Below are 72,089 nucleotides of genomic sequence, written 5' to 3'. Positions count from 1 at the left end.
TTGAGCCGCCTTCCCCGTGTTATTTTTCGCAGACAGGAATGAACAATTTTTGTAGATCATCCATGCGATCCTTAAATCTTTGCCATTGCATCTCCACCGTCAACCCTTTAAGTACCATTTAAAAGTCTATCCTAGCCAATTCCCATCTCATACCGTCAAAGTTTCCTTTCTTTACGTTTAGGACCCTAGTCTCTGAATTAACCAAGTCACTCTCCATCTTAATGCAGAATTCCACCATATTATTGTCACTGTTGCCCAAGTGGCTTTGCACAACAAGATTGCTAACTAATACTTATATTTCATATTTCATATATACCTCATATATTCATATATATCTCATATTTTGCTTGGGCAGCTTACAGCCCAGCGGTATGAACATCGACTTCTCCAACTTTTGATAGTTCCTCTGTCCCTCTCTTCCCCTCCCCCTTCTCAGTTCTCCCTCTATCTTCCTGTCTCCACCTATATCCTTCCTTTGTCCCGCCCCCCTGACATCAGTCTGAAGAAGGGTCTCGACCCGAAACGTCACCCATTCCTTCTCTCCTGAGATGCTGCCTGACCTGCTGAGTTACTCCAGCATTTTGTGAAATAAATACCTTTGATTTGTACCAGCATCTGCAGTTATTTTCTTATGCTAACTAATCCTTTCTCATTACACAATACCCAGTCTAGAATGGCCTGCCCTCTAGATGGAATCCTTTCCTTCATTAACTTTCATTATTCCTTCATTGATCATGATCCTGCTATACTTTCTAATAAGAAAGCCTTGGAAGCACAAAATTTCAAGTATATAATGGACTATAGCTAAACCCTAACTACAACTCTTTCTCTTGTTTCTACAGATAAGAAATCCAAAAAGAAGAAATGTGGTCAGTACTTTTAACAACATGAGGAACTCAAAGCTCTTTGATCCCTTCATCAATTTGATCCTTTCCTTCACTAATCAAATTTATGCCTGATATAAATACACTGATTCAAGCAGGCTTCGAAATGTTACAATTATATTTCACTTCACTTCACCATGACCAATGATGGCAGCCACTGCCCCAACCCAGTCATGGACCTCCCTCCTTCTCTCCAATTCCTCCTCCAGGGTGCCCAGATCAGCACAAAATGGCACAGGGCTGCAAATTGTAGAAATCTGAAATAAAACAGAAAATTCTGGCAATACTCTGCAGGAGCGGCAGCATTAATGAAAAAAGATGCTGGGTTAAAGTTTCTGATCAGGGACGTACATTAGGGGTGGTATGGTGGTGCAGCGGTAGACTTGTTGACTTACAGCGTCAAAGACCCAGGTTCATCCTGACTATGAGTGCTGTCTGTACGGAGTCTGAATTTGCCTGTCTGGATCTGTATTCAGGTCTCTGGATTGACTGGCTTGATAACTGGTTTGATTTCTAATCAGTTTCCCAGAACAGTTCCCAGTGGTATACAGTGATGGTGGTGCACACATCACCATCTGGAGCCAGACCTATATCCATCAGTCCTCTGTATCTGTGTTGAGCAAATTCTAACCTGTGCCCACCCTTTAAACATTTCATGACTGCACCCATTATATTAGACAGTTTTAAACATGGACTTGTTCCGACCAGCACAGTGCACAAGTGTTATACAAGGACAGATTGCCCACCAGTACTGTTCAGTGTGATACAGTGACAGACCTGTGCCTGTCAGATGAATTATATGAACTTCATTGGCTAAAGGGTAGGAAACAGAGGTTCATGATAGGCAGCACTATAGCACAGAGGTAGACTGGCTGCCTCACTGCGCCAGAGACCCGGGTTCGATCCTGACTACAGGTGCTGTCTGTACGGAGTTTGTACGTCCTCCCCATAACCAGCACAGGTTTGCCCCGTGATCTCGGGTTTCCTCCCACATTCCAAATACATACGGGTTTGTAGGTTAATTAACTTTGTAAAATTGTAAATTGTCCCTAGTGTGTAGGATAGGGCCAGTGTGCGGGGATTGGTGGTCGGAGTGGAGTCGGTGGGCCAAAGGGCCTATTTCTGTGCTATATCTCTAAACTGAATTAAACTAAACTAATCCTTTTTAGATAGGAGGATTGTGAACCAAGATATTTGAGCTTGGTCCACTGTTGTGCATTATTAACAATATTAACAATATGAATATGAATGTAGGTGGCATGGTTAGTAAGTTTGTGGATAACACTAAAATCAGTAGCATCGTGGACAGTGAAATAGTGATTTGTACGATTACAATGGGATCTTCATCAACTGGGCCAATAGGCTGAGGAATGGCAGATGGTGTTTCATACAGATAAATGCAAGACAAACAAGGGCCGGACATACAGTAAATGGTAGGGCAATGCGCAATGTTGAATACCACAGAGATCTAGAAGTGCTGGTACATAGTTTCATGACGCTGGTGTCACAGGTCTACAGGAGGTGAAGAAGGCATTTGACATGCTTGCCTTCATCGGTCAGGGTATTGAGTTCATGAGTTTGGACATTATGTAACAGCTGCACAAGACATTGGTATGATCACACTTGGAGTATTGTGTATGGTTCTGGTCACTCTGTTATTCAAAGGATATCATTAAACTTGAAAGGGGACAAGGATGTTTCTGGACCTTCAAGGTTCGAGTTTTAAGGAGAGGCTGGATAGACTGGGTCAATTTTCACTAAAGCTAGAAGGCTCTTAGCTAACCTTACAGAGGGATATAAAATGATATAAGATGAATAGTCACAGTCTTTTCCCAATATAGGGGAGTCTAAAATTAGTGCGTAGAAAGGAACTACAGATGCTGGTTTATACTGTCGTCTGAAGGATTCTGACCTGAAACATTACCTATTCCTTTTCTCCAGAGTTGCTGCCTGACTTGCTGAGTTTCTCCAGCACTTTGTGTCTATCTTAGATTAGTGTGACCAGGTTTAAGGTGGCAGAAAAAAAAAGTTAAAAGGTCCCCAATGGCCATCTCTTTCACACAGGAGCACATGTGGAACAAGCTGCCAGAGGAAGAGGTAAAGACAAGTACATTTACAACATTTAGAAGAGACTGAGACACGTGTATGGATAGAAATGTTTGGAGGAAAATGGAGCAAGCTCAGTCAATTGGAACTGGATTAAAAAGCTTGGCAGACATATATGAGTTGGGCCTGGCTGATATACAGTATGTGCTCTATAGTTCTATGACTGTTTGACTCAATGAATCTGTGACTCCATGGATCATCCACAATGATGTTGGAAGTGGTTTAAAACAGTGCCATACCCACCCTTGAGTGGATTGCTTCTATGTTGGTGGATATTTATTGTACCGCACCAAAAATGGGGAAAAATGACAATTAGAAGCAAAAGATGCCTACTCCTCTCTGAGAGCCTGCTGCTCCAGTCACAGAGATCATTGTTAATGTTCTGCATCAATACAAGCTTTTATCTTCTCTCCACATTAATCCCGGCACTGGTGAAATCTAAAATCCTAGTGATTGGTGCAGTGAATTTATGAAGGAACTCAACATTCACAAGTTTTGAAAGTACAAAATCCCAAGGATTGCTCGACTACAGAACTTCCCTGACAGTGGGTCAATCTTTTTGTCTCTACAGAGAATTGTTACAGAAAAAGATTAGAAAAGTGCAAAGGTCAGTAAGTTTTAACAACATAAGGAACTTAATTCTCTTTCAAACCCGTTCCTTTATTAACCAATGCAATGATAATTACGTATACTCATATTCAGTATGGCTTGGAAATATTACAATTATATGTCTATTTTCTCAGCTACATGTTTTACAGAGTAAATCAGAATGTGATATTTTGGAAGCTATTGCAATCTTGGGGAAATGACATTCAGATTTGTCAAGTTCCTATCTCTAGCATTATTTTGTATGGTGCAGAAAACCATTGTGGTGGCCTGGTTAGAAGGTGGAACCCTACAATGGGCTTGTTAACTGTGACCATGAATGTGAGATGACTGAGCCTTTCCTGCCCTGCCCTGTACTCAGTGCTTTACTCCACCACTGGCCTCATGAGCAATCTCCTCCCACTATCACTTTACCATGACCAGCGATGGCAATCACTGCTCCAACCATGCCAAGGACTTCTCTCCTTCTCTCCAACTTCAGATCTAGACCAAAAAGCACAGGGCTGCAGATCCTGGCAAGTGGACCGAGGAGTGGCTCATGGAATTTAATTCAGATAAGTGTGAGGTGTTGCACTTTGGGATGTGAAACCAGGGCAGGACCTTCACATCCTGATCCTGGGTATGCTGGCCTTCATCAGTCAAGGAATAGCGTACAGAAATTGGGACGTATGCGAGTGTTGTTAAGGCTGCTTCGGCGTATTGCCTTCAGTTTTGCCCGCCCGTAATGTTAAGGAAAGATGCAATTAAGTTGGTAAGAGTTCAGGGAAGAATTACAAGGATGTTGCCAACACTAGGCTACAGGGAGAAGTTGGGCAGGATAGGGGCTGCAGGAGACTGAGGGATGATATTATACTGCTGTGTAAATTAATGAGGGGAATAGATAGGGTGAATGTACAAAGTCTTTTTCCCAGGTTATGAAATCAAGAACTAGTGGGCATAGGTTTGAGATGAGATGGAAAATAGCTAATAGGATCCAGAAGGGTAACTGTTTCGCATTGAGGGTAGTGGATTTATGGATTGAGCTGCCAGAAGAAGTGGTTGAAGAAGATTACATAAAACATCTAACAATTGACAGGTGTATGGATAGGAAAGTTTAATGGGAGATAGGCCAAATGTGGTCAAATGAGCCTAGCTTGCTGGCATGAATGAGTTGGGCTGAAAGGCCTGTTTTCATGCTGTGTGAATCCATGACTACAAAATGCACTACCACTGTACCCAAATATGTTCCAAAGACGCAAGGCTATAGAGAACAGGGGAGATGTCTGTGATAGGGAGAAGAAAAGGATTAGCAAGACTTCACCAACCTCTCTCCACTAGCATTAGGCCATTCGGTTCATCAAGTCTACTCCGCCATTCAATCATAGCTAATCTATCTCTCCCTCCTAATCCCGTTCTCCTGCTTTCTCCCCATTACCTCTGACACCTGTACTAATCAAGAATCCATTTCTGCCTTAAAAATGTCCACTGACTTGGCCTCTGCAGCCTTCTGTGGCAAAGAATTCCACAGATTCACCACCCTCTGACTAAAGAAATTTCTCCTCATCTCCTTCCTAAAAGAACGACCTTTAATTCTGAGGCCTTGACCTCTAATTCTAGACTCTCGCACTGATGCTGGATGTGGTTAACGTTTGAAATAATGAATCATCAATGAGTGTGCTTCAGTACTGCTTCAGCATAGGTGGATATTGCTGTGCAGAATAGAAAATGCACAAATGTATGAGGAACAGAGGAAGCTTACTCCTTCTTTCGTGCCTGTTCTCCCAGTCATTAAGATTATTGGTGACATTCTACCTCAACGCCAGCATTCGCCTACACTCCCAATGTGCACGTATTGCTGAGATGTAAAATCCTATTGAGTTGGACATCGAACCTAAGTAGCAACTGAGCATTTACAAGCCATAGTCGTACAGCAGAGAAACAGGTCCTTTGGCCCAACCTGCCCACGCTGACAAAGATGCCCCATCTGACTATCCACACCTGCCCATATTTGGCCCACATCCCTCTAAACCTTTCCTATCCATGTACCTGTCCAAAATCCTTTCAATGTTGTTATAGTCCATGCCACAACTATCTCTTTTGGCGACTAATTTCATGTACTCACCACCCTTTAGGTGAACAAAATGCTCTTCAGGTCCCTATTAAACGTTTCCCCTCTCACCTTAAAAATATATCCCCAAGTTCTGCAAATCGGAGGAACAGCATCTCATATTTCACTTGGGCAGCTTACAACCCAGTGGTATGAATATTGATTTCTCTAACATCAAGTAACCTCTGCATTCCTTCTCTCTCCGTCCATCCCCCACCCAAGTCGCACCAGCTTCTTGTTCTCACCTAGCAAACAGCTAACAGCCTATTTCCTTTGTCATCATTACTTTTTTTTCATATCTTTCATTCATTTGTTCTATATCTCTCTACATCACCATCTATATCACTCGTTTACCTTTCTCCTGACTCTCAGTCTCAAGCAGGGTCTCGACCCGAATCGTCACCCATTCCTTCTCTCGAAAAATGTTGCCTGTCCTGCTGAGTTACCCCAGTACTTTGTGTCTGTCCCCTAGTTCTTGATTCCCCTATTATGAGTAAATACTCTGTGCATTCGCCCAATCTATCCCCCTCATAATTTTATAACCTCTATAACATTACCCCTCAACCAAGCAATAACTTCCTAGACTGCACAACCCCTCCCTATAGCTCAAGCCCTCAAGTCCTGGCAACATCCTCGTAAATTTTCTCTGCACTTTTACCAACTTACTGACATCCTTATGCTAACAGGGTGGCCTAAACTGAATACAATACTCCAAACATGGGCTAACAACGTATTGTACAACTGTAACATAACATCCCAACTTCTATACACAATACCCTAAATGATGAAGGCCAATGTACTGAGCCATCTTGATCACCTTTATCTTCCTGTGACACCTCTTTCAAGGAATTATATACCTACATCCTGAGATCCCTCTGCTCTACAACAATCCCCAGGACCCTAACATTCACTGGAAGATCCTGCCTTAGTTTGAATTCCCAAAATGGAACACCTCATACCTATCTGCATCAAATTCCATCAACCGTTCCTCAGCCCTCTTACCCAGCTGATCGCGATGCTGCTGTGGTCTTTGATAAGCAAGCCTTGGAAGTACAAAGTTCGAAGCCTTCATCGGAATGCAGCAAATCCCTAACTGCTATTCTTTCTCTTGTCTCTACAGATAGATGTTGCGATGGCAATTTAAACATATGTGATGGTCAGTATTTTTAACAGCATGAGGAACTCAAAGCACTTTGAATCCTTTCATTCCTTATCTATTCCTCTCATGGTCTCATATACCTCTACAACATCCCCCCTCATCCTCCTGCACTCCAAGGAATAAAGGTCAACACTCCAAGGAATGGTCAACCTCTCCCCATAGCCCAGGTCCTCAAGTCCTGGCAACATCCTCATGAATCTTCTCTGAACTATTTTCAGCTTAACAACATCTTTCATATAATGACCAAAACTGAACACAGTACTCCATATGTGGCCTCACCAAGTCCTGCACAACTGTAACATTATATCCCAAGTTCTGTACTCAATAGTCTGACTGATGAGGACAATGTGTCAAAAGCCTTCTTGATGACCCTATCTACCTGTGATGTCACTTTCAAGGAACCATGTACTTGCACTCCCAGATCCCTCTGCTCTACAACGCTCCAAGGAACCCTGACATTCACAGTGTAGATCCTGCCCTGGTTTGATTTCCCAAAATGCAACACCTTGCTCTTCTCTGTATTAAATTCTATCGACTATTCCTCAGCCCAGTCAATCAAGATCCTGCGGCAATTTTTGAAAACCACCTTCACTATCTGCAATACCACTCTCTTTAGTGTATTTGGAAAACTTACTAATCATGTGTTGTACGTTCTCATCCAACATGCCGGAAGAAGCAGAAAATAGAACTTGTAACTGAGCTAACATGCCTTGATTTTATCAGATTGTTGCAAGTCTATGCAATACTGGGGGCTGACACTGCCAGACAAGGACAATCGTTCATTGTTAAATGCTGCAAAAGGCCAGTGTATTTGCATTTGGTTCCAAATGTAATGGAAACTCTTGTTTGGAAAGTGGTGAAATCATCGGACAAAGTCAGCATGGATTTACAAAAGGCAAATCATGTCTGACGAATTTTATAGAATTTTTCGAGGATGTAACTAGTAGAGTGGATAAGGGAGAACCAGTCGATGTGTTGTATCTGGACTTTCAGAAGGCCTTCGACAAGGTCCCACATAGGAGATTGGTGTACAAACTTAAAGCACACGGTATTGAGGGTTCAGTGTTGAGGTGGATAGAAAATTGGTTGGCGGACAGGAAGCAAAGAGTAGGAATAAACGGGTCCTTTTCGGAATGGCAGGCAGTGACTAGTGGGGTACCGCAAGGCTCAGTTATTTACAGTGTATGTTAATGATTTGGACGAGGGAATTGAATGCAACATCTCTAAGTTTGCGGATGACACGAAGCTGGGTGGCAGTGTTAGCTGCGAGGAGGATGCTAGGAGGCTGCAGAGTGACTTGGATAGATTAGGCGAGTGGGCAAATGCATGGCAGATGCAATATAATGTGGATAAATGTGAGGTTATCCACTTTGGCGGCAAGAACAGGAAAGCAGAGTATTACCTAAATGGTGACCGATTAGGAGAAGGGGAGATGCAACGTGACCTGGGTGTCATAGTGCACCAGTCATTGAAAGCAAGCGTGCAGGTGCAGCAGGCAGTGAAGAAAGCGAATGGTATGTTGGCATTCATAGCAAGAGGATTTGAGTTTAGGAGCAGGGAGGTTCTACTGCAGTTGTACAGGGCATTGGTGAGACCGCACCCGGAGTATTGTGTGCAGTTTTGGTCTCCTAATCTGAGGAAAGACGTTCTTGCCTTAGAGGGAGTACAGAGAAGGTTCACCAGATTGATCCTTGGGATGGCGGGACTTTCATATGAAGAAAGACTGGATAGACTAGGCTTGTACTCGCTGGAATTTAGAAGACTGAGGGGGGATCTTATAGAAACATATAAAATTCTTAAGGGGTTGGAGAGGCTAGATGCGGGAAGATTGTTCCCGATGTTGGGGGAGTCCAGAACCAGGGGTCACAGCTTAAGGATAAGGGGGAAGTCTTTTAGGACCGAGATGAGAAAACATTTCTTCACACAGAGTGGTGAGTATGTGGAATTCTCTGCCACAGAAGGTAGTTGAGGCCAGTTCATTGGCTATATTTAAGAGGGAGTTAGATGTGGCCCTTGTGGCTAAAGGGATCAGGGGGTATGGAGAGAAGGCAGGTACAGGTTACTGAGCTGGATGATCAGCCATGATCATATTGAATGGCGGTGCAGGCTCGAAGGGCCGAATGGCCTACTCCTGCACCTATTTTCTATGTTTCTATGTTATTAATATGCTTTGTTCACAGAAATCTCATTCATAGCCTGTATCAAGATGAAGCCATATTTTGTATACATTAATATATCTCTGACCACATGCAAAACATAATGTAGGTCTGTGTTGTATCCTCTGGCTGGTCATAACATAGAAATCCTCAATTCATATCATTATATGAACTTAGAATGAAACAGAATGGAAAGAGGCCATTTCACCCATAGTCTTTGTACTTGGTTTTTCAAAGATCGGTCCAAATCACACAATACTTGTCTCTCCCCATTGCTTTATTTGTGTTAACTATTTGCTTTGGAATGTTTCTACCAAATGTGTAGTGTAATTTCCTTAATTTTTTATGCATTCACTCTATTCACAGTCAAGAATTCTCTATTCTTTCTTAAGAACATGGTCAACTTTAAAGATGTCTCACCTGCCAACTCCGAATCCTACATTGGGTCCACTGTTCTCAAAGGGGTGGTAGTGGAGGGAAACATATTAGGAGCATTTAAGAGGCTTTTAGATAGGCACATGGATACAGGGAATGGAGCGATATGGATCATGTGCACACAGAGGCGATTAGTTTAACTTAGCATTATAGTCAGATTGGACATTGTGGGCTGAAGGGCCTGTTCCTGTGCTGTACTGTTCTATGTTGTTCAAAGCTCGAGTTACTTGTAGCCTTCCATTGGGTGTATCAGAAGCTACCTATCCACACCCATTCATTTGCTTTTTGTGCTCTCATGCAAATATCCAGCTATATTTTCATAGTTACCTATTTACTCGCAGCAGTTTCATATCGATCCAAAATATATTACAGGCCAACTTCTTCTAACGCTAAGAATGGTTTGTGCTGCACCTGCCTCTTCCTGCCCTTTTACCCCATCAAGATACTTTTTGTTTGTAAGTTAAACACCCTGCGACAAATCTCAACATGCGTTACACTCCAGAAATCCTTTCAGAGATCTTAACTGAAGCATAGTAAATGAAAGAGGCACCTGGCCTCCAAAGACAATGTCTTTGAAACCAAGAAGCACTTTATTTCTTTCCTGTTCCCTGTACAGATATGCTGAATTTGTTACCTGAATTGAACCATGCCTTTCTTTGTTATTTTTGCATTTGGTTCACAACAAAATAAATGCAAATTTCTTCTTAACTTAACATAGAAACATAGAAAAATATGTGCAGGAGTAGGCCACCCAGCCCTTTGAGTCAGCACCGCCATTCAATATGATCATGGCTGATCATCTAAATTCAGTACCCCTGCTATTTCCCCATATCCCTTGATTCCTTTCGCCCTAAGAGTTAAATCTAACTCCAGTGAATTGGCCTCCACTGCCTTCTGTGGCAGAGAATTCCACGCTGTATTTTTGTTTAAATGCTAAACAGCACCTTTCCCTTGACTAACTGAGTACTCATGTTCCCTTGCTTAATAAATTGCAACTCCTTGGACCTGGCCGATATTGCAGTCGGTAGGAAGCTCTCCTGCTAATCATCTTAGAACTGTTTCTTCTTCAGAGTTGTTGAACCATTTAACCACTGCTTTACAGGGGAGACAAATGTGCAGAAATGAAAACAAATGGGACACAAATTACTTTCGAAAATACTAAAAAACAATTTTCTCTACCATTTCATTTCAGAGTTGCTTGATCTTTGTTTTAAAAGGAAACCAAACGGAGCAATGAATTCAATACAAAGGAAACAAGCTATCAAGTATTTCTTTATTTGAATCAATTCCATTTTGCTGTCTGAAATAAAGTGAAAACATTTATGTCTGAAGAAGAATTCTGATCAGAGAATGTAGAAGCACATAACAATGTTGTTGTTAGGAGGGACATAGTGTCATAGCGATAGAGCTACTGCTTTACAGTGTCAGAGACCCGGGTTCCTTTCTGACTACGGGTACTGCCTGTACGGAGTTTGTATGTTCCTCCGGTGACCCGCATAGGTTTTCTCCGAGATCTTCGGTTTCCTCCCACACTCCAAAGACGTACAAGTTTGTAGGTTAATTGGCTTGGTATGAATGTAAATTGTCCCTAGGATAATGTTAGAATGCGGGAATCGCTGGTCGGTGCAGACTCGGTGGGCCGAAGGGCCTGTTTCCGCACTGTATCTCTAAACTAAACTAAACTAAACAAATTTATCATGCATTTTGCAGCTTGTTTAAATAAATCCAAAGTGTAAATTATTCATCACACAAATGATGAATACACTTGGAGTAAGGCACTCTATGACACATTGCAAAAAGGATCTATTTTAGATCCTTGGGTCAGCCTGTGTTAATGTAGTCAAAATGTTCCCATTACCCTGGAGGGTGGGGTGGAGAAATAATAAGTTTACATTTAGGTTTATTTTTGTCATGTGTACTGAGGTACAGTGAAAAGCCTTGATTTTTGCATGCTATCCAATCAGATCAGATAATACCACACATAAGTACAAAGGGTCAAACTCCAGTATAATAGGTGGAGTAACAGGAAGATGCAGAGTGAAGGCCCTCTGTTTCTTCCTTGAACAGAGACACAACCAATTTCCCTCTAGTAACACTCTCCTCCGCCTAACAGAACTTGTCCTCACCCTCAACAACTTCTCTTTCGACTCCTTTCACTTTCTCCAAGTTAAAGGAGTATCAGGGTCAGAGTAGGTGAATCGAGGACCAGAGGACATAAGTTTAGCGTGAAGGGGAAAAGATTTAATAGGAATCTGAGGGGTACCTTTTTCACACAAAGAGTGGTGGGTGTATGAAATAAGCTGCCAGAGGAGGTAGTTCATGCAGGGACTATCCCAACATTTAAGAAACAGTTAGACAGATACATGGATAGGACAGGTTTGGAGGGACATGAGCCAAACATGGACAGGTGGGACTAGTGTAGCTGGGATATGTTGGCCAGTGTGGGCAAGTTGGGCTGAAGGACCTGTTTCCATGCTGTATCACTCTATGATTCTCGAGATATTCAGACTCTGCCAATCTTAAAATGGCAGATTCTCATACAACTACTTGCAGGATCATACCTGACTCATATCCAAAATGATGGCCTCAATGGTCGAGTCGAAGAGGAAATTTAACCTCAATGATTGTATCAGGACATTCAGTCCCTCAAACCTGTCCTGCCATTCAACATGATCATAGCTGATCTTGATATGAGTATAGTTTATTGTCCCATGTACTGAGCTACAGTGAAATGCCTTTGTTCCATGCTAACCAGTCAGCGGAAAGCCAATACTTGATTGCAATCGAGCCATCCACAGTGTACAGATACATGATAAAGGGAATAACACGTATAACGTTTAGTGGAAGTTAAAGTCCTATAAAGTCCGATCAAAGATAGTCTAAGATTCTCCAATGAGGTAGATAGTAGCTCAGCATTTCTTTCTAGATCTTGGTAGGATGGTTCAGTTGCCTGACAACAGCTGGGAAGAAACAGTCCCTGAATCTGGAGGTGTGCGTTTTCACACTTCTATAGCTTTTGCCTGATGGGAGAGGGGAGAAAATGGAACAGCCGGGGTGAGACTCATCCTTGATTATGCTGGTGGCTATGCCGAGGCAGTGTGAGGTGTAAATGGAGTCAACGGAAGGGAGGTTGCTTTGTTGATGGTCTGGGCTGCGTCCACAATTCTCTTTAATTTCTTGCAGTCATGGATGGAGCTACTCCCATCCATGTTGTGTTGCATCCCGGATCTTCGCCAGGAGTCCCCTATCTACTCCTCTTCTGCATCAGATCCCATGGTCCTTAGTTCCCTGTTCTCTGAAAAATCTATCTACTTACTCTTTAAATGACCCTCCTCCGTGACCCTTTAAATGGTCCAGCCTCCTCGACCTTCCGGGGTAATTACAGACATTCAATACTTCTTCTACGAGAAGAAGTCTGTTTCAAATGACCATTCCCTAATCTTGTAACCATGTTTTTTTGATATTCTCTCACTAGGAGAAACATCTCAACCTTTTCTCTGTCATATCTCCTTCGGATTTTATACATTTCAATTAGACCACCTCTCATTCACCAAGAATATAGTTCTAATTTCTGTTGTGTGTGTGTTTGCGTGTATGTATGTTTATGTGTGTGTGGTGTGTTGCCTCATGCTTCTTTGCTTTTGCAAGTATGTGTATGTGTGTGCGCGTGTGCATGTTTAGTTTAGTTTAGTTTAGAGATACAGCGTGGATACAGGCCCTTCTGCACCGACCAGCGATCCCTGCAAACTAACACTATCCTACATACTTAGGACAATTTACAATCTTACCAAGCCAATTGACCTACAAACCTGTATGTCTTTGGCGTGTGGGAGGAAACCAGAGCTCCCGGAGAAAAGCACGCAGATCACGCGGAGAATGTACAAACTCCGTACAGACAACACCCGTAGTCAGGAATGAACCCGGGTCTCTGGAGCCGTAAGGCAGCAACTATACAACTGTGCCACCTTGCCGCCCTGCGTTTGTGTGCGTGTGTGCGTGTGTGTGCGTGCATGCATGCGTGTGTGTGTGAGTGTGAGAGTGTGCATGTATGTATCAGAGTGTGCATGTGTGTGTCTATATGCGAAATGTGTGAATGTGGCAGACATGGTGAGCATGTATCTTATATGGTGATTACTGGAACCTATCTGCTCACCAGCCACCTGCCTCTTCAATCACACGATTGTACTGATGTTGGAAATGTTCAGGTGAAGGTAACACCAGCTGGGGAGTTATCACAGATAGTGCTGTAAAAGGTGAGGATGGGTGGAGAGAGAAAGAAGGGAAAAGAAATAAACTGAGAATAAGAAATGATGGGTCCCTTAAATGTGTATATTTTAATGCTAGGAGCATTGTAAGAAAGGTGGATGAGCTTAGAGCCTGGATTGACATCTGGAAGTATGATGTTGTGGCGATCAGTGAAACATGGTTGCAGGAGGGTTGCGATTGGCAATTAAATATTCCAGGATTTCATTGTTTCAGATGTGATAGAATCGGAGGGGCAAGAGGTGGGGGTGTTGCATTGCTTGTCAGGGAGGATATCACAGCAGTGCTTTGGCAGGACAGACTAGAAGGCTCGATTAAGGAGGCTGTTTGGGTGGAACTCAGAAATGAGAAAGGTTTAGCAACACTTATAGGGGTGTATTATAGACCGCCAAATAGGGAACGAGAATTGGAAGAGCAAATATGTAAGGAGATAGCAGATATTAGTAGTAAGCACAGAGTGGTGATTGTGGGTGATTTCAATTTTCCGTATATAGACTGGGAATCACATTCTGTTAAAGGGCTGGATGGTTTGGAGTTTGTAAAATGTGTGCAGGATAGTTTTTTGCAGCAATACGTAGAGGTGCCTACCAGAGAAGGGGCAGTGTTGGACCTCCTGTTAGGAAATGAGATGGGTCAGGTGATGGAGGTATGTGTTGAGGAGCACTTTGGGTCTAGTGATCATAATGCCATTAGTTTCAATATCATTATGGAGAAGGTCAAATCTGGACCAAGGGTTGAGATTTTGGATTGGAGAAAGGCTAATTTTGAGGAGATGAGAAAGGATTTAAAAGGAGTGAAATGGAAATTGTTGTTTTATGAAAAGGATATAATAGAGAAATGGAGGATATTTAAAGGTGAAATTTTGAGAGTACAGAGTCTTTATGTCCCTGTTCGGTGGAAAGGAAAGAATAATAATTTGAAAGAGCCATGGTTTTCCAGGGAAATTGGACACTTGGTTCGGAAAAAGAGGGAGATATACAATAAATATAAGCGGCAGGGAGTAAATGAGGTTCTTGAGGAATATAAAGAATGTAAAAGGAATCTTAAAAAGGAAATTAGAAAAGCGAAAAAAAGATATGAGGCTGCTTTGGCAACCCCAAGGGGTTCTACAGATATGTCAATAGCAAAAGGATAGTGAGGGATAAAATTGGTCCATTAGAGAGTCAGAGTGGACAGCTATGTGCTGAGCCGGAAGAAATGGGGGAGATATTAAACAATTTCTTTTCTTCGGTATTTACCGAGGAGAAGGATATTGAATTATGTGAGGTAAGCGAAACAAGTAGAGTAGTGATGGAAATTAGGAGGATTAAAGAAGAGGAGGTACGGACACTTTTGAAGAATATAAAAGTGGATAAGTCTCCAGGTCCTGATAGGATATTCCCTAGGACATTGAGGGAAGTTAGTGCAGAAATAGCAGGGGCTATGACGGAAATATTTCAAACGTCATTAGAAACAGGGATGGTGCCGGAAGATTGGCGCATTGCGCATGTTGTGCCTTTGTTTAAAAAAGGTTCTAAAAGTAAACCTAGCAATTATAGACCTATTAGTTTGATGTCTGTGGTGGGAAAATTAATGGAACAATATATATAATTAGGGACAATATATATAATTATTTGGATAATCAAGGCCTGATTAGAAACAGTCAACATGGATTTGTGCCTGGAAGGTCATGTTTGACTAATCTTCTTGAATTTTTTGAAGAGGTTACCAGGGAAATTGAGAAGGGCAAGGCTGTGGATGTTGTCTATATGGACTTCAGTAAGGCATTTGACAAGGTTCCACATGGAAGGTTGATTAAGAAGGTTAAATCGTTGGGTATTAATAGTGAGGTTGCAAGATGGATTCAACAATGGCTGAATGGGAGATACCAGAGGGTAACGGTTGACAATTGTATGTCAGGTTGGAGGCCAGTGTCTAGTGGAGTGCCCCAAGGATCTGTGTTGGGTCCACTGTTGTTTGTCATTTACATTAATGATCTGGATGATGGTGTGGCAAATTGGATTAGTAAATATGCAGATGATACTAAGATAGGTGGAGTAGTTGATAGTGAGGTAGATTTTCAAAGTCTACAGAGAGACTTGGGCCTTTTGGAAGGGTGGGCTGAAAGATGGCAGATGGACTTTAATGCTGATAAGTGTGAGGTGCTGCATTTTGGTAGGACAAATCAAAATAGGACATACAGGGTAAATGGTAGGGAATTGAGGAATGCAGTGGAACAGAGGGATCTGGGAATAACTGTGCATTGTTCCCTGAAGGTGGAATCTCATGTGGATAGGGTGGTGAAGAAGGCGTTTGGTATGCTTGCCTTTATAAATCAGAGCATCGAGTATAGAAGTTGGGATGTAATGTTGAAATTGTACAGGGCATTGGTGAGGCCAAATCTGGAGTATGGTGTGCAGTTCTGGTCGCCAAATTATAGGAAGGATGTCGACAAAATGGAGAGGGTACAGAGGAGATTTACTAGAATGTTGCCTGGGTTTCAGCACTTAGGCTACAGAGAGAGGTTGAACAGGTTGGGTCTTTATTCTTTGGAGCGTAGAAGGTTGAGGGGGGACTTGATAGAGGTTTTTAAAATTTTGAGAGGAACGGACAGAGTTGACGTGGGTAGGCTTTTCCCTTTGAGAGTGGGGAAGATTCCAACAAGGGGACATAGCTTCAGAATTGAGGGACAAAGGTTTAGGGGTAACATGAGGGGGAACTTCTTTACTCAGAGGGTTGTGGCTGTATGGAATGGGCTTCCGGTGGAAGTGGTGGAGGCTGGCTCGATTTTATTATTTAAGAGTAAATTGGATAGGTATATGGATAGGAGGGGATTGGAGGGTTATGGTCTGAGTGCAGGTAGATGAGACTAGGTCAGGGAGAATGGTCGGCGTGGACTGGTAGGGCCGGACAGGCCTGTTTCCATGCTGTAGTTGTTATATGTTATATGTTATATGTTATATATATTGATAGTGCATTTAGGTGAAGCAAGTGACACTCCTATTCATTAAGACAAATGTAGTTTTAACTGTTACATAACTCTGTTTATATGTTTCCATATGTTCTCATTTCACAGAATTCAATTAAACTGCTTAAAAAAAATATTATTCTGCTTGGGTTCGTATGAAGGGATCTCAGAGGAATTGACTCAATTAAAATCTTATGGAAAAAAGCAATTCCCCAGGAATAAATCAATAAAACTGATTTTAAGTTCATCATCGGTAAGTCTACATAACTCAAATAATGTCCATCGACACTGCAGCCAACCAATCTTTAAACCATTCGTTCAATTTAACCAGTTTGAAGCATTAACCAATGAAATGTTTATTTCATCTCATCAACAACCATCTACTCACTATCCTTCAATCAATATTGTATCAATGCTTCTACTGACCCACTTTATTTCATATTATTTCATATTTCAGATACAGCACGGAAACAGGCCTTTTCGGCCCACCAAGTCCGCGCCGTCCAGCGATCCCCGCACACTAACACTATCCTACACACACTAGGGACAATTTTTACATTTACCCAGTCAATTAACCTACATACCTGTACGTTTTTGGAGTGTGGGTGGAAACCGAAGATCTCGGAGAAAACCCACGCAGGTCACGGGGAGAGCGTACAAACTCCGTACAGTACAGCACCCATAGTCAGGATCGAACCTGAGTCTCCGGCGCTGCATTCGCTGTAAAGCAGCAACTCTACCGCTGCGCTACCGTGCCGCCTTAATCCATTAGCTTTTCATTGTTGTCACATCTAATACCTGGTGATCTGTTAAACATCTTTTAAAAACAATGTGTAGGAAGGAACCGCAGATGCAGGTTTACACCGAAGATAGACACAAAATGCCGTAGTAACTCAGCGGTCAGACAGCATCTCTGGAGAAAAGGAAAGGAATAGGTGATGTTTCGGGTCAAGACCCTTCTTCATACTCTACAGTTATATGTGACACAAGCACACCATAACTTTGAACCATCTACGGAGTGCACTATGACAGCTCTCCTTGACAGCAGTTTCCAAACCCATCTCCACCATGTAGAAACACCACCGTGCACAAGACCAACTTCAAGTCACAAATCATCTCGGTTTGAAAATACATCGCCATTCCTCTCTGCTGTTGGGTCTCGATTATAGAACAATAACAAGGATACTTGGGACTGACAATAGATGCTGACCTCCCAGTGACTTCTAAAGCCCCCAAAAAGGGGCAAAAACAAAAAAATATACGTGGCGGCACGCACGGTGGCGTAGCGGTAGAGCTACGTAGAGGTAGAGCTACTGCCTTACCGGTTCCCTTGTCCGAAGATAAGAAATGATGAAGCATCATCGAACCTTCCCTCAGCAGAGAGCTGCTTTAGACCTTGTATAGGATGCAGTACAGACTTTGGCTACAAGTACATATCCCGGTACATATGACAACTAAACACTTTTGTTTCTCGACTTGATTCTTGACTAATGATGTGACAGATACAGTTAATTCACCAGCTGTCACCTTCTGAAAATTGGGAGAAAAAAATATTTCACCGAGGTTGAAGTCCCCAGTGCTGTCGGTACGGAGTTTGTACATTCTTCCCTGTGACCACGTGGGTTTTCACTGGGTGCTCCGGTTTCCTCCCACACTCCAAAGACATGCAAGTTTGTGGGTTAATCGGCTTCTGTTAATTGTAAATTGTTCCCAGTGTGTAGGATAGAGCTCGCATATAGGGTGAACGCTGGTCGGCGCGGACATGGTGGGTCGAAGCTACTGTGCTTCTATTTCTTTAGATAAGAGATACGAGGTACAGCAAAAGATATGAATGCAAAATTAAAAGCAGAAACTCTCATCTAGTCAGCCAGCATCTGTGAAAAGAAGAGTTAGATTTTCAAATCAAAGACTCTTGGTCGACCTTGGAAGAGAAGAAAATAAGTTTGTAGTAAACACAGTGGTGCAGATGGCAGAGCCGCTGCCTCACAGCGCTAGACACCCGGGTTTGATCCCAACCTCGAGTGCTGTCTGTGTAGAGTTTGCATGTTCTCCCTGGGTTTCCTCGGTGTGCTCCCATTTCTCCTCACATCCCAAAGATGTGTGGGTTTGTTGATCAATTGACCTCTATAAATTACCCACAACCCCTAGAATGCTGCGAGTGGGTGCAAAAGTCGGAAAACATAGAACTTGTGCAATGGGTGATCAATAATTGGCATGATTAGGTGGGCCGAAGGACTTGTTTCCATGTTTTGTCTTTCAATCGATTCAAACAAAGCAGCAAGCTGGATGGGGGAGGAATGGAGAGGACAAAGGGAATTTCTCTGATAGGGATGGTGGGATGGCCCCATCAGAGGTGGAATGGCCCCATCAGAGGTAGAACACAGGGCATATCTAGGCTCACTGCACAGCAATCCTAGTCGAGACCTGTCTACGATAATCACTTTGCCTTATCCATCCCTCCCTTATCTTCTCTGCCACTTCACTGCAAGTTAGTTTTCCCCTGAGCGAATCCTGATGAAGCATCTTTGACCTGAAACGTTACACTATTTCTCTTTCCACAGATGCTGCCTGATAGGCTGAATGTTTGCAATACTTTCTGCTATTATGTCACATTTCTAAAACCTGTGTTTCTTTTTACTTTCATGGAGTTGAGTGATTTCAGTTGACAAGGTCTTTCCTCTTTGACAATCAGATCAGTTGGTTTTAATCTGTACCCATTATGGGTGAAATGGTGTCTTTCTGCCCTACACAGATTAGTGAACGCACTAGTGATGATCAGAATGCTGACCTAGAAGTGATCCTTCCAGCCGAACTGACTGAGAGAGCTACTGAGAATGGAAATGATTTATCAGGGTACTTCTTTGCCGTATTTAATGACACCATTCTATTTGAGGTAAAACGTTCAAAAGTGACATTGAAGCTTGTATATTTTTTCCAGTGTAATGAAATGATACCTTATGTACTTAGTTCAAAAGGACCAGACCATAAGACCATAAGACATAGGAGTAGAATAGGGCCATTCAGCCCATCGAGTCTATTCTGCCATTCAATCATGGCTGCTCTATTTTTCCCTCTCAACCCGATTCTCCTGCCTTCTCCCAGTAACCCTTAACACACTTCCTAATCAAGAACCTATCAATCTCTGCTTAAAAATACCCAATCAATACATTGGCCGTCTGTGGCAGTGTCTTCCACAGATTTACCACTCTCTGAAGAAAGAAATTCCTCCTCATCTCCATTCTATAGGTACATCCTTTTTTTCTGAGGCTGTGCCCTCTGGTTCCAGACTCTCCCGTTACTGGAAACATCCTTTCCACGTCCACTCTATTTAGGGAAGGTGCCGATGGCGGTCAGTGCAAAGTTTAAATGACTCCATCCCCTGACCCCACCTCCTCCTATGTGTTTGTTCTGACCTTTGCTTGGGTTACGATGCAGCAAGACTGCTCTTTCATTAAACTCTGAAGTAATGTTGGATTCATCTAATTTGTGAAGTTGCACCACAGACAAGGGTGCAAATTTGACCGCAGATTTTTGGGCAAATATATTTAATCCAAAGATATAAAAAATATTTCATGCCATGTTCTTCAACACTGCACCTTGCTAGAAGGACTCACAGTTTATTTCTCTGCAGGATGAAAATAATTCCACACTATTAAATCAACAAGTACTTGGAATTACTGTGGGAAACTCAAGCTTTCAGAACTTAAAAGAAGGTGTTTCCATTAAAGTAAATCACAGTGTCCCAATGCCGGTAAGAGTTTTGTCAGTAATTCAGAAAAATGTTCATGAACAATGTTCATTTAAATCAATTAAAGTTTGTCTCTTTATTATCCAGGCATTATAATTTATTATTTATAACCTTCTTGGTTTTGTACATCCTAATTGTTCTGCTCAGAATTGATAACTTATTCCAAACACTAACCACACTGAAGAAAATATAACATACACTTTGGTTCATCCGATCTAAACAATTTAATATTTGGAAGCAACTCCTTGGTATCAATAAATCACCTTCGTCTAAGGTCGTCTAAACATTATCATGTTTTATTTCCCATAGATTTAAGTTGTTGCATTGGCCTCAAAGCCATGCACATCACTGTTGATGCATTGCTGCTAGCATATTCACATTGATATAAACCAGTTTAGGTGCACTTTGTGGCTCCAATTCTAATGCAGTACTTTCTACTTGCCCGGGCAATTAGTATTCTTCCACATTATATTTGAATTGGATGGAAGATACATCATAGAAACAGGCATTTTGGCCCACTGAGACTGCACCAACCATCAACAACCTATTGTAAGAAAATAATTGCAGATGCTGGTACAAATCGAAGGTATTTATTTCACAAAATGCTGGAGTAACTCAGCAGGTCAGGCAGCATCTCAGGAGAGAAGGAATGGGTGACGTTTCGGGTCGACACTGCACGAAGAAGGGTCTCGACCCGAAACGTCACCCATTCCTTCTCCCCTGAGATGCTGCCTGACCTGCTGAGTTACTCCAGCATTTTGTGAAATAAATACCATCAACAACCTATTTACACTTATATTTATCACATTTCTTACTCTCCTCACAATCCCATCAACTCAGCCCAGATTCTACCACACACCTCCAAATTACAGTGGCAATTAACCTGCCAACCTGCAAGTTTTTCGAATGTGGAAGGAAACCAGAGCATCCGGAAGAATGTCATTCACAGGGAAACGATGCCAACTGCACAGAGACAGCACCCGAGGCCAGGATTGAACCCTTGTCTCCGGTGCTGTGAGGCAGCAGGTCTGCTGTGCCACCTCTAATAGAACTGCAACTCTGTGAGATTAACTCATAGGGTCATAGAGTTATAGATTCATACAGTGTGGAAACAGGTCCTTCGGCCATGCCGACTAACATGTTCCATCTACACTAGTCCTACCTGCCCGCACGGCCTGTATCCCTCTAAACCTATTGTATCCATGTACATGTCTAAATGTTTCTTAAACATTGCGATAGTACCTTCCTCAACTACCTCCTCCAGCAGCATAGTTCCATACACCCACCACCCTTTGTGTAAAAAACTGTAAAGTTGACTGTTCCCTTTAAAGTTCATGTTCATACGTGATTGCAGAATTAGGCCATTCAGCCCATCAAGTCACCTCCACCCTTCAATCATGGCTGATCTATCTCTCCCTCTGAACCTCATTCTCCTGCCTTCTCCTCATAACCCCTGACACCCGCACTAATCAAGAATCTATCTATCTCTGCCGTAAAAATATCCATTTACTTGGCTTCCACAGCCTTCTGTGGCAATGAATTCCACAGATTCACCATCCTCTGACTTAAGAAATTCCTCCTAATTTCCTTCCTAAAGAAACATCCTTTAATTCTGAGGCTATGACCTCTGATCCCAGATGCTCCCGCTAGTGGAAACATCCTCTCCATGTCCATTCGAATCAGGCCTTTCATTAGTTTTTCAGAAAGTCTCTCGATTTCTTGATGCTGTTCTTAATTAATTTCCAAACTTTTTAACAAGATTAGATAGTGACTCCATTGCTGATGTTTACATGACATTAAAATGAATAAAGCAGGAAAGTGGGACTCTGTATAATGGAGAGACAACTTATCTGCATGATCTTAACGTGTGGTTATCAGTTTTGTTCACTTTGTGGCACCAGGATTTGTTTCTATAGGTCCTGGTACCCACAATTTATTGCTGAACAGTCATTGCAAGAGGTTATGGTAAAACACAAACTAACAAAAACAATTCCATTTATTTCAGAATGGATATGACCATCAATGTGTATTCTGGTATGATAGTGAAGATGGTAAGTGGAAGCCTGTTTAAAGGTTTCAGTTAGTGATGGGAAACCTATTTAAAGTATAATCTTTAGACCATAAACTAATTGTTGCCTTTTCTAATTTAATTTAATTTAATATGTATATACTGTGTGCTGTATGTGTATTCTAATGGACCATGAGTCTGCTTTAATAAATTTTAATTAATTAATTAATTAATGTTATAGAAAACATCATGGGTTCTTGGAATTCCACGGGCTGTAATACAAAAGTGAAGGGGAATCAAACCATATGCCAATGTGACCACCTCACCTACTTTGCTGTGCTGCTGGTAAGTTGTATGTGTGTTTGTTCTCCAGAGATGAGGGATGGCGCAATGTTTGTAATCTCTAGAGAGCATCTCAGTCTCTCCCCTTAATCTAGTGCAGAGTTATAGAGTCATTGATTAATATAGCACAGAGCAGGCCATTCAGTCCACCAAGTCTATGCTGAGCATCCCGCACATTTACACCAATCCTACTTTAATCTCATTGTATCCAGATTCAATCAATTTACCTACCACATCTTCTTGGATGTGGGTGGAATCTGGAGCACCCGGAGGAAACCCATGGGGCCCCGGGGACAACGTGCACACTTCACACAGAGGTCAGGATTAAATCATGGTCTCCGGCGCTGTGAGGCAACGGTTCTGCTGACCATGCACTTCCCTTTATCCTCGTCTTTTCAACAGTTCATCTGCCACAGTCTGTCCTGCACATCCCTCAAAGTCGTCGATCTCCCCTTCTTCGTTGAATCACCCTGCGAAAGTATACTTACTCTGTGCTGACTCAGTGACTCCGTACACTCAGGGCCATTTTTACAGCATTATGGGCCCCCGGGCAAAGCAGTGTACTGGGGCCCCTACCGTTACTCTCCCCCACCCCCCTTTCCCAACCACCCCCCCCCCCCCCCCGTCGTGCCGGCGAAAAGCACTTACCGAAAAGCACTTAGCGATGGACTTAGGGTGCTACATTGTTGCGAAAAGCACTTACAGATCGCTGTGACAAGCACTTAGGGATGGAAAAGCAAAGCACTTAGGGAGCTAATTGTTGCGAAACAGATCGCTGTGAGAAGCACTTAGGGACCGAAAATGTTGCGAAAAAAGCACTTATTGAACCTACATTTTTAAAGTAGTATTTATTTATTGCAGGTCACTTAACATACACAGATCAGCATGGGGCCCCTATGCTCGTGGGGCCCCGGGCAAGTGCCCATCAGGCCCATGCGTTAAGACGGCCCTGCGTACACTGTCTCAGCGCGTCTCCCCACTCATGACAGAACCTGTCCAATCTCCCAAACCAAATCTGATGGAGTCATTCATGTACTGAGGATGTGCACCTGCACTCGTAATGGTGCAACATAAATATGTACCTGGCAGCAGTATGAGCACCACACCGCTGTGCCGCTCCAAGGGGAAGCATTAACACCAAAAGACCCAGGCGAGGCAGTATTTTATCAATGGTAACTTTCAACAATACAAGGTAGAGTAGCCCTCGAAATTTCCATTACTACAGAACTTCCATCACAACTTCCATCTCACCACAGGGAGAATAGAGACATATAGCATGGAAATGCCATTCGGCCCACTGACCCCATGATAGCCATCAAGCCCTCATTTATACTAGTCCCACACTAAATCTCACATTACATCAGGTCTCACTGAGGGTTGACAGGTTGAGCTATAACCCACACATGCTTCAAAATACACCCCCATAAAAACATGTTGAATGCGTGGATGATGCGTCTAGGTAGAAGCACTACCAACCCCAGCTGGGTTTTGCTGGGATTTTAAGGGAGGGGCGGAATCTCTGGAGCCAGCCTCTGCTGCACTCGACATTTCCTCTGTCCCAGACATTTCTCGCCTACGCTCCACTTCATCAGGTTACAAAGACCTTGTTGGATCTGAGCCTCCACCCAGAATGGGCAATCAATGGGCCTCACCAGCCTGCATTCAGGCAATGGCCCAAACACGGAGGTCCAATCTCGCTGGCTGCCCATAGAAGTCCGAGGAGCAACTAGGCCTCAGGCAGTAGACAGAGTGAGCGGCTCTCACTTTAATCTGACCAGCCTCAACGAGGCCACGGTTAGGTGTGGAAGTTTGCCTCCTGACTCCTTTATGAGGGATCTTAGTGTGTAAATGCCTCTGAAATTCAGGGATGATTAAAAGCTATTAAAGCTGAGATAAAGTGGTAAAGTGCATTAAAACACATTACATCACTTGGAAGTAATTGTACGAAAGAAAATGAAACAAAATCATTTTGAGCAGCAAGATCTTCTGTTTGCCTACAGATCACAGACTTTATATTCTCATTTTTAATCAATGAGACTAACCTGTGTTAGGCTTGACTGAGTATTGATTCCCTGGTTTAGTTTAGTTTACTTTCGAGATAGGGCAGAGAAACAGGCCCTTCAGCCCACTGAGTCCGTGCTAACCAATACACTACACCCATACACTAGTCCTTTCCAACACACTGGGGACAATTTCCAGAAACCAATTCACCGACAAACCTGCTTGTCTTTGGAATGTGGGAGGAAATCGGTGCACGCAGAAAAAAGGCAAACGTGCAAACTCCGTACAGACAGCACCCATAATCAGGATCGAACCTGGGTCTGTGGCGCTGTGAGGCAGCAACTCTCCCGCTGCGCAACTGTGCTGCCCCTACTGGAAGGACCGGGTAGTTCGTCAAGATTGGGCCGCGTCATTGGATACCTGGGAAGATGGCGGTGACAGATTCCCTCACTCCCCTTACCCGCCCCTCTTACCTGGCAAGTGTGGGTACATAAGGGCCTTATCTCAGCATGTAGAAACATAGAAACATAGAAAATAGGTGCAGGAGTAGGCCATTCGGCCCTTCGAGCCTGCACCGCCATTCAATATGATCATGGCTGATCATCCATCTAACTCCCTCTTAAATATAGCCAATGAACTGGCCTCAACTACCTACTGTGGCACAGAATTCGACAGATTCACCACTCTCTGTGTGAAAAAAAACGTTCTCACCTCGGTCCTAAAAGACTTCCCCCTTATCCTTAAACTGTGACCCCTTGTTCTGGACTTCCCCAACATCGGGAACAATCTTCCTGCATCTAGCCTGTCCTTAAGAATTTTGTAAGTTTCTATAAGATCCCCCCTCAATCTTCTAAATTCCAGCGAGTTCAAGCCGAGTCTATCCAGTCTTTCTTCATATGAAAGTCCTGCCATCCCAGGAATCAATCTGGTGAACCTTCTCTGTACTCCCTCTATGGCAAGAATGTCTTTCCTCAGATTAGGAGACCAAAACTGTATGCAATACTCCAGGTGTGGTCTCACCAATGCCCTGTACAACTGCAGCAGAACCTCCCTGCTCCTATACTCAAATCCTCTTGCCACGGTGGAAGGTGTTCAGAACTTAGTGGCGGCACGGTGGCGTAGTGGTAGAGCTACTGCCTTACAGCGCCAGAGACCCGGGTTCAATCCAGACTATGGGTGCTTGTCTGTATGGAGTTTGTATGTTCTCCCCGTGACCTGCATGGGTTTTCTCTGAAATCTTCGGTATCCCCCAACACTCCAAAGACGTCCAGGTTTGTAGGTTAATTGACTTGGTATTTATATAAATTGACCCTGGTGTGTTGGATAGTGATAGTGTGCGGGGATCGCTGGGCGGCACAGACTCGGTGGACCGAAGGGTCTGTTTCTGTGCTGTATCTCTAAACTAAACTAAACTAAACTAAACTAAACTAAACTAAACCACTGTCTGTGTTCAACGGAGTTCACAACATCATTTCCAACTTAGAATTACATGAAGCTACAAGGGACTGCAGATGCTCATAAAAGGCACAAAGTGCTGGAGTAACTCAGTGGGTCAGGCAGGGATAGATGTCCATGTTCTCCGAAGTGCCTGACCTACTGTGTTATTCCAGCGCTTTGTATCTTTATTTTCACAATTGCATCAACCATTATTAATATTCACATAACTTTATTCACAATTGTTGGAATCACCTCTAGAAATACATAATTCAAAGCGAGAATGGGTTGAACGTTATATAAGAAAATAACTGCAGATGCTGGTACAAATCGAAGGTATTTATTCACAAATGCTGGAGTAACTCAGCAGGCCAGGCAGCATCTCAGGAGAGAAGGAATGAAGAAGGAAGGGTCTCGACCCGAAACGTCGCCCATTCCTTCTCTCCTGAGATGCTGCCTGACCTGCTGAGTTACTCCAGCATTTTGTGAATAAATTCCTTCGATGGGTTGAATGTTTCCTCATTGGTCACTATTATCTCCTGAAGAGTCCGCACCCAGACCAAAGCATTTTGGACCAAACGGACTTGACCACATTAACGTATATCTCAAAGATTGGCTGTGGGATCTCGAGCTTCTTCTTAGCCGTCATGGTGTTTGTTTACTGCGTGATCAGGTGAGTCCAGCAGCCAGACCGCATCCTGTGATCGCACTGCATTCAGTCGCAGAGCCATAGAGTCATATAGCGTAAGTGGGATCCTGGGACAGACTAGCACGTCCAGGGTTTCTATTCCTTGAATGTCCACTGATGCTCAAACATCTTTAATTCACGGTGAAGCTTAGCTCCCTGCGTCTCACCAGCAGCCACCCCACTGTACACGCCAACCCGTTAGCCAAAGCAGTGGTCAATTCTCTAATCAGCCAACTCCTGCTTTCAGTGTGGGTCCCACGCCAGAGCATCAAACGCTGCCGTGTGTTTCAGTGTGTGCAACGCTGTGGAGGGGGGTGGCTGCAGGCAGGGCTGTCGCAGAATGCTGCACATCCTTACCGTCATACGGCCTCAGTGGGCTGACAGACAGCAGCTGAAGGGACAAGAAGCGGAGGAGAAACGGAGAGGAGAGGGAGTGGACGGAAGAAAGACGGGGAGGAAGAGGAGGAGAAGTAGCTGGGGCAGGTGGAGGAGAAACAAGGAAGAGAGGAGAGGAGGGGAGGAGAGGAAATGTGGGAGGAGAGAGATCGGGTGCAGGGGGAGAAGGAACGAGAGAAGAGAAATAGGGGAGGGGAGGAAGTAGAGGGAGCAGGTGGTGGACGGATGGGGTGGGGAAGGAGAGGAGAGGAGAGGAGAGGGCGCAGGTGCAGGGGGGGGTAGAGGAGAGCGGGAGAGGAGAGGTGGGATGGAGGAGGAAGGAGGGGGCAGGTGGAAGGGAGACAAAGAGGAGAGATGGGGGAGGAGAGGACACGTGGAGGAGAGGGAGCAGGAACAGGGGAGGAGAGGAGCAGGAGAGGAGAGACGGGGAGGAGAGGATAGGACAGAGAGCAGGAGAGGAGAGGAGGTGGGAGGAGAAGAAGGAGCAGGGAAAGTAACGGGGAGAGGAGGAGTTTGGGTGAGTAGACACAGGAGGAGGAGGGGATGCAGGAGGAGAGAAGATGGGGGAGTTGAAGGAGCCTGATAAGAGCTGCCAGCGTAGGACAGTAAGAGTCAATGGTGAGAGCTGTTTTCTGCCTGGAAACTGAGCTGTGCCTTTGGCAAATAGAATCCTGCCTCTCCATCCCACATGAAGCAAAGCATCCTCTCCTACATTCACTCACCATTGCCCATCCTACCTTCACTCCTGTCCCGACAGTCACAGAACATTTTTTAAATTACTAAAGCAGATGAGAATATTGGGAACAACGTCGTAGAGCCGAATTGTCTGTTCTCGTGTGATCTGCATCTGTAGAGTCAGAAAAGTTCTGTATGATTGCAGCTCACAACATTGGTGTCTGGTTATCTTTTGCTTCAGGAGGAAACAAAGGGATCATACCACCAAGATCCACATTAACCTCTGCATTGCCTGCTTTCTTCTGAATGTGAATTTCCTGGCCAACGAGTGGCTGAGCAAGCTGGCGATTGAGGGTCTCTGTAAGACCATTGCTGTGTTCCTTCATTATTCATTGCTGTGCACTTTCACGTGGATGGCAATTGAAGGCCTTCATCTCTACTTATTGTTGATCAAAGTGTTCAACATCTATGTCAGACATTACATACCTAAACTAACTTTCATGGGTTGGGGTGAGTATCAGTCATCTATTTTGCTTTTTGATGACACTTTGTGCTTTACACATCAAATGTTCATTGACCCAATAGAATATGTTATCAAATAGCACATGCATGTTATATCTGTTCAGCACTGGCACGCCTAAACATAACTCATGATGATGAGGCCAATGTATCTCCCATTTCTGGAGCTGGTATTAGTTATGAGTTTACAAACCTTGGCTAACTTTGTGTTATGCAAGATGAAACTTACTAAACAAATCACTGAGAAAATACATTATTTGCTAGGACCAGATATATCACTGAAATATCACATCCAAAGGAAGAAACTCCAGGTAGGGCAGCACAATGGCGCAGCGGTAGAGTTGCTGCCTTACAGTGCCTGCGACCCCGATCCAATCGTGGCTCTGGGTGCTGTCAGTACAGTTTGTACTTTCTCCCTGTGACCATGTGGATTTTCTCTGGGATCTCCAGTTTCCTCCCACACTCCAAAGACATACAGGTTTATAGGTAGGAAAGAACTGCAGATGCTGGTTTAAATCGAAGGTAGACACAATATGCTGGAGTAACTCAGCGGGACAGGCAGCATCTCTGGAGAGAAGGAATGCGTGACATTTTGGGTCGAGACCCTTCTTCAGTCTGAAGAACGGTCTCGACCCGAAACATCACCCATTCCTTCTCTCCAGAGATGCTGCCTGTCCCACCAGGTTTATAGGTATTTGGCTTTGGTAAAATTGTATATTGTCCCCAGTGCGTAGGATAGTGTTAGCGTGACAGGTATCACTGGTAAGCACAGTCTAGGTGGGCCGAAGGGCCTTTTTCCACGCTGAATCTCTAAACTAAAGTAAATATGCCTTGCTTCATTTGGGCAAGGAATTTCATCGCACCCTGATGTATGTGACAATCAATGGATCTGAACATGACATGTGCCATTTTCCTGAACATACATTGAATGCAAAAATTATAAAATTGTCTGTCTCCAATGCTAATCCTCAAATTGATGAAGTAATTAATTCTTAATATTCTCAACACGGTACACAGTGAGTAATATTTGTTAAGTATTGATTTAATGATGAATGCATATCATTTTCTTCTATTGACAGGCATTCCTGCTGTGGTGGTATCTGTGTGTGTTGGAGTGAACCCGGACAATTATGGGAAGTTTGAGATAGATATACTGGATTCAAACAGCACTGTTTCAATGTAGGTCTTGTTAGCCTTGCCACAAACAATAATGTTGATACTTGATTTTCTTCCGCTGTTACATTTCAACTGAGCTAGATATCTACTGTGCCATGCGGGCAAAGATGTTCTCAGGTTCTGTGTCAACTGATAACGGGAAGTCTGTGATGGTAATGTTGCCATTCTGAAGGTTAGAGAATGCCTTGGGAGAGGGGAGAGAAACAGGGTCAGTTTATCTATATTGGTCCAGCAGTCAAACATGGTCCTTTAGGTTAGTTTAGTTTAGTTCAGTTTAGTTTAGAGATACAGCGTGGAAACAGGTCCTTCGGCCCACCAAGTGCATGCCGATCAGCGTGCCCTCGTACACTAGCACTATCCTACACACTAGGGACAATTTACAGTCTTTACCAAACTCAATTAACTTACAAACCCACGTGGTCACAGGGACAACATGCAAACTCCAAACAGGCAGCACTCGTAGTCAGGATTGAACCTGGGTCTTTCGCGCTGCAAGGCTGTAACTCTGCCGCTGCACCAAATCCTTGGGTGATTTCTGCTGCGTTCAGTACTCTTTGTCACAGAGAAACATTGGAGAGTGATCAGTGAAACATAGAAACATAGAAAATAGGTGCAGGAGGAGGCCATTCGGCCCTTCGAGCCAGCACCGCCATTCATTGCGATTATGGCTGATCGTCCACAATCAATAACCCATGCCTGCCTTCTCCCCATATCCCTTGATTCCACTAGCCCCTGGAGCTCTATCTAACTCTCTCTTAAATCCATCCAGTGATTTGGCCTCCACTGCCCTCTGTGGCAGAGAATTCCACAACTTCACAACTCTCTGGGTGAAAAAGTTCCTTCTCACCTCAGTTTTAAATGGCCTCCCCTTTATTCTAAGACTGTGGCCCCTGGTTCTGGATTCCCCCAACATTGGGAACATTTTTCCTGCATCTAGCTTGTCCAGTCCTTTTATAATTTAACAGGCGTGTGGAACAAGAAGCATTCAATTGAGACACAGCACAATTTCTGCTATTTCATTTCGGGGGACAAAGGAGATGGGCTTTTGCAGTGAAGTACATGTAGCATGTGGCATGTTTATGAAGAGGTTACTTATTAACCTTCCGTATCCTTGCTTAAGTGATATGATAGCGGCATTTAAGAAACTTTTAGATAAGCACATGGATATGCAGGGAATGAAGGTATATGGCTTATGTGCAGGCTGATAAGAATTGGTCTTGACATCATGTTCAGCACAGACATTGTGAGCCGAAGGGCCTTTTCCTGTGCTGCACTGTTCTATGTTCTATATTCTATGTTCAAGATGCATCTTGGTACTCGATACCAGTTTTCAGCTTATACACGAAGAAAAATAATTAGCTGGAAGGTTTAGGGCAAGTTTGTCAATAGATCAAAACATTGGATGCAGTGAAAGATTAATCCTAAATGAAAGCTCCAAATTGAATACTTAATGTTTAATACTTAATAAAAACCTTTGTTTTTAAACAGGTGCTGGATTAAAAATAACACAATTCATTATGTTACAAACTGTGGCTTCTTCGGCCTGATATGGGTGATGAACCTTGCAATGATGATCACCGTCTGCATCAAGTTAACTCAGATGCGAAATGAAACCCATTCTGGGTCAAGACCTGTGTGTAAGGATCTGTGGGCCATCCTTGGCCTCAGCGTTTTACTGGGCATCACCTGGGGTCTGGCCTTTATTTCATTTGGACAACAGAAGGTTCCAATATACTTGTTTTGCATCCTCAATTCCTTGCAAGGTGAGGAGGTTCTATTATTATATTAGTATGTGTGTGTATATATATATATATATATATATATATTAGTGTATATTCTCCAAATATATTGTGATGCATATACATGCATGCAGTGGTAACAGCTGGCATGCAATGGTAATAATTTAACTATGGTTGTGCAGCTTATTAATTTCTTAATTAATCTGATGATTGTTTTTTTTAATAATACAGGGAATTAAATATGATTATTTTTATTAAGTACCTCCAGGGGGTACCTTTAATATATTTACTTTCAGCTTGGAGGCACAGCAAGGAAACAGACCCTTCAACCCTCCAAGTCCAAGCCAACCATTGATCACTCGTTCACACTAGTTCTATGTTATCCCACTTCCGCCTCCCCTCCCGACAGGGTAGGGGCAATTTACAGAGGCCAATTGGCCTACAATCCTACACGTCTTGTGGGACGTGGGAGGAAAAAGGAGTACCCTCATGGTCACAGAACATGCAAACTCCGCACAGACAGCACCTGGAAGTTAGGATTGAACTTGGGTCTCTGGTGCTGTGAAACGGCAGCTCTTACAGCTGCACCATTGTGGAACTCTCTTTTTTTTTTTTTAAATCAGTTCTAAACAACTAGTTTATTAAATAGTCACTGTTGACAAATTCTAACCAGATGCCACTTTCCTTTTTGAATCTTTGCAGGGTTTTTCATATTCTTGTGGTACTGCGCTGTAAAACGACCAGCCAATGAGCAATCCGTAAATTACACCTCAGAGAAATGAAGAAGAAACGGAAGTAAAACTACATTCATCTGCATAATAATTTTCTCAAAAAGGTCTTAATTTTTAATTAAGGGGTTGTGGGCAAGAAACTCACTCAAAGAGAGTTTTGACTAAAATTGGCAAATACAATGCTCATTCCATTGTGTTGGAGTTTACCTGGATGGAGCACAATGTGTTGTTCCTCTGTTCTGCCTGGGTAGCCTACAATCAATAGTATGTACATTGGATTGTCCAATTGTAGGTAACATTGAATTTAGAACTTTCCCTCTCTCATATCCACCTCTGCTACCGCCCCCCCCCCTTCCCGCTCCTCCCTTCTGTGTGCTCCACCCTCTCTCTTATTCCAATTCCCCTCTGGTCCTCTCATTTTTGTATTCCTATCCCATCACACATTCTTGCCCCCTCCCCCTCCTGGTTCCATCCATCTACTACACGCACATGTCACCCCAGGCTTACTTCCCCCCCATCTGGTTCTGGTTCTGCCGTCCAGCCCTCCCACCTCCCCCACCCCAACCCCTCGTCTAATGGTTCTCATTATAACCTTCCTTACTTATCTACGATTCCTGCACTGGCTGGCATTGTGTTCCTGCTTATCATCCTCCACTAGCTGACTCCACCTTTATCCTCCCAATCCCCTCTTCCCACCTGGATCCATCTGCCTCTCATTGTCCTTTGCTCTGCTTCCAACTATTATCCACCTGCCTTTCCCTCTCAACTCCATCCCTCCCCCTCGCCTACCTATCTCCATTTGACCGTCATTTTCACCCCTCGTTGATCCAGCAATCACCAATGGCTCCTGTCGCACCCCCCCCCCCCCTTTGCACTGGTTATCTCCCCTCTCCACGTCAGTCCTGATGCAGGGTTTTGACACAAATCGTCGACAACTCTTTTCTCCCCAAAGATACTGAACTGTTTAACTTGTAATGTTTGACCTGTTATGTGTCTAATAACAAAATTGCCTGCTATGTAAATTTCCCCGGTGTGGGACGAATAAAGGAATATATTCAGAAAATATTCCTTCAGTTTAGTTTAGAGATACAGCGCAGAAACAGGCCCTTCGGCCCACCGAGTCCGTGCCGACCAGCGATCACCTGAGATTATCCCACGCACTAGGGACAATTTACAATCTTTACCAAAGGCAAATAACCTACAAACCTGTACGTCTTTGGAATGTGGGAGGAAACCGGAGATCCCGGTAAAAACCCATGCGGTCATGTGGAGAACGTACAAACTCCATACAGACAGCACCCAAAGTCAAGATCAAACCTGGGCCTCTAGTGCTGTAAGGTGACAACTCCACCGCGACATCGAAACATTTGGTTGAAATTTGGCCATCAATGTTTTTAACATCTCCCAGTAGGTTGGATCCCTTGTCGTTCACAAGAATGCTGCCACCTCTGTGGTTTAACGGCACCAGTCACACCCCCAGTAATGGTCTTGAGCCATTCTATGAGTTTCCCATCTTGAGCAAAGTGGAATTAGAAAGTGAAACCAACACTCTTGGAAATTAAAGTTATACTATACTATAGCAGACAAGTTACCTTAATTCACAATACAATATCTGTCAGAAGGAACTGCAGATGCTGGTTTACACCAAAGATAGTCACAAAATACTGGAGTAACTCAGTGGGTCAGGCAGCATCTCTAAAGAAAAGGAATAGATGACATTTTGGCTTGAAATCTTTCTTCAGACTCAAGACTCTGAAGAAGGGTCTCGACCAGAAATGTCATCTCTTCCTTTTCTCCAGAGAAGCTGCCTGACCCACTGAGTTACTCCAGCATTTTGTGGCTATCTTCGCAATGCTATATCTCCTGACTTACTGGAGAAACTTTACAAGAATTATACTTTTTTAAACTTTTCAATAGTTTATTATAACTGAGTTTATCTTTCTTAGCCGCATATATTTAAACAAGAAATAGGAATTTTATGAGGATATGTAACCATTTTAGTTCTATATTTACAGCTGTCATTTCCAGCATATGTTGTAATGATGTTTATGTTTAGTCATAATAACCATTTCACGTTCAAACTTGCTATAACTTTGAAACAATTATTTTTGTAACCGACCTTATTCCGATCTAAAGAGATCAGAGCTGAAAACCTGCAGAATGGTGGTTGGTTCTGACACTAGTTTACCACTGATCTCATCACCTCAGAATCCCCTCACCACCCAGGGATCTCTCTCCTGCCTTCACCACCCAAGCACCCCCACTCCTTTGGGCCCCATATCTGACAAGGCATGTGCTGGCTCTGGAGAGGGTCCAGAAGAGGTTTACAAGATGATTTAGTGGGTTAGCATATGATGAGCGTTTGACAGTACTGGGCCTCTACTCGTTGGAGTTTAGAAGGTTGAGGTGGGACCTCATTGAAACTTACAAAACAATGAAGGGCATAGGTCGAGTAAATGTGGAGAGGATGTTTCCACAGGTGGGAGAGTCCAGGACCAGAGGTCACAGCCTCAGAATTAAAGGGCGCTCTTTTAGAAAGGAGGTGAGGAGGAACTTCTTTAGTCAGAGGGTAGTTAATCTGTGGAACTCATTGCCACAGAGGGCTGTGGAGGCCATCAGTGGACATTTTAAGGCAGTGATAGCCATATTCTTGGGTGTGAAGATTCATTGACATTTAATATCTGGATTTAAAACATAAACATTAGAATGTTAGTCGAGTGAAATAGAATATGATCAGGCAGCTTGTAAAATAAATGAGATTGATCCTCGTTACTGGACGTTTAATGTAGAATATGCATGAACTTTGCAACCAATCTTGCTTTGTGTATGGAGCTTATTTTGTAATTGCAATAAAATGTATATACTATATATTCCATTGGGTTTTTTGTACTGTATCAAATATAAATAACAGACGGAGGCCATTTGGCCTATCATGTTTTTACTAGCTCTTAAAAACAATCCCATGTATCCCAATTCCCCCACTCATTTCCCTGCAATCTATTCTCTTACAAAAGATCTCCACCCATTTTCTCCTTCCACTCACCTTCCGAGAGGCAATTTACAATGGATGATAAACACACCAACCTGCACAGCTCTGGGATGTGGGAGGAAACCAGAGTACCCTACAGGCACAGGTGGAACGTGCAAACTCCACACAAAGAGCATGAGAGGACAGGATTAACCCTGGGCCAGTGGAACTATGAGGTGGTAGCATTATCTGCTGATCCACTGTGCCACCGATTTGTTTACATGTAGTAATAGCACTTATAGTGAGGCAGTGCTCAGGGAGATAAGTAGAATTCTAAAGTGTGTCACGCGGTGCGTTTCCTTTGTGTCTTGTAACAGATGAAACTTCAAGGAAAATAATGGCATAGGTGGCCCATCAAATAAGAGGTCCTAGTCCATTTACAGTAGATATGTAGGACATTTGTATGACATATTAAAGAATGGAGCAGGATACGGTTCAGTTGGAAGATACATAGAGGTTTTGAACGTCTATTTCAAAATAAAAATATTGATTGATCTCCGAATTCGGGAACATACTGGCAATATAGAGGTGAAGAGAGATGGGTCGCTGAGGTGATACATATGTAGATAGTCAGCAGCAAAGCTGCAACAATAGGAGCACCTGCACTTCATGAACACAGAGAGGTGCAGATTCTGGCTATCTGTGCCTCATAATGTTATATTCCTCCATTCGGTCACAAACTCCAGTGTGCCAGAGAAAACAACCCAATATGTCCAAACTCTTCCTTCAAGATACTGCATGGAAATGGGTTCTTTGGCCCAACAATCCCACATCAACCATCGATCACCCGTTCACTCTAGTTCCATGTTATCCCACTTTCCCATCCACTCCCTACCCTTTAGGGACAATTTGACAGAGACCAAGTAACCAACAAACCCACAGAGCTCTGGGATGTGCGAGGAAATCATGGAGAAATCCATGTGGTCACTGGGAGAATGCACAAATTTCACCCAGACAGTGCCCAGGGGCAGGATCGAACCCTGGTCTCTGGCGCTGCGAGGCAGTGGCTCTACCAGCTGTGCCACTGTGCCAGTTCATCCTCTGGTTTGCTGCCTCACCCCTGCAGTTATAGGCTACAACCAGAATGCGGCTTCTACACATTCTTCAGTCAACACTGCTCTAAAGTTAACGGGTCACCATGCACTCCACATTGGTCGTACTCCACATTAATATACAGATACTACATGTTTTCCTTTATTATACTGAAGACATTTGATAGTTATACGCTGAGCTAATACATGATTTGATATTTTGTTGAGATACAAGTCAATGATTGTAACGATCAACATACGAGAAACAATTCTAGTTGAGCTAATATATAGTTCAAACATGACGCCATTTGGAGACACTGATGCCAGCTGGTGCCACCTCTGGAACATCCTGATGCCTAGTGGTCTGGCCTCTGCTCTCTCTGTTTGGACACCCACAAATGTACAATCCCTGATGCTACCTAGGAGCTACCCTCGAGAGCAAAAGCTTGCCCCTTTTCCGGGGTTATGTCCATGCCTGGGTGTCCCTTGGGAAGGAACACGCGATGTCCATGGGCACCATGGAGTGGTTCCGGGACCGCTGGGCACCATGGCAGAGTGACTGCATCCTGGATCAGGATTGTAATTATAGTCATTTCATGTTTAATAGTAATAATACTTGCCATTTTTTTGTATTATGTTGGTGGGTGTTTTGCTATTGTTTGTTGTGTAAATATTATTGTAAATAATTGAGTTTTGTAAAAAGATGAGCAGACAGGGGTTTCAGTGCAGGGTGGACATTCATCTGATTGGATAGAAATTGCAAAAGGAGGTGGCGCCAGTAATGGCTGCCTCACCAACAGTCTGTGTCTTTTCCTTCTTTGTGTTTTAATTGTTTGTGTTAAATGTATGTTTTTAGTGTTCTTTAGCTTGTTTTATGTATGTGGAGGGGGGGGGGGGGGGGTTTGGGGGAAACGTTTTCTAATCTCTTACCTTGACGGAGACGCGATTTTTTCCCGTATCGTATCTCCATCCACACTGCGGCCTAACATCGAGGAGTTGGTGGCCTTTGCTGGAAATCGATTTAGCTCCATCAAGGGGACCTGCAGACTGATGTAACATCACGGAGCCCGCAGTCTCGCATCAGAGACCGACTTCGGGAACTCCAAGCTGCGGAAGTTTAGACTGCTCCGACGTGGGAGTTTCAATCGCCCCGGCGCAGGGGCTTCAAGTGCCGGCTGCAGGAGCTTCGGCCGCCCTGATGGATGGTTCGACTGCCCCAACCGCAGGAGAATAAAGAGGAAGAAGACTGGACTTGTTGCGTTGAACATTACCAATGGGCGCATAAAAACCCCAATTCACTCAATCTCCTTATCTGTCGATAGTCAATAGTCGTTTATTTGTCACATACACATAAATGTGTAGTGGAATGAAACATTACCCGCAATTCAACAATAAGACCAATAAGAATAATCAATAAAAATGCAATAACACACACAATCATAAACTAACACCAAACAAAAGAAACATCCATCACAGTGAGTCTCCTCCAGTCCCTCCTCACTGTGATGGAAGGCCAGAATGTCTTTTTCTATTCCCTGCCATCTTCTCCCGCGGTCAGGCTGTTGAAGTTGCCACGTCGGGGCCGTCGGGGCTCCCGACATTCAAACCCCCACCGGGTGGTGAAAGGTCCGCGGCGGGCCGACCCAAGCCCAGCGATTCGGGGCGGGCGAAGATGCTGCCGCTGCGCCACCAGATAGATCCTCAAACGGGAAGATTGGACTTTTTTGCCTTCCATCACAGTGAGGAATGTGGGGAATCTGCTGTGGAGGATGTTTATGTATTTTGTCTGGTTGCTTTTTTTTTGTATGGCTGGATGGTAATTCGCATATCACTGTACCTTAATTGGCACATGTGACAATAAAACACTTTTGAAACCTTTCCTTGCTGAGTCTTCAGTGTGTTTCTAAAATCTCAGTCATGAACAGAGAAAGCTGGGCCCAATTTTTTGTCTGAAGGGTCTTAACGCAAAACGTCACCAATTCCTTCTCTCCAGTGATGCTGCCTGTCCCGCTGAGTTACTCTAGCATTTTGTGTCTATTCATTTTAAACCAGCATCTACAGTTCCCTCCTACCCAATTTCCATGCTCAATGGGTGACCTACAGCTCTTGGCAACACGAGGTGATGGAAACCTATTATAGAAACAAAATACTGGAGTAATTCAGCAGGTCAGGCAGCATCTCTGGAGAAAAGGAATAGGTGATGTTTCAGGTGACATCCCACTCTTTAGTTTAGACATGTAGGGGGAAATAGGCCCTTCAGCCCACTCAGTCCGTGCTGACCAGCGATCCCCATACACTAACACTATCCTACACACTAGGGACAAGTTACAATTTTTACCAAAGCCAATTAACCTACAAACCTGTACGTCCTTGGAATGTGGGAGGAAACGGGAGCACCTGGGGAATACCTACGCAGTCAAGGGGAGAATGCACAAACTCCGTACAGACAGCACCTGTAGACAGGAACGAACCCGGACCTCTGGCACCGTGAGGCTCTACCACTCTACTGCTGTGCCACCGTGCTGCCCTGCCTCTTCATCAAGTGGTGCCAGGGAATTCATTGCCTTCTTCTAAAAGGCAAGATAAGGTATCAATTCAATGTCGCATCCAACAGATAGTTAGCAGGTGCAGCAGGGTGCTGCGTGGAGGGTTAGCCTGAAACCCACAGTCTCATGAACCAGAGGGGTTTGTATGAGCAAGCAAGCCATAACACAACGTCCGTCTTGCACATCAATCTGCAATAGCTTACAGGCAACAGATCGTGTAGGAGCCTGGGTAAGACTAAGGTAGTAGACTGGTCTTGCAATCCCGATCGATGAGCGTGTTGTACCTCCAACGCGTCAAGTTTACAATTAATTCTGAAAAGCAATACAAGACTTTAATCCAAGGTAGGAAAAGGGATTCTGCAGATTGGAAATAAATGAGGGGATTCAGGAAATCCATTAATGCACCAGCATTAACTCCATAACTCCTCCCACAGGTACTCCTTCTCGATCTGCTTCAGGCCCTGCACCAACTGGGCTCGGGTGGCATTCTGTCCTTGCAGCTGTTTCCATTTGCAGAGCATCTGGTAGACCGTCTCAAGCAAGCCTTCATTGTGGTGATCGTATTTGATGATGTCGATCTCATTGTCGGTCAACCCCAAGTATCTGGCCAGTGCTTTCCAGTCTTTATTGATCGACTTGGCCAATTTCATACATTCATTTGAAGTAACCACCAAGAGAGGATCTGCAATCAGAAGAAGAATTTCTTTATTGTCATTGTAGTGGTGCACAAAATAAAAAATTACAATAAAATAACAGTAAAAGAGTGAGAAAAATAAATACTGTTCATACACTCGCATGCACACACTGTGACACAAACACACAGATTCACACACGCATACACATTATACCTACGTACACATACATATTATACCTACGTACGCACTCACTCATCAGAATATAACATATTGCACCTTGTCAGAACATATGATAGTGCACAGAATAGTATTATAAAAATAAATATTATAAATGAATATATCAGTATCGTACAGTATAAATATTGTCTATGGGGGTGTGCTTTCAGTGTAGAGTTCCGTGTGGTGATGGCCTTTGGGTAGAAACTGCTTGTTAGTCTTGTGGTGTGCACTTTGATGGACCTGTAGCGCTTTCCTGAGGGCAGATGGGCAAACAAGTGATGGGTGGGGTGGGGTGAGATGGGTCCTTTAGGATGCAGGATGCCTTCCACAGGCAACGGGAGCTATAGATGTCTTCCAGGGCAGGCAGACGTGTGTTGGCAATCTTCTGGGCTGCGTTGATGACTCGCTGTGGAGCCTTCTTGTCAGCCGCTGAACTGTTGCTCTGCCACACCAGGGTCCCATGTGGCAGTACACTCTCAATGGAGCAGCTGATGTGGCAGGTTGACTTTCCCGAGTGTTCTTAGGAAGTGAAGCCGCTGTTGTGCCTTCTTAACCAGAGAGTTTATGTTGGTTGACCACGTGAGATCTTCTGAGATGTGGGTGCCCAGGAACCTGCAACTGGAGACTCTATCCACTCTTTCTTCATTTAAGTGCAGTGGGGCATGGTCACCCTGCTTCTTCCTGAAGTCGATGTTGAGCTCTTTTGTTTTTTTGGTGTAGTGCCGTTGTTTTCCGAGCACCAGCCTGTTAGCCTCTGTACCTCCTCCCTGTAAGCTGACTCATCTCCCTCAACGATCAGCCCTGCCACTGTCGTGTCGTCTGCAAATTTAATGATTGTGTTGGTGTTGCGGGTTGGTATACAGTATACAGTCATAGGTATAGAGAGAGTAGAGGAGGGGGTTCAGCCGAGCCTTGTGGAGCCCCTGTGCCGAGTGGCAGAGTGGGAAAGTGGTGGGGGCCATCCTGACTGACTGCGGCCGGTCTGATTGGAAGTCCTTTATCCAAAGGCAGATGTTGTGTTGGAAGCCTAGGACGGACAGCTTGGAGACCAGTCTGCTGGGTCCGATTGTATTAAATGCAGAGCTGGAATCAACAAACAGCAGCCGTGCACATGCGCCCCGTTGATCTAGGTGGAGCGATACAGTATGGAGGGCAGTGGCAATGGCGGGATCTGTTGACTCTGTGTGCATATTGGTGTGGATCCAGGGTGGGTGGGAGAGCAGCCTTGATGTGCTTAAGGATCAGTCACTTCATGATTATTGGTGTTAGTGCAACTGGCCTGTAGTCATTGAGGCAGGTTACGACTGTCTGCTTTAGAACTGGCACTATTGTGGATGTTCTTAGGCACGTGGGGACAATGCGCTGTGCCAGGGATAGATTGAAGATGTTTGTGAACATGTCAGCTAACTCAGCAGCGCAGTCTCTGAGAACCTGTCCTGGAACTCCCTCCAGACCAGCTGTTGACGTTACGGAGTGTGCGTGTGACATCAGCAGTCTGTATGTTGAGTGTCTGGCTGTTGTCAGCTGGAGCTACAGCAGTGGGCATGACAGTCTCTGTTCTCTCCACCTCATGGCGGCCAAAGAAGTGGTTGAGCTGCTCTACCAGCGAGGCACTGCTGCTGGTGGTGTTGTTGTTATTGTAATTGGTGATGTGCCGTATACCTTGCCAGGCACCTCAGGGGTCTGAGTTGTCCAAGTGGCTCTCAATCCTTCACTTGTAGGCCGCTTTGGCGTCTCTGATGCCCCTCTTCAGGTCGGACCTGGCCTCACTATACAGCTGTGTTGCCGGACCAGAAAGCCATGTTGCAGGCTTTTAGCAGGAGTTTGGACGTCTTTGGTCATCCATGGTTTGTTATGGGGAAAGACACGGATGCGTTTTGTGATAGTGACATTGTTTACACAGCTTTTTATGTAAAACAGTACAGTGGAAATGTAGGTGTCAATGTCCTCGTCCTCAAATAATTCCCAGTCAGTGCAGGTAAAGCAGTCCTATAGTTGCTCAGAAGCTCCCTCAGGCCACACTTGTATGCCTCTAGCAGCTGGTTTGATCGTGTTGATAAGAGGTCTGTAACACTGGAGTTAAAAAAAGACAAGGTCAGACTGGCCCAGATGGGGGAGAGATGATGCTTTGTACCCTTGTTTAATGCTGCTATAAACATGATCGAGTGTGTTTTTTCCTGTTATGGGGCACTGCATATGTTGATAAAATTTCGGGACAACAGTCTTTGGTTTTGCTTGGTTGGAATCACCTGCTATTATAAAAACTCCACGAGGATGGGCACGCTGTTGTTTGCTAATGGCAGGTAGCAGATAGCCCAAAGCTGTTGTAGTATGAGCATCTGGTGGTATGTATACAGCTGTGATTATGGCAACCGTGAATTCTCGAGGCAGATAGAATGGGCGACATTTTATTGATAAATATTCCAAGTCCGGAGAGCAGTGGTTACCAATGACAATGACCTTTACATTTGTGCACCAGTTGTTGTTTGTGTATACACAAAGTCCTCCTCCCCTGCTCTTACTGGAGTCTCTGTTCCTGTCATAGTGGTGAGCTGAGCGGCCTCCTAGCCTGACAGCCTTCTCCGAGATCGCTGGGTTGAGCCACATTTCCATAATGATCATAACGCAGCAGTCCTTTACGTTTTCCTGCGTAGATGTGATAAGTTCCAGCTCTTCCATTTTGTTGGCAAGTGATCTTGCATTCGTGATGAAAGGACTTGGCAGTGGAGGTTTGTGTGGGTCTTTTCCTAGCCTAGCATTTATCCCAGCTCGGCAGCCTCGCTTTTGTTTCCTCTCCCTGCATCGTCTTCCGGGTGGGACAGCAATCCAAGGAGACACCGGCAGGCTGACAAACTCTGGCAGAATGTTGTGTTAAAAACACAGCCACTGTGCATTGAACCTATGTTTAGTTGTTGGAGTCAGTTGTATAATATATTAACGTATGCATGCATGTGCCGCCATCTTAAAGAATCAGATACAAAGACCAGAAACATAAACAGAATAAAGGCATTTCAATACATACATTTAAAATGCTTCCAATCTTTTCCCAATGGGGTGGTGCTCTGCGGAAGAGCCATCAATATATTCTTCAATACAATTTGTACTTAAAAAAAAAAAAAAAACAGACTGCGAATTCTAGTTTCCTCAAAAGCCTGGCTGGTCTGACTATGATGATAGATCTTGGACCTGTAACGTTGGTTCCACCTCTCACTGCAGATGCTGCCAGACCTGTTGAGTGGTTTCAGCAGAGACAGAGGAACTGCAGATTCTGGTCTACCAAAAAAGACAAAGTGCTGGAGTAACTCAGCCTATCCAGCAACATCTCTGCAGGTCATGGATTGGTGATGTTATGGGTTAGGACCCTTCTTCGGACTCAATTTTGTGGTATTAGTTTCTGGTTCCGTGTGTTTTGGTGTGATGTTGTAGGGCTTGTCCAGCGTATCATGACTTTGAACAACCTCACACTTACTGAGGAGGCACAGAGTACTTGAAGCCAGAGGGTGAACATGCATTTATTTTAGTTTAATGACACAGCATGGAATTAGGCCCTTCAGCCCACTGGGTCCACACCAATCATCAATCACCCATTCACATTAGTTCTTTGTTATCTCATCCATTTTCTCATCGACTCCGGACACACCAAGGGGGATTTACAGAGGCCAATTAACATACAACGACTGTCTTTGTGATGTGGGAGAAAATGGGAGTACTCAAACAAAACCCAAGTATTCACAGGGAGAATGGGAAACCTCCACAGACAGAACCAGAGGTCAGGATCGAATCTGGGTCTCCAACGCGGTGGGCAAGATGCTCTACCAGCTGTGCCACTGTGCTGCCCTGCAAGTCCACAACTAGACAAGGCCAGACGGGACCAGTTACATTCAGGGTCGAGGTGACCTAACGAACTGAGCCAGTTCTGAGGCCATGACGGCACAATGGTCCCCTTCAGCCCCACAACCTCAGTCCAGATGGGATGGGAGGCTCCTGCTGGGATTGGTTTCACTCTCAAATGCCAGTTACTCACCCTTCACGATTTTCTCTTGGCTGGCATCAATGCACATTTCTAGGAAGAGAGGAAAATGCAGCAATAGTTATTGGCTGGCTGCAACGTAGAGTCCACCTTCTTTCCAACACATTCCCCCCCACCCATCTCCAATCGTGCCCTCCGTCTCCACCTCTCTCCCATCACTACATCTTTCTCCTCCCTCCTCAGGCTAATCCCTCACTCCCAGATGCTTTTCCACCCCAACCTTCCCTCCCTGCACAGGCCCCCTCGCCTCCAACCTCTACTTATCTCCACCATCTTTCTCACTCCCCTCACTCTCCCCACTTTTCCCCAAACCCTCCACTCCCCCTTGAACCCTGTCCCTACTTTCACCACCTTCCCCAGCCCTCTTACATCCTCCCTCTCCCAACCCCTTTCTTTCCCTCAGTCACTCCCTGTCCCCACTCCTTTCTCGGTACACTCAAGCTGCATTATGTCTGCTGGCTCCCGAGATTTCCTCAGTCAGGCCATCCACTTAGTAATCATTATTATGGCGTCACACTCTGTTGACCATAGCAAAAAGCTTCCCAGTCATGTATTGACCAACATGGCCAATTCCATGCATCCATCCTAAATAACTATGGTTAAAGCAGATGCAGCTCAATAGATGAGCACCAATAAGAAATAGGCCTTCTAAACTTCCTGCCCGCACTGACCCTTGACAGGGGCTGGGGAACACAGGCCAGAGAAGACCCAAAAGACTTGGACTGACAGAGAACTCACCGGTCTTGCATTCCTTCCAGGTGGATTCCTGAACAGGCTCTGGAAGGAAAAACCATGGGAAGAAGCGGTCAGAAGTGGGTCACATTTTATTCAGTTCGAACAATCAGATCCCTCCTGGTTTTGGATGGTTGAGATAATACCATCAACAGGAGACCTTACAGCCCTTCCATCCTAGCAGTTGGTTCTAGGGAGAGAGGGTTATTCGTCCGACCGTACCTCGACTTGCTCCCCTATTTGTCCCACTCCTTGCTCTCCTTCAGTCAAGCCGTCTCACTATTGGGAGTATTTGCCAACCTCGCGCCACCACCACCACCACCCCTTCCCCCTGTCCCCGCCAACCCTCCCCCCTCCCTTTCAGACCATGCAATCATTGGAATCAAAGAAGATGGGTCTTGGAATCTGCACACCTGCAACCTGTTCGATGCCCGAGACTTTGTTGCTCTTGGTTCTCCTATGGAAGTGGGTGGGTGTGTAGTGGTTCCGTGGATTAGGGTCTTTGAATGTTGTTGCGAATGCCTCCTGTTCAGCCTTCTGATCTAATTCAGTTCCAAAGGCTATTTTGTTGGAGACAAGAAGAAACATTGAAATGAAAAGGCGGTTGATGCACTGACACAACCTCATTAGCTCCAGTCTGCACTGGGTTCAAATCTCTGATGGGCCCATAGGTTTGAATCAGACTTTGCGATCATTAGACCAGTTAAGGATTTTTGAGAGGGTTGAACTTGAGACGGACTCTCCGTGAAGCCCCTTGTTGACAGAATCAAAGACTCTTGCGAAGCCGAAAAGGCTTATCAGCTGGATTTTCCTGTTGAGAGGGGATTGTGGCTGCCAGTGTACGATGTTGAAGATCAAGGTTCAATCTGCGGCCGTACCAGGGAGAGGTGCTCACATGTAACAGGGCACAAGCCTCACCACTGGCTGACGGTGAGGAACCGGTTTGTAAAACCCCCCCGATTAGTCCAGGCGCACCCACTCTTCCTGGTGAGGTGACCAGGAGATTGGGAGAATTCAGGCTGATTCCACACCAACAGTTTGACCCTGTGCACACCAGCAAAAGGGTTCCAGGGTCTGAGCTGAACTGTCTCCATCCCTCACCACACCAGGATCCATCACAGCAACAATCCATTGCAAGATCTCACTTGGACCTCCACTGCCATCTCCTTCACTCCCAAGGTGGAGCGTGCTCCAGGGATACCGAGACCCCTCGCCTTGGTCCCAGGTGGGATCGGCTCAGCCAGCACAGGCATAGACCTCCCAACTGAAGAGAACAGGTAAAATACTTACTTGATGACTCACCGAGAAAGTTGGTGCATTCATTCTGCTCCTCAACGGGTGCTGAACAAAACAAAGGAGAGATAAGAATGAAACTGAACTAGTGTTGAGAGCAGAACGGTTAACTGTGGTCCTGTATCGCCACCTATTGGGGCCTTGAAGAACTGCCCTGCATTTTAAAAATTGTGCAAAATGCAAGGTAAAATGCACAAAAAAGACAAAAAAATGCTGGAATAACTCGGGTCAGGCAGCAACTCTGAAGAAGGGTCCCGATACAATACATCACCTACCCATGTTCTCCAGAGATGTTGCCTGAACTGCACTGTGTCCATTTTGGTAAACCAACATCTGCAGTTCCTCGTTTTCATTCCAGGTAAAATGCCCAACTTTGACACCTTTTTAGGAAGTTTATAAACTGGCGTAATACCGCAACTACTGTAGCTTTCCATTACCGCCATTATCGTCACATTATCCACATTCTTTAGCCAATCAATGGAGATGGGAGTCCAAGGTTATTTGCCCCACTGTTTACTTGTTAGGTTACACAACACAGTCGGACCACTGAATAAAAATGGTTATATGTTTATTCCAAATGGAAATTATGTGATCCAAGATGCCAAGGCACCTGCTCCAAGTTTTAGCTGCAGTCAGGGAAAGATTCTACACCATTAGGACATAGGTGCAAGGTGAGGGGGGAAAGATTTAATGGGAACTGGAGGGCTAACGTTTTTCACACAAAGGCTGGTAGGTGTATGAAACAAGCTGCCGGAGGAGGCAGTTATTATCACAACGTTTAAGAAACATTTCGTCAGGTACATGGATAGGACAGGTTCAGAGGGATATGGGCCTAAATGCAGGCAGTAGAGACGAGTTTAGATGGGGCATGTTGGCCGGTGTGGGCCAGTTGGGCCTACATGGCCAGTTTCCATCCTGTATGACCCCAATATTCAACAACTAAAATGATTCAACACTTGGCAGCACAGTAGCACAGTAGGTAGAGCTGCTGCCTCAAAGCACCGAGACCCAGGTGTGATCCTGATGTCAGGTACTGTCTGTGGGTAGTTTGCACATTCTCCATGTGACCTTGTGGGTTTCTTCCGGGTGCTTCGGTTTCCTCCCACACCCAAAAGACATGCAGGTTTGTAGGTTAATTGGCCCTCTGTAAATTGTCCCCAACGTGTCGAGAGTGGGTGCAAAAGCGAGATAACATCGAACTAGTGAGAATGGGTGATCGATGGTCGGTGTGGACTCGGTGGGCCGAAAGGCCCCTTTTCCAATCTGTATCTCTAAACTAAACTCAACACGTCCCAGGAAAAACATGGCCTAGTGACACAGCAGTTAGTGCTGCTGCCTCACATGTCCAAGGTCGCGTGCATCTTCCGGACCCTGGGTGTAATCCATATGCGCTCTGGATTCTGTGTTGTTTCTCCTAGGTGCTCCAGCTTCCTCACACAGGCACATAGGCTGGTTTGTTAGTTTAGAGCATGGGAACAGGCCCTTCGGTTCAACGAGTCCGCGCCGACCAGCCACCCAAACACAACTAACAATAACCTACACATGCTAGGGACAATTCACAATTTTTACCGAAGCCGATTAACCTTTGGAGAATGGAAAAAAAACGATGATCCCAGAGAAAACCCACACAGTCCCCGTGGAGAACGTACAAACTCCATAGTCAGCATCCACAGTCGGGATCGAACCCGGGTCCCTGGTGCTGTAAGTCAGCAACTCTACCGCTGCGCTACCATGCAGTCGACTGACCATGTTGACCATAGTAAACTGCCTCCAGTGTAGTTAAGTGGCAAAAGATTCCAAGGGGAATTGCAAAAGGAGGGGTTATGGGGCCACAGGGAAATAGGGAGATGAGGGAATGGGAGTGCTCAGCTAGGGGCTAGTTCAGACCTGGTGGGATGAATGGTCTCTTTGCACAGTTAAAGAAAGTTGTTGCTGTCAAGGAACAGTCAAACAAAGCCATGTGCAGAATTTAGAAGAGTGCAAACAGACCCTTTGGTCCATCGAGTCCATGCCAACCAACAATCACCCATACACTAGTTCTATCCAACACATTAGGGACAATTGTCTTCTGTAAAATTGTCCCTAAACCTGCATGTCTTTGGAATATGGGAGGAAATCTGTGCACCCAGAGGAGATCCACACCATCACGGGGAGAACGTGCAAACTATGCAGAGACAGTACCCGAGGTCAGGATCGAACCTTTAGGCAGCAACTTTACCGCAGCGCCACCGTGCCATAGCTAAAAGATCATAGGCATGTGTGGGGAATGGGTCATTGTTCAGGCTGAGCTCACTCCCCCTTCTGGCTGCGCTGAGCACTGCAATCAATGGAGCTCCAGTGGAAATCTGAGGGTTTCCTCAGCCCTGGAGCACGTGGGGGGAGGGAATGCAGAATGACATTAAAACCATGGACTTTACAACAAAGCATGTAAACGAGCTCCAAATCAGAACAAGAATTTTGCTTTCCCTCTGAAAGTAGGAAAAAGAGCATCAGATCATAGTTACCACAAAGATTGCTGCTGCTTCCTGTATTCCCTCCGCTACCAGGCGCACAGTCTACGACCACACAATTGGACAGCTGCACAGAAAAGAAATCCAAGATCAGAAAACAATGACGCAATACAGTGTGCCTCACCACCTTCCCCCTTCGTTAGTTGGAATCTGCAGAAATAGCAGACCAAAGCAAGACGGAAACCGGCCATTCACCAGAGCAGTTCTGTGGGAGTCTGTACCTGCTGAGCCAGGACTTGCTGAGCCAGGACCTGCACTGCCTGTTGAAGCTCCTGATCATTCCTCTGTTCTGCTTCAAGCTCATTAACACACTCTGATGAAAGAGAAGGGACAATAAACAGTCATTTTGGACACAACATCCATACGCCCATGGAAACCGATTCCCTCTTTGTTCCCATCTCATTTTACCCCCACTTACTCCCTCGGACGACCGCTTGCCAAGCCATTCCCACCCGAACAGCCTGACTGTCACTCCCCAGGCCAGTCCCACCCAAGCCATCTGACTGTCACTACCCCCAGGCCATTCCCTGCTCACCACTGACTGCCACCCAGCTAGAGGTAGAAAAAGTTCAGAACAAAACTGTTCTGAACCTGAACCTTTTCATATCTCTAGTTTCCCTCTCCACTGACTCCCAGTCTGCAGAAGGGTCTCGACCTGAAACGTCACCCATTTCCTTTCTCCAGAGATGCGGCCTGACCCCCTGAGTTACTCCAGCTTTCTCTGCCTACCCGAGATGATTCAATGACTATTAGCTTATGAGATCAAACTTTATGGATGGTGTTGATGATGATATGGTAAGGTACATTTATGGACAATAACAATAGATGCAGGAGGCAGCCATTCGGCCCTTCGAGCCAGCACCGCCATTCAATGTGATCATGGCTGATCATTCTCAATCAGTACCCCGTTCCTGCCTTCTCCCCATACCCCCTGATTCCGCTATCCTCAAGAGCTCTATCTAGCTCTCTCTTGAATGCAATCAGAGAATTGGCCTCCACTGCCTTCTGAGGCAGAGAATTCCACAGATTCACAACTCTGACTGAAAAAGTTTTTCCTCATCTCAGTTCTAAATGGCCTATCCCTTATTTATAAACTGTGGCCCCTTGTTCTGGACTCCTCCAACATTGGGAACATGTTTCCTGCCTCTAACGTGTCCAACCCCTTAATAATCTTATACGTTGCGATAAGATCTCCTCTCATCCTTCTAAATTCCAGTGTATACAAGCCTAGTCGCTCCAGTCTTTCAACATATGACAGTCCCGCCATTCCGAGAATTAACCTAGTGAACCTACGCTGCATGCCCTCAATAGCAAGAATATCTTTCCTCAAATTTGGAAACCAAAACTGCACACAGTACTCCAGGTGAGGTCTCACTAGGGCCCTGTACAACTGTAGAAGGACCTCTTTGCTCCTGTACTCAACTCCTCTTGTTATGAAGGCCAACATTCCATTGGCTTTCTTCACTGCCTGCTGTACCTGCATGCTTCCTTTCAGTGACTGATGCATTTGGACACCCAGATCTCATTGTACGTCCCCTTTTCCTAACTTGACACCATTCAGATAATACTCTGCCTTCCTATTCTTACCACCAAAGTGGATAACCTCACACTTATCCATATTAAACTGCATCTGCTAGGCATCCGCCCACTCACACAACCTGTCCAAGTCACCCTGCAACCTCATAGCATCTTCCTCACAGTTCACGCTACCACCCAGCTTTGTATCATCTGCAAATTTGCTAATGGTACTTTTAATGCCTTCATCCAAGTCATTAATGTATATTGTAAATAGCTGCAGTCCCAGCATTGAGCCTTGCGGTACCCCCACTAGTTACTGCCTGCCATTCTGAAAGGGACCCATTTATCCCCACTCTTTGCTCTGTCTGTCAACCAATTATCTATCCATGTCAGTACCCTACCTCCAATACCATGTGCTCCAATTTTGCCCAATAATCTCCTATGTGGAACCTTGTCGAAGGCTTTCTGAAAGTCAAGGTACACCACATCCACCGGCTCTCCCCTGTCAATTTTCCTAGTTACATCCTCAAAGAATTCCAGAAGATTAGTCAAGCATGATTTCCCCTTCGTAAATCCATGCCGACTCAGAACAATCCTGTTACTACTATCCAAATGCTCCATAATTTCGTCTTTTATAATTGACTCCAGCATCTTCCCCATCACTGATGTCAGACTAACCGGTCTATAATTTCCCATTTTCTCTCTCCCTCCTTTCTTAAAACGTGGGACATTAGCTACCCTCCAATCCACAGATAACTGATCCTGAATCTATAGAACATTGGAAAATGATCACCAATGCGTCCACAATTTCTAGCACCACCTCCTTAAGTACTCTGGGATGCAGACCATCAGGTCCTGGGGATTTATCAGCCTTCAGTCCCATCAGTCTACCCAACACCATTTCCTGCCTAATGTGGATTTCATTCAGTTCCTCCGTCACCCTAGGATCTCTAACATGGGGAGCAGCGACATGCAAAAGCATCATTGCCCCCAGCACCTGGCAGTCATGCATTATTGGTAAAAACATACTTGAAAAGGGAGGACGATCATTTGGATTTTGAGCCCAACATCTTTTCATCAGGTCAATGAGGGGTTTACAAGATTCCAAAAGATGTTTTGGGATTTGCTGCAGGTCAGGTCTGTCTCCATTGCATATGCACGATTTAATAAGCGCAGAATGTCGAACATCTGAGGATAAATGGCATGGTACTTAGTGAAATTCATTTTTCCATACAAAGTCCAGTACACGTGTCACTATACATTAGCACTTAGATACATATTAGATTAGCACCTCAGATACAACACAAGGGCACAGCAGTAGTACACTGAGACAGTATACTGAGTGGCCGGTTTGGCACTATTGTCAAGTTCCAGCTGTTGTATGAGCAGGGTTCTTGATCTGACCATGAAGGTCTTGTCCTGGCAGCGTCGCAGGGTCAGCCTGGCAAAGCGTAGCCATAGTGTTCTCCGCCGCTGAAAATAATCTAACTGAACATGGACAATGTAGAGACCTGTAATTTAAAGACTTAACAACATTTTTGTGCCTTCAGACTAGATAACACAGGAAATCTCCAAGAAATCTGGCATCCAACTGTCAGCAATCGCAATGTTCAGGCTGCTGACTCATTAATTAATCCAAGTACGAGTTGGGTGTCCAGACTTTGAGAGGGATGCACAACCAGGGGTGGACGAGACACGGTGGGCCAGAGTTGGGTTCAGAGTTTGGAACAGAGGACATGGTGAAACATACGAGCCGAGGTCCACCAGGATTCGTTTCCCTACAACCTACAAATCTGTACGTCTTTGGAGTGTGGGAAGAAACCGGACCACCCAGGGAAAACTCATGCAATCGTGGGGAGAACGTACAAACTCCATACAGACACCACCCATGGTCAGGATCGAACCAGGGACCATGGTGCTGTAAGGCAGCAAATCTATCGCTGCGCCACTGTGCCGGCCAAACTTGAAGGAATAAAGTTTCTGGAACATAGTTTTGCCGAAGGGTCTTTGCCTATAATATTAACTTTCTCTTTCCACAGTTGCTGTCTGACCTGCCGAGTCTTACCAACACTTCCTACTTTTATTTAATATGATAGTTACAGCTGTACTTACATTCATAAGGCGTTTTGCACGTTAGTATCCCCCAGATAACAATTCCATAGCTATGAGATTATAAACAGAAATGATAAAAAGGTTATTGTCGTGATCAGTTTCAAGACACGCAACATGACTCAATTAAAGGTCTGATTGAAAGTTAAGAGCTTAACAGGAGGAAAAAACAGATTACTTTAGCAGAGTTAATTTAGTATTTTTTAAACAACCTCTCTTTACATTTGCTAAAAGACCAGGCATTTGTTAGGGGTTTAAAGGTATTTCCCCTCATCTTCATTAACATTCCAGCCTGGCAATAACCCAGACCCCAGAGGGCCAAGCAGCATATTCTACACCCTCTCATGTGCACCTCCGCAATTCTCAGTTGGTGGCATCATATCCGTGGCTTGACTGTCCAAACTACAGAGTTTGATTCTTAGCAATACCTCAATGACCTGTGGCATTCCACCATTGCTATTTGGCTGACACTTGAGCAATCCATCAGATCCCAAGAGCCAAGCTCAAAGTCTTTGAGATGGGGTTTGATAACAGCTTAGAAAGGAAAACAGGTACAACTTGGAGATTAAATGTTGTCCAGGAAGAGAAGGCAGCACAGTGGTGCAGCTGGTAGAGCCGCTGTATCACAGCGCCACAGACCTGGGTTCGATCCTGTCATAGGATGCTGTCTGTGGGCTTTTAAACATATTCTTGTGGTCAGGAATATGCCTTCCATCACAGTGAGGAGGTGACTGGAGGAGACTCACTGTGATGGATGTTTCTTTTTGTTTGGTGTTGGTTTATGATTGTGTGTTATTACTTATTTTTATTGCTCTTATTGTTGGACTGTGAGTAATCTTTCATTTCACTGCACATTTGTGCATGTGACAAATAAAATTGACTATTGGGTGCTCCGGTTTGCTCCAAGGTCACAAAGACGTGCGTGTTTGTAGGTCAATTGGCTTCTGTAAATTGCCCCAAGTGTGTAGAGAGTAGAAGTGAAAGTGGGGTAACATTGAACTAGTGAGAACAGGTGATCGATGTTCAAGGTGAACTCAGTGGACCAAAAGGCCCGTTTCCATGTGGTATCTTTCAATCAATCAATGCCAACTTGATCTTTGCCAGTGATACCACTGTCATCAACTAGATTTACAATGAGAAGCATCTTGCATCAGGATAATAAACTCAATTGATCAACTCAATTAAAAACTTGCATAATATTAAGATAATAGAAACTTGTTTACACAAGGGCAAGGATTTGACACAAGTGCAATAAAGATTAATGCTTAGGCTTTCACCGATAAAATATGTGAGGGCAGGGTTCATGATCCTTGGCAGGGATGGGTTATACGTGAAGGGAAAGTGGAACTTGGGGACACTTGCTGTGCATTTCATGTGACCCGACAAAGCTTCAAAGGAGAGTTGCATCACTTCCAGGCAGCTGAAGTATGAATTGTCATGGAGTCATAGAATCATAGTATGGAAACAAACCCTTCATCCCAACTTCCCCACACCGACCAACAAGTCCCATTTACACTAGTTCCACCTGCCTGCATTTGGCCCATATCCCTCTAAACCTATCCTATCCATGTCCCTGTCCAAATGATTCTTAAGCATTGCAATACTACCTGCCTCAACTACTTCCTCCACCAGCTTATTCCATATACCCACCATCCTCTGAAAACGTTACCTCCCCAGGTTCTTATTAAATATTGGGTCCTGCTCAAAACACTTTCAGCAACAAGGAATTTCCAAATACTCTTTTTTAGTTTTGTTTCATTTAGAGATACAGCATAGAAACAGGCCCGTCATCTCACCGAGTCTGTGCCGACCAGAGATCCCTATACACTAGCATTATCCTACAAGCTAGGGGCAATTTACAATCTTTACCGAAGCTAATTAACGTATAAACCTGTACATCTTTGGAATGTGGGATGAAACCGGAGCACCCAGGGAAAACCCATGTGGTCAAGGGGAGAACAGACAAACTCCATACAGACAGCAGCTGTAGTCAGGATAGAACCATGGTCTCTGGCGCTGCAAGACAGCAACTCTAGTGTTTGTTGGATAGTGTTAGTGTGCGGGGATCACTCAGTGGGCCAGAGGGCCTGTTTCCATACAGTATCTCCAATCTAAACAAGGCCATCAGCCAGAATGTCCTCAAAGTTCACTAAGTTATAGATCACATCCAGGCACATGGGACAACACTGCCATTTAGAAACTTCACTCACCTGTACACATCAACCTTTGTGTCTTTCCTGGTATTGATGTCCGCAAAGCATTCAGGTGGCATGTAACTAATGGTGCCGTCGTTTTGGGGGGAATTATTTCTGTTTTGACTTGTGAATTTCCGCCATTTTGCCAGACCAAAATCACATATCTGGAGAAGAACAAGGATGTTGTAAGACAAGAATGGGATGTTTCTTGGGCTGAGGCTTTTTCAGGCACTGGTTAAACCACATGTGGAGTATTGAGAGCAGTTTTGGGCCCATATCTGAGGAAAGATGTGCTGGCGTTGGAGAGGGCCCAGAGGAGGTTTACAAGAATGATAATAGACAATAGACAATAGACAATAGACAATAGGTGCAGGAGTAGGCCATTCAGCCCTTCGAGCCAGCACCGCCATTCAATGCGATCATGGCTGATCACTATCAATCAGTACCCCGTTCCTGCTTTCTCCCCATACCCCCTCACTCCGCTATCCTTAAGAGCTCTATCCAGCTCTCTCTTGAAAGCATCCAACGAACTGGCCTCCACTGCCTTCTGAGGCAGAGAATTCCACACCTTCACCACCCTCTGACTGAAAAAGTTCTTCCTCATCTCCGTTCTAAATGGCCTACCCCTTATTCTCAAACTGTGGCCCCTTGTTCTGGACTCCCCCAACATTGGGAACATGTTATCTGCCTCTAATGTGTCCAATCCCCTAATTATCTTATATGTTTCAATAAGATCCCCCCTCATCCTTCTAAATTCCAGTGTATACAAGCCCAATCGCTCCAGCCTTTCAACATACGACAGTCCCGCCATTCCGGGAATTAATCTAGTGAACCTACGCTGCACGCCCTCCATAGCAAGAATATCCTTCCTCAAATTTGGAGACCAAAACTGCACACAGTACTCCAGGTGCGGTCTCACCAGGGCCCGGTACAACTGTAGAAGGACCTCTTTGCTCCTATACTCAACTCCTCTTGTTACGAAGGCCAACATTCCATTGGCTTTCTTCACTGCCTGCTGAACCTGCATGCTTCCTTTCATTGACTGATGCACTAGGACACCCAGATCTCGTTGAACTCCCCCTCCTCCTAACTTGACACCATTCAGATAATATCCCAGATCCCAGGAATGAGTGGGTTTGGAACATAAAAGTTAACTGTACCAAGTATTTAAGAATTAGATTTAGAATTTGATATGGATGTCTTGGAGGTTGAGGGTGTAGGATTACAGAGGGTCAGCGATACATTCCAGCAAAGGCAAAATACTTTCACTTCAGCTCCATATGTAGCATGTGCCTTACTGCTTACACCTGGATTTGTACTGTAGATCATGATGGAGATTACACATCTAAAATGTTAACTGGTCTAATAGATTACAATTGACTGGATGATGTTGGCCATTTGCAATTTTGCACCAAACTATTGGCCATTTGCAATTTTAGTTCCTTTCTATCTCTGGTCTGCCCCGCGATCTCAATCACCACTGTAGGTTAATTGGTCTCTGTAAATTGCCCCTAGCATGCAGGGAGAGGATGCGAAAGTGAGATAACAGAACTAGTGTCAATGGATGATCAATGGTCAGAGTGGACTCGGGGAGAGGGGGAGGAGCGGAAAGGCCTGTTTCCATGCTGTATCTCTGTGGACAGCACAGTGGCACAGCAGTAGAGCTGCAGCCTCTCAGCACAAGTGACCCGGGGTTGATCCTCACATATATGCGGAGTTTGCATATTCTCCCTGCGACCGGATTTTCTTCGGGTCTTCCAGTTTCCTCCCACATCCTAAAGACGTGCAGGTTTGCAGGGTAATTGGCTTCTGTAAATTACCCCTGATGTGCAGGATGCAAAACTGGGAAAACAGAACTGGCGTACAGGTAATTGATGGTCGGTGTGGACTCTGTGGGACTGTTTCCATGCTGCACCTCTAAACTAAAAAACAAAACTATTTAAACAAGTTTTACCCTGCACAAGCCAACACCTTGCGAGACTTCAACTGACACAATTCAACTGATCCACTGTGACGGGAAGATTTGGGTAATATTTTTTGGTCCATCACGGGCACCAACCTCCCCACCATCAAATGGATCTACAGGAGGCATCGCCTCAAAAGGGCAGCCAACCTCAAGGACCCACACCACCCTGGCCACTCTCATTTCACTCCTGCCATCAGGAAGGAATAAGATCCCAAAATCTAACATCCAGGTTCAGGAGCAGCTTCTTCCCAACAACAATCAGGCATTGAGCACAATAAAGTCCAACTAAACTCCAAACTGTCTTGATTACACTAGGGACTCGGGGCTTTGTTTTTCTTCTGTATTGCTGTCAAATTATTGAACTTCTTTTTGTTGTTTATTGTGGTGTCTTCAGAGTACCATGTTTACATACTTGTTGTGCTGCTGCAAGTAAAGAAAGTTATTTTCCTGTTTCAGAACATATAACAATAAATTACTCATGAAAGGCTTGCAAAAATAGCTCATGCACTTTAACTTACCTTAATGTGATACTCCTTATTTAGTAGAATATTAGCAGGCTTTAAGTCATGGTGATAGAGGGCTGGGTTAAGGTTGTGGAGGAAGTTCATTCCCAAAGCAATCTCGTACACAAAACGTAGTCGAAGAGGCAAAGGGACTTCATGGAGGCGAATGAGATTTTCCAGTGATCCATTCTCCACAAATTCAGTTACCAGTCCCAGCAATTTGGTTCCAGCCTTCAGACAGAGTTCCGTAATTCCATACAAACGGAGAATGTACTCAAATTGCGCCTTGTGCAACTTTTTTGCTTCTTCCAACAGTCCATGATCATCACTGTAAACAAAGTGAGTAGTGCAGGAGAATAACTGTAGATGCTGGGACAAATCGAAGGTGTCACAAAATGCTGGAGTAACTCAGTGAGTCAGGCAGCATCTCTGGAGAGAAGGAATGGGTGACGTTTCGGGTCGAGACCACTAATGCAACTAATCGGCATCATATGTTTAACAAGCATTTACTCCTACCTCAAGTTATATCTGCCAGCAAATGATTGAAAATTTGAAACAAATGAAAAGTCTCACTAGAAAAGTCCCATGTGAGGGAGAATGATTGAATAAGAATCTGACAGATGCTGGTTTAAACCGAAGATAGACACAAAAACATAGATACACCGAAAATAGGTGCAAGAGTAGGCCACTTAGCCCTTCGGGCCAGCACCACCATTCAATACGTTCATGGCTGATCATCCAAAATCCGTTCTGGCTTTTTCCCCCATATCCCTTGATCCCCTAAGCCACAAGAGCTAAATGTAACTCTCTGGAAAACATCCAGCGAATTGGTCTCCACTGCCTTCTGTGGCAGAGAATTCCACAGATTCACAACTCTGGGGAGAAAGGTTTTCCTCATCTTAGTCCTAAATGGCCTACCCCTTACTCTTAAACTGTGACCCCTGGTTCTGGACTCCCCCAACATCAGGAACATTTTTCCTGCATCTACCCTGTCCAATCCTCTAAGAATTTTATATGTTTCTACAAGATCTCACCCTTCTAAATTCCAGCAAATACAAGCCCAATCAACCCATTCTTTCATCATAGGTTCACCATTCCGGGAATTAACCTGGTGAACCTACGCTGCACTCCCTAAATAGCAATCATGTCCTTCCTCAAATTAGGAGACCAAAATTGCACACAATACTCCAGGTGCAGTCTCACCAGGGCCCTGTACAACTGCAGTAGGACCTCCTTGCTCCTAAATTCAAATCCTCTTGCAATGAAGGCTTTCTTCACTGCCTGCTGTGCCTGCATGCTTACTTTCAGTGACTGATGTATAAGCACACCCAGGTCTCGTTGCACCTCCCCTTCTGATCTAATCCAGAGTCGAGAAAACATTGGAAAATGATCATCAATGCATCCACAATTTCTAGGGCCACCACCTCGAGTACTCTGGGATGCAGACTATCAGGCCCTGGGGATTTGTCCGACTTCAGTCCCAACAATTTACCTAACACTATTTTCTGACTAATGTGGATTCCCTTCAGTTCTTCCCTCCCACTGGACCCTTCAGTTCCCCTAGTACTTCCAGGAGATTCCTTAGTGAAGACAAAAGTCTGCTCCTTGCCCAGTTATGACTCAGGTCCGAGGTGCCCTGTAATTGCCTCCCGGCCGTTTTGCGGTCCTACTTTCAACATACCAAAAACAGGGAAGTGACATTAAACCGGGAAATCGCGCAGATGCTGGAAATCCGCGACACAACGGGAAAGTCTGGAATTACTGAACAGCAGACAAATGCGGAAGTACAAGACTGTACACGCCTTTACACGTTCTCAACTATCAACCTAACAAGTCAAGGGCTCCGACCCGAAATGTCGCCCATTCCTGTTCTCCAGAGATGCCGCTGAGTTGCATCAGCATTTTGTGTCTACGGTGTAAACCAGCATCTGCAGCTCCTTCCCACACAAGTAACCACCAAGCCATGGGACGGTTGAAAAGACACTCTTTGCAGACATTGTTTGCAAGTACTCGCCCTGCTTTGAGTGAGGGTTTCACAACCCGGGACTGTATTCAACCGAGCCCCGTGTAGGAAGGAACTGCAGATGCTGGTCTGAAGGAGGGAGGGTCTCACTCATTCCTTCTATCCAGAGATGCAGAGTTACTGTCCTCAGTCAACGAAGGACACTGTCTGTTACAGTGAAGCCAGTGACACGCAGCCCACTCCCAGCCTTACCTCTCGTCCATCCACATGGACTTTACCGCCAGCTGAATCCTCCACACCCGGTGCCGCGCTCGGTAAACCACGCCGAAGCCTCCTCGTCCGATCTGCTTCAGCCCCTCCAAGTCCCGAGGGTCGATGCGAGCGAAGTCAGCAGCCGAGGTGTCACCGGACCCGTCCGCAGATCTGCCCGGCCCTTCAGCCGCTGCCGCTGCCTCCAGCCGGCGCCTCGGCCCATCATCGCCCATTCTCCACTGCCCCACTGCCGGCTCCACCGCTCCACTGCCGCCGAAACCCTGCCCGCACAATCCCCGCCCCCAGCGGAAACACACACTCAACCAACCACTTGCACACTCAACAGGCTTCTGTCGCCAGGGTAGTTGCTGCAGTTGAAGACAGGTTGACGCCCCGGCCCCCTGCCCCCCGCCCCCCGGCCTCCTGCCCCCCTGCCCCCCGGCCCCCCGCCCCCCGGCCCCCGGCCTCCCGCCCCCCGGCCTCCTGCCCCCCGGCCTCAAGATTTATACAACTAACGCCCCTAATCCATGCATCATTCTTACTATACTTTCCCCAAGCCTACACATCCTTAGCATTTTGGGGTAAATAGGTGCACACAATACTCCAGAAGTAGAGTAATCAAAGTCTTAAAGCATCATGGTATCCAGACTCAGAAATAGCCCAACCAATGAACGCAAGCATACAATACACCTTTACGACTGTGTCACAAGAGTCTCTGCATCTATCAAGTATGAAGTGAGTTGTGCCTTCTCCAGCTCGATGATTGATGTTGAATACCAAAGCCTGCCTCCATGTTTTCAGCTAGAGTGGCATCAAGGTAGACCATTACAGCAAGATGGATAAAGGCAATAGGATGGTCATTTAACAGATGAACATTAGCTCGGTTGTGGATCAGCTAGATAGGATGGCTTGTGCCAAATTGTACTGGTCAAGATGGAGGCAAATTCTTATGACTACAACTGAAAGGATGGTCTTGGTCCTGCTCCTATCAATTGCCTTTCCATCCACTGAGAAAGCTTCTGGTAGCGACTTTACTGATGGACATTATACTGCACTAGATTTGTGATAAAGATTACATTAACCAAACAAATATTGTTAGATTTCATTCCTTCCAGCAGTGATACCCTCTCCTCCAGAGCTAAATTTTTCTTATTAGATATCAAGTGATTAAATTCATTCAATATTTTGGCAACCAATATGCTTGAAGATCAACCCAGAACAAATTTCTAGCAACATGGGGACTAGCTGCAGCAGGTAGCAAGACCAGTTTACTAAATCCTCTTACCATATTGACAGAAGTGAACTGGCATTAGCATCAATGGACCAACATCTCCACCAAGGCCCCAAGTAGGCTAATGGTGAAATCACATTAAAATTAGACTCTCAATCCAGGTACTATTTCCAAGTACATCTCAGCAATAGATGGAGGGAAAGCCCATGTTCTGCCCAGTTGAAAACACAACATCCCAGGGTCATTGAAATAGCTGTCCTATAACCAAGAAAGCATCTTACTGAACCAAAGACATGGATAAATCCACTACATGCCAAAATATGCTCTACCCAAATGCAGCACAGATTATTCCAAATGTACATCAGTGATCATGACTTTAGTCATTCTATTAATAAATGTCAAGCAATGGGAGGTTGTGCTTAAATTCAACAAGTACATTTATCCTAACTGAAAAAAATGCTGTCAAGGCTATATCTATACCATTGGATTGAAGAATGTCATCTTTTGTCACACAAGATTAGTTAGGTAATGGTTTATTCTTACATTTTTTTAAACAATTTTTAAAGGTAAACAATTAAAGGTAAAGAGGCCAATTTACTTTCTCATTACTTTGGCCAAAGTAATTGCAAGGACAAGGAACACCATTGCAGATATCACAACTATACCAGGAATGGTAGCAAGCACAAGATCTGCAAAAGATGGAAAGGAATTATGCTCGAGTTTCAAACCATTAACAGGTGTAAGTTAATCATCCCAGAAGTACCAGTCAAATGGAGCACATTCAAATCAAATTCTTGGTTTGGTTAGATAGACTTTCAATCAGGAACATGTACAATTTTACTGCAAATTTAGTTTCCCAGACAGAATAAATTTGCCAATAAACTAGATAAAACTAGTTTCAGGCAGTTATAGTACTTGGCTATATTTTGCTCCCTGTTGAACAGTATCCATTTCTCAAAAAGAATGCAACAAATCTTAAATCAAATGGTCAACTGGTGCAAAGTAGTGTCAGACCATTGATATTAGTTAGTAAAGATTAACAGCCAATTTAATTTGGAAAATGGTTGTGAGAGGAATTGGCCAAGCATACCTTATGCTTTAGGCAGGCGTAATTAGACAAAACCTGTGAAAAATGAATGTGCTCAGATTTGTCCTGGTTGTTGTAGTAATACAATTAATAAACTTACTAGGTTTATGAACTTCAGGCATATGCGAATTAAGATGGGTCCATTGAATAGGTCCATAAGTCAATAACCCTTTGTAGTCCGTGTGGGTTTCCCTTTTGGTTTTCAGTGATGATCGGCCAAGGCAATCCTGCACAATTTCACATTGGAAAGCAAAAAGTGTATGCCATTAAATTATTTTCCCCATACCACTCCAAAAGGTAGAACAAGTGCTCAAATTCTTTGTTTGAGCCAAACTTACAGTCGTACAAGGCTCCAGACTGTCAGGAACACAAATTTCAGTCCTGCAATGCAGGAACACGACTGGATACTTGGTGAAACGAAACATTTGCACACTGAAGTTGGCAGTGGTCTCATTTCCAATTTGATTGTGATACTGCACAGTTTCATCAGCAGGACATCTAATAAGCAAATTAGTAAATGAAAGAAATGTAAGTGTACAAGGTCTGTTAGAGAAATTAAACACCATTGTCAATTTTACTACAATTGGATGGGAAACAAATTAATCAATTTTCTTGATTAATTGATTAATTAATTAATTGATTGATTAATTAATTGCCAGCAGGGATGAATAAAGTTTACAAACTTGTATTTAAGAGGCTTTGATGCCGTCACATTCAATACTTAATTTGATTTAGGCTTTTCCTCATTGGATGACAATAATTGAAAGTCCATTCATCGTAGCTAGTGGAATAGCTATACTTGGGGTCATTTAAGAGAACATTAACAAATTTGTAGACTGCCAAAAATCCACCAACATACATCAAGTCTTAGAAAGCATGTTTGTGAGGTACAGACTTAAAACTGTTATTCCATTGTGGTCAAGAGCCAGGAAACTTACCCCTTCTTTATTAAGTAATACTGAGGCGAGTCATTTGGATGTTTGGTTGGTGTAGCCCAACAATCATTTATAGTCAAAACAAAGAAGTTTTGCTCTCCAGGTTCAATCTTCAAACTGATGTACAATCTTTCCAACCAAGGTATGACTGGCAATTCCACATAAGCAGTCTCATACTTGGGACTTTGATAGAGCGCCATTGATACTGTGACTAGTCCCTCCTGCACATGCAGCACTGCAACTCTTAAAATGAACAAGTTATTTTGGTCCTAGTTTGCAGCAACATTTGTAAATACAGGCATAAACAAGCATCCTTTACTTATAATTGCAAGTTGCATGCAATGAACAGGTAACTCAGAATGCATGTATCCATTTACCCAACAGGAAGTAATCCTTTGGCCAACATCATGTCAGGTTAAACCATTCTCCACTGCCTGCAAATTATCTATCAAAAGGCTCTTGAATGCCACCACTGCATCTGCCTCCAACACACCTGGCAGTGTTCCAGGTGTCCACCACAAAATTTGCCCTGCACATCTTGTAGTCCCAATCTCTATGCCTAATGTAATCACTTTTAAGAGCAGATTTAAGTGAACACTTGCTTCACTGAATTATAATTAAAAGCAAAATTTGCAAGATTTACAAAGATCTCAAGTCTTAAAGTTACTTTCAACTATAATCATGCCAAAGTTTTGAATGTGTGGTAGCCAGAGATAAAGTGACCATCACAGACTATGGGCTTTGACAGTGTATACAGCCTTGACAAGTTGGTACATAGGAATGATTTAAGTGCCAACTTAACCAACATAAAGAGAGCAAAAACACAAGTAACCAGTCTCCACCATTGATCACAGGATTCCAAAATTAGGAATGGGAAAGTACTGGCAGTAGTACAGACAAAGAGATTGTCACCAAACTGGCACGAGACAAAATCCAAATGCAGTATGCTCTCAACTTCACTTTCACCAAACTTGAGTTTATATTTGTGACAAGATCTTTAAATGACAGCACTGAAACTTTAAAAAATACATTTAATTTTAAACTCCTTAGTACACTTGTAATTGAAAGCATTCCACCAAGTGGGAAATCAGACCAATTTTTTTTTTTAATTGATCCGTACCAAGCAGGTATAAAGTTCCACTCTACACAACTTACGCAGTCTTTGGCAGTATTGGAAATGCAAGTTGCACTATCCTTTCACGGTAGTACACACAAGTGAAATCAATCGTTTCAGAAGGAAGCCTGGTGATAATGCCTGTTGCATGTCGAGTCTCCAATCCATTCATGTACATGATGTGTGTAGCATTACTCTAGAATAGATGTTTTTCATTAGAATGCTCAACAGGGTCATTGTTTAAAGTCAATTAGAAAATGTTGAGTTTATGAAATTAAGCTGCTTCTGACCAAGATACATAAAAGGATTAATTCATTTTACTCAAGGGATACTTCTATCAACATTGGACATTTTAGATTGTCAATTTACAGCAAACCCAGCCATAAATCTGCGTGCAGTGCAAGTAACTGGTGTACAAGAATTAACCCTGCAGGCAATCATTCAAGGCATCTTATCCTAGTTTTTCCTCATCCATAAAATGGTCATCCAACTTAATATTGAAGACATCCCCTAATCCTTAGAGAAGTTGTAAGAAGGCTCGCAGGTCAAACCAACAACTTTTCCCCAGTACTTTATAGCAAAAAATCTAGGTCAATTACAACTTCAGGTAACTGTATTTAAACTGCATTTGGCTGCTCATGGGAAACCAACTAGGCATATTTGATAAAAACACAAAATGAAATTAAGTCCTCACCAGCATAACCGTACCACAAGATGAATAATTGTTATGGTGTATAGTGATGCTATAATATTCTTCTCCATTTACAACTTCGATTGCAGCTTTGCAGGCATCCTCAGCCAATTGTACAGAGCCCATGCTGACATTTTTCCAATCAAAGTAATCCTTGATAATTAGTACTTTTATGTAGGTTTGCTCACACTTGACTTCCATTTTTATATCTGCAGAAAAATACTTAAATTAATGGCCTTTCCTGCCACAAGGTACTCAATTGTTTAGCATTCTAATATCAATACAAATTTTGATTTAAGGAAGATAGACACAAAATGCTGGAGTAACTCAGGTCAAGCAGCATCTCTGGAGAAAAGGAATAGGTGATGTTTTGGGTCAAAACCCTTCTTCAGACCAACAGTGGTGAGAACTAGAAGCAGGAAAAAGTTAAGCATAGAGGGAGAGAGGGTGTTGCAGAACTCCCAGAGCAAAGATAACTTATTCAAAGTAGATGTAGGCAAGGCACAAGCCAGCATTTGTCCAAGCTCAACTATTCATAGCCATTGTCCGTCCATTACAAGATAATGCCATCATGGGTCACAGTCTGGGAAAGATCCTCTTGAAAAATAAACCAGGTGGTTTCAGTTCAGACTGATTTTAGCTTTATTTCAAATTCATAACAGGCGAATATTTTCAACTTCTGCGTCATAGTGTAGGCCATTAATAAACAGCTCAAGATCTTAGTTTGTTTTGCCACTTATTAACAGCATACAAATAGGAAACAAACTATCCCTTACAAGTGACAAAATATGCAGACAGACCTGCTAAAGAGAAAGCAATTTGTAGATCACTAGATAGAAGCACCACAAAGAATCCTGTGTATTCGTTAAACTGTTTCTGCATTCAACTATCCATTTTACATTATCTTGGACTATTCCCTGATACCAGGCCAGAGTGGTCGCCAGTTAAATTTGAGATATTGTGCTTAAAATGGAAAGATCCACAATACTGTTAGTTAAAAATATCATGCAAAACAAGATCAACGTTTGTAGGTTACAAGGAAAGGAGCTGGAAAAAAGATCGAAAGAGCAGAGATAGAAATTTTGTTTAAAGCATCCAGTTTAATGAGCGATTCACAATTTAGTAGAGCAATGGTGTTGAAAAGAACTATACATTAAGAGAAGGAAAAGGATGTTAGATACTATGGTGGTATCAATAGAAACAACACAACTCAAACAATCTTATCAAGGAGTTTAGTTTAGCCACACAATCCAAATTAAACTCAGACATCAGGATGATCATTAGTACACTGGGTATACTTTAAAGCAAAGCTGCAAAAGGCTTTAATGAGGTGATTTACCTTCACAAGTCTCGCCTCTGAGCCCATGAAGACAGTTACATTGATTAATCCCATCAACAACCACACAGGTGCCCTCATTTTTACAACGATCCAGATCACAATCTAGTAGGGAAATAAGTAAAAGCAAAATTAGGATAAAAAGTAATATTTAATCCTGTGTACCAGTGACAAATTTTCCACATATTGGGATTCAAAAAGTCATGATTGAAATAAAATCTCAGATAACAACTGCCACAGATGCTGCCCAAACTAGAGTGTTCAGACATTGTTTAATATTTCCAACAGTGCAGTTTTGATCCAACTTTGTTCAGCACAGCAGCCATTTAATATTTTTTCAAAACCAAAAATGAGCTGCCCGGTGGTGTAGTAGTAGACAATAGACAATAGGTGCAGGTGTAGGCCATTCGAGCAAGAACCGCCATTCAATGTGATCATGGCTGATCATTCTCAATCAGTACCCTGTTCCTGCCTTCTCCCCATACCCCCTGACTCCGTTATCCTTCAGAGCTCTACCTAGCTCCCTCTTGAATGAATTGAGAATTGGCCTCCACTGCCTTCTGAGGCAGAGAATTCCACAGATTTACAACTCTGACTAAAAACGTTTTTCCTCATCTCCGTTCTCAATGGCCTACCCCTTATTCTTAAACTGTGGCCCCTGGTTCTGGACTCCCCCAACATTGGGAACATGTTTCCTGCCTCTAACGTGTCCAACCCCTTAATAATCTTATATGTTTCGATAGAGTTGCTACTTTGCAGCGCCGGAGACCCGGGTTCGATTCCGACTAAGGGTGCTGTCTGTACGGAGATTGTACGTTCCGAGATCTTCGGTTTCGTCCCACATTCCGAAGACGTACAGGAATGTAGGTTAATTTGCTTGGTGTATGTGTAAAATTGTCTCTAATGCGTGTAGGAAAGTGTTAATGTGCGGGGATTGTTGGTGGGCCGAAGGGCCTGTTTCCGCGCTGTATCTCGAAACTAAAGGAACTCTAGTTGACTTCCATTACCCCTTGAAGTTTACACCCAAATCCTGGTTCATGAAAGTTCTGCTGAAGTGGAAATTCTAGAGGATGCATTTCTCCTCTACGGGTAGATGGTGAATACCATTTACAAGATGGGATGGCAATATTTACCGAGACCACATCAATATCACCTACCAAATCTAGGACTGCCATTATTAAGACACTAGATTCATGGAATCGCCATCAGCTGTAAATTCCCCTCAGAGACACAGCACCCCAACTTGGAATTCTATTACTCGTCATTCAATGTTACTGGGTCCAAATCACGGAAATGAGCTCAACATTTTAACAAGCGAGGCTGCCGTGATTCAAGAACAGCCTTTACAACAAACTTCGCAAAGGCAAAATTTCAGGCGTTGCCAGCGAAACCCATATCCCAAGATCAAAAAACTTAAACCTCAGCAATTCAATGTAGATTGAGTTTTTCCTTGTCACTTCATCCAAACGAGTATTTCACCCAAATTATCTTGAACTTAGTGGCCAAGTAATTTGATGAAGACTTCTTAAATTACAATGCAACCTTAAAACGCAACGACTTTGGAAAGAATGGATACGAGCGATTGCGGACTCTTCCTTAGTTTTACTTGAGCGATGGAGTATAAGATAATTGGAAAGATAAAGTTCGTGTAGGATACGAAAAGAGACAACGTTTGTACGCCAGTTTTTACATAGCTTACCATTGCAAGCCTTAAACTCGAGACACAATCACTGATGTTTTACAAAGATTAGTTTTGTGTCACCATAGAAGTATTTTTCTCGAATATTTAACCTTACCAACGCAGCACACGGGAACAAAAAACCCACAAAACAGCAGGAGCGATATCTTCAATAGCGCCTGCAAAACAAAACACCAAATTATAGTTTAGATTCCATCAAACTATACTGAAGCGCTTCTTCCTGCACTGCCACGCATACCATCACTGTCCCAATCCTCAAAAGACTATACTCATACACCGTCAATTCAGGCTTTTAACCTCTGGGTGAGGGGTTGGGTTCAGAAAGCCATATTGATTTCACCTGTGGTGTGTTTCTTCAAGACTAATTAAGTTTAATTAATACAAAGATTAGTACTGATTATTTGCGATAAGGAAACGTGGAAGAGCACGATGTTGACAGAATAAACCTTTCAAGCACATTACTCAAGTTCCTCTGTTCATTGCTTAATTATTGAAGACGTTTACTTGTATCAAGCCACTCGGTATTTGAAGGGGAATTAACATTCATTCGGAACCCAATTGGTAGGTTGTGGGGAAACCCGAGACCATAAATTAGACCGTCAGTGGGAAACCTATTTTAATTTTTGATTGAACCTTTGAACCTTTGTCACTCATCCCAAAAAAATAGCTCCACGAGTTTGAGATGATAACATAAACGTAAAATACATGGATAGGAAAGATTTAGACAGATCTAGGCCAAATGTATGCTTGGTGGGATGGATGAGTTGGGATAAATAGGTCTGTTTCAGTACTTTATGACTATGGCATTGGCGGAGATCCATGCTACTGTAATTCTGCGGAGAATTTACACTACATTTTCAAAAACATCATGAAAGATGGTGTCTGGAAAGACAGCGAGAACTTGTGCTCATGAAATCCTATGATAAACCCAGCCATTCTAGGCATCCAGGCCATAGACTCACAGGATTTCAGCACACTGCACTTGTGCAGACCAATTTACATTAATAATAGATTCATTCTATTTTGCATTCTCCTCACGTCCTCATAAATTTGTCCCAGATTCTACCATTCACCTATACGCTAGGGGGAATTTACAGTGGATAATTAACCTTTCAACCTGTGCAGCTTTGGGATCTGGGAGGAAAATGGAGTACCCACAAGAAAGTCACAGGGACGACATGCAAACTCCACACCAATAGGGTCTGAGGTCAGAATTGAACCCAGGTTTGGCAGCATGAGACAGCAGCTTACTAGCTGCACCACCGTGCTACCCACTTGGCTACAAAGCAACTTGTGCAGAATTGTTCTCATTTTCAAGCTATTTGAGCGACAGTTATTTTTATATAGTTTGCTTAAGTCTTTGACTTTGACTTAAGTCAAAGAGTAAGCTATATATATACAATTTGTTTCCACTTCTATAGTTAACTAATAAGGTGGCATTAGGTCAATATGTGTGCATGAGGACAAATGTAGAGGACATCATTACTCCCATTCTTCCTACATTCTATAAATTCCTTTTAGAGCAGCTGGTAGAACCATCGCCTCACACTCCAGAGGTCTGGGTTTGATCCTAACGTCAGGTGCTGTCTGTGTGGAATTTGCATGTTCTCCCTGTGACCGCGTGGGTCTCCCCCAGATTCACCCGTAATACAACAAGCGGTTTGTTGGGTTAATTGACCATTGTAAATTGCCTGGTAGAATCTGATGGGAGAATAAAGTGAGTTTAGCATAAAAATGGATGGCTGATGGTCAGTGCAGACTCAGTGGGTCGAAGGTCCTGTTTCTGTGCTGTATCTCTGAGACAAAATGCAAACTGTTGAGGCATCACCTCGGGTCAGAATCTAATCGGGTTCTCTGGCACTGTGAGGCAGCAGCTTTCCCATTGTACCACCCATTTAGATGTATCATCTAAATGGCTGTTAATTTGTTAATATCTGATATTATTAACTAACTAACCAAAATATACCCCAATTTATGCAATATAACTTTGAACTTTTGTTATGTCTGCTTCCTTTTATCACGTCAATTGAAGTCAATAGTGGACTGGTTTTGTTTCAGGTAATAATCCCCACTTTGGAAAGACTCATGCTAGAGTGAAGAGTTGGGTGTTGGTGCATCTTGCAGCTGAGACAGGTTCAGAGAGTGTATCTTCAACAAACAGAACATAGACATAGTACTGTGGACAATCTGACATGAGAGTGCAAGCGTGGTATTGCACAACATGTTGGACTGTCATCTGGATAATGATTAGTATTTCTAAAAGGCCAAAGGTAATTTAGTTTTAATAAGATTGCAAATTTATGATGAAAAGTTTCATGATGAAGCACAAGGATCAAGTATTGTATAGTTTCCATTAATAGACACAAAACGCAGGAGTAACTCAGTGGGACAGGCAGCATCTCTGGAGTTAAGGAATGCCTGTCCTGCTGAGTCACACTAGCATTTTGTGTCTATCTTTGGTGTAAACCAACATCTGCAGTTCCTTCCTACACTGTTTCCATTAATAACTGGTCAGTCCTCAGTATTTTACATCTTCCTGACTGAAGGAGCTGTCAGGATGACAACCCCTAATATATTAAGCCTGATCTCTCTCTCTCTACCGTGCATACACTCAGTGGGCTGAAGGGCCTGTTTCCATCCTGCATCTCTAAACTGAAGTAAATTTGGAAGCGTAGATTCACCGACCATTTGCACTCAGTCTGCCATGGCCTACGGGATCTCTCGATTGATAACTATTTTAATTTCCCCTCCCATAATGAACTTTCTGTCCTGGACCTTCCCTATTGCCAGAGTGAAGCGACACACAAACTGGAGGAACAGCACCTCATATTCTGCTTGGGTAACTAACAACCCAACGGTGTGAGCATGGAATTCTCCAATTTTTGCTAACGACAAAACCTCTCTCCCCCACCACCCCCCCACCCAGTGCTCCATCTGAATTCATACCTATTTCTCCCCTTCCCTTCCACCTGCATTCCTTTCCATAGGTTCACAATTTGAAACTCTTCAATCGTTTTATCTTACACCTTCTTTTCATTTCTAGCCTTTGTCCACCATCTGCCTTTCAACTCCTTCTTCCCCACCCTTCACCTGTATCAGCCTCTTACCAGGCTTTATCCTGGCCCTCCTTTCTTCCAGTTTTGATTTCCCTCCTATCCCTCTACAATTAGCCTGAAGGGTCCTGACCTGAAATGTTATCTATCTATGCTCTCCAGAGATGCTGCCGGACATGCTGAGATACTTCAACAGTGTCTAAATTTAGGAGTGCATTGGGTACAGAAGTAAGGACCTCATGATATCCATTTTTTTTGGTGTTATCTACAGAGAATCCATGCCCCCTACGCCTTGAGAATGATGATGACTTTGTGTAGTCCCATTACACTCCTTATCTGTGTCTTGCAGCTGGGGGACCAGCTATGGGAGTGAAAAGGTAGATCTATCCTTGTAGTCACTATCCATATGTGTTGATTCACAAAATGCTGGAGTAACTCAGCAGGTCAGGCAGCATCTCAGGAGAGAAGGAATGGGTGATATGTGTTGTATTCACTCATTCCTAAAGGGTGAGTTTGGAAAGTTTTACCCTGGCTTGGAAGCCCAAAGCAAGGAATCATAGTCCGAACATGGATTAAGCAATTTAGAAAGTGCTGGAGTAACTCAGCAGATCAGGCAGCATCTCCAGAGAAAAAGGATGACTAACATTTTGGGTTGCGACCCTTCTTCAGACTGAAAGTAGGCGGTGGGTGTGAAGAGCTGGAGGTGAGAAAAGACAAGGACAATCAGGGCCAGTCACAAATGACTTCAAGCAAGAAGCTGCCTGGTAAGCCCATTGTTGGCTAGGGAAGGTGTGATCTCAAGATGAAAATAACGTGGAGAACAGTGGAACTGGTAAAACAACTAGGTTGGAGGAAGGGGGAAAGGGAGGGGAATATAAGTAGGAGTGACTTATAAATCGAGATTTCAATGTTCATATTGCTGGGTTGTAAGCTCCCCAAGCAAAATATGAGGTGTTGTTCCTCCAATTTGCATGTTGCTTCATTTTTGCAATGGAGGAGGCCTAGGACAAAAAAATCAGTATGAGAATGGAAGGGGAAGTTGAAATGGTTGGCAATTGGGAGATCCTGTAAGCCGAGGCGGACCTCGGTAAGTGTTCAGCAAAATGGTCGCCAAGTCTACGTTTGATTTTGCAGATGTAGAGGAGCCCACATCGGGAAAACCGGATGCAGTAGATGAGGTGAGAGGAGGTACATGTGAACCTCTTTCTAACCTGAAAGGACTACTGGTTGTAGTCGAGGGACAAGGTATAAGGACAGGCGTTAATAAGGAGACTAGCAACGGGACTAATGGGATTGTTTTCCGAATAGCTAGCATGATCCAGGTTGGACAAATGTTATAAGTATATTTCCTTAGGTAAACTCTTGGACAAAGGAAAATGTACACCAGCAGAAATTATGCACTGGAGCAAACAATGGTACAGAAGTGCCCCTGGGTATCTGGACATTAAGTCGAGTTCAGTACATTGGCATACAGTACATTGGCATACACACAAGTATGGAGAGGTGACATTACAATGGAAATCTTGTTTATAGCAGCATCACAGGCACATAGACTCAGTCAGCACATGAAAAGATAATTTATATATAAATTATACATCACTTACACATAAATTCTAGTGAAAGGAAAAAATATTATGCAAAAACTAAGACATCAATACAAAAGAATTAGAAAACAATTCCATGGTAGTGCAACAGATGGTCCGTAGTGTTCTGTTGCTGAGGTAGTATTATGGTTGTAATTCATGAACTTGGTTGTGTTAATACAGTAGTTGAACCAGGTGATGTCTGACCAGGCTTCACCTGCGTAATGGGTAGAGGCAAGAAGATGGTGGCGATCCTTGATGGGCAATGACATCTTCTTGAGGCAGTGTCTCATCTGAAGATTTTCGATGCTGGAGAAAGCTGTTCCCGTGATGGATGGGTTGAGTCCACCACGCTGCATCCTCCTGCCTTCTTGTGCATTGGATTTGCTATAGCAGGCCATAATGCAACCAGTCAGGGTGCTTTCTACAGTGCATCTATTGAAATTTGTTAAAGAGTTTTCAATGACATGCCGAATTTTCTTAAACTTCTTAGAAAGCCGAGACGCTGGCGTGCCTGTTTCTGCCGACCCACCAATGAAAACTGACACAGGGTCTCTCGACTTCCCCTTGCTGAAACCAACAATTCTGAAGTCAATAGTTTTGTCCAGAGGTCCACGTTCATTCAGGGATGAAAACATACTAAAATAGAGAGCAAGTACAATTATAACAAGCATCAAGCTCAGGCAGCAAAACTGTGGAACATAAACTACGTTATAGGAAGAAATAGAATG

The 72,089-nt window shown here is 43.9% G+C and overlaps 1 protein-coding gene across 1 annotated transcript; it reads right to left on the bottom strand.

Moving 5' to 3' along the window:
* Nucleotides 1-37,496: 37,496 nt before the first annotated feature.
* Nucleotides 37,497-66,198, bottom strand: LOC144590650 (receptor-interacting serine/threonine-protein kinase 1-like). The gene is made up of 18 exons (XM_078395122.1): nt 66,181-66,198; nt 65,027-65,128; nt 63,038-63,192; nt 61,286-61,445; nt 61,048-61,174; nt 60,459-60,549; nt 58,630-59,112; nt 56,430-56,742; nt 53,961-54,109; nt 51,754-51,803; nt 50,671-50,829; nt 48,345-48,436; nt 48,118-48,190; nt 45,623-45,661; nt 44,734-44,880; nt 44,327-44,365; nt 43,583-43,621; nt 37,497-39,386 (listed from the first exon to the last, which is right to left on the bottom strand). Exons 1-18 carry the CDS (start codon nt 66,196-66,198, stop codon nt 39,115-39,117), a joined length of 2,508 nt encoding a protein of 835 aa, XP_078251248.1. The 3' UTR covers nt 37,497-39,114.
* Between the last annotated feature and the right edge of the window lie 5,891 nt (nt 66,199-72,089).

Source organism: Rhinoraja longicauda, unplaced genomic scaffold (assembly GCF_053455715.1).
Source record: "Rhinoraja longicauda isolate Sanriku21f unplaced genomic scaffold, sRhiLon1.1 Scf000236, whole genome shotgun sequence".
Taxonomy (NCBI): domain Eukaryota; kingdom Metazoa; phylum Chordata; class Chondrichthyes; order Rajiformes; family Arhynchobatidae; genus Rhinoraja; species Rhinoraja longicauda.
Note: the sequence above shows the minus strand (reverse complement) of the source record. Positions and strands in the feature narration are given on the sequence as shown.

Excerpts from the sequence above, each read along its gene's own strand:
- LOC144590650 (XM_078395122.1), bottom strand. Across the intron at positions 44,366-44,733 it reads GGGCATCGAACAGGTTGCAG|AGCCTGTTCAGGAATCCACC; the intron begins GTGTGCAGATTC and ends TTTTCCTTCCAG. Across the intron at positions 39,387-43,582 it reads CCAAGAGAAAATCGTGAAGG|ATCCTCTCTTGGTGGTTACT; the intron begins GTGAGTAACTGG and ends TTCTGATTGCAG.